Source organism: Typha angustifolia, chromosome 13 (assembly GCF_048772165.1).
Source record: "Typha angustifolia cultivar Huaian chromosome 13, ASM4877216v1, whole genome shotgun sequence".
In the NCBI taxonomy this organism is placed as follows: Eukaryota; Viridiplantae; Streptophyta; class Magnoliopsida; order Poales; family Typhaceae; genus Typha; species Typha angustifolia.
In genome coordinates, this window is record NC_133251.1 from 8,589,056 (window position 1) to 8,661,144 (window position 72,089).

Here is a 72,089-nt window from a genome sequence, read left to right on the forward strand (position 1 = left end):
AAACAAATATAGAAATGAATAGTACATGATTACAACAAGAAATTATCTTTTAGCCGGGTTAATTTTAATTAATACAAAGACTGACATTATTTGTTATAAATAATTTCAGATCCCAACCTCCCTATTCAAGACCTCATGGACTTTGCTATCGAGGCTTGATCGTTGTCGTAGCAGCATGAACGAGTGGTTGTTTTGGTAACTGCTGTGGTGTGAGTAGTCTTATCCCATAAACGCCTTTCTCAAATTAGGATATATTATATATTATGTGCATGCATATTTTGGCCTCCAGCATGATTATATGACTTTGATGATTTCAGTCAAGCATATTTTATCATGTATTTAATTAGGCTGATCTGGGATATGAGTACATTGGTGATATATAGAGATAATTGAAGATGACTATACTATTATGGTTTTATGTCGAAATGATTTTTATCATGAGTGTGCATGTGATAGACTAGCAAGGACATGTGTTAGTTATATGGTTGGAGACTGCATTGCATTATTTTCCTCTTGACTTTCTTACCACCTAAATTCCTAATATGCATGACTTGTTATAGTACTGGATATATGCACGTGATCTATCATATAGAAAGAAATGCATAAATCTCATTGATAGGAAAGTTGATAGAAAAAGCATGAGGGTACCCGAATAGGCGCTAATGTTAAGGGTGCCTGGATTGATGATTATAGTCGTTGATATGTGATATCTCATGGCCCACGTTCGAGGTCAGTTGACTCTATGCACATAGACAATCAGACACCTGCCGTTTACCATGGCATGTGTGTGGCGAGTTACCCTCATATGATTTCTATTAACTAGTGGGGTAACCGATCTAGATGGATTTTGATATACCCTTAGTGTATGGTTAGGTATGATTATGACTGAGATACCCTTAGCGTATGGCAGGGTATGCTTTAAGCCTACAAGTAGGATGTTGAGATTGGGTACCGAGTGTGGACTGTGCACAGTGGTCTAATATGATGATATTATACTAAGACGTCAATGATGATCGTGATGTTGAGAAATGCATATAATTTCATTATCATCTAACATACCTGATTATCAAGTGATCAATATGGATCATACATGGTTGTATTTGATATCATAGCATGATCATGGTCGGTATGCATCATATATATTATATTATTGAGAGAGTTATGATGATAGTATGACATATATGTTATATTTGTATGTTGTTGACAATTAGACTTGAGTTATTCTTAGTTTAGATGTTGTGGATAAAATTATAATGTTGATACAAGTTTATTTGATTATCAAGAACCAAACAAATGGACAAGTGCCACGCACGTTCCGTAAGGGTTCGTGCCATGCACGTGTTTAGGGTTTGGGTGTTACACTTTTATTGGGTACTTTGACCCGTGGCCACATCTCACTACCTTGTCACCATCGGGATGGCGCCTAGGACTTTTCTAGATAGTCAATCCGTCTAGGGTCATAGTAGGTACTCTGCAATGCCCTACTAACTTTTCCACTAGGCGTTGAGTAAGATTAGAGTCACCGGACGAAAATCTAGGAATCTTTTTCCAAATCCGGCCAGAGTCACTTTGTAGCACGCCACAACGTACATTCCAATAATCTTTTCCCTGGACTTATCTCTCATAATGGGTTTCAAATATCTCTTTCATTTGTATAATTTATACTGACTCAAACTTAATCAAATCATGATCACATAGTTCTAGATTCATAACGTTTATCAAGAATTCATTATACATAAGTTAAATAATGCATAGATGTCAATGTATTTTAAAACAAGTAATTTAAAACTCGTATAACACTCTAATATCATGTTAACTTTTATATCCTAATTAAATAAAAACAAAATAGAGTATGTATCAAAAATCCAATCCATCTCATTATCAAAAAAATAATAATAAAATAAATTTATAATTCTTAATCATAAATTCTAATAGTAAATAAATATTTATATGGACTAATAAAATATAATCATGAATATCTAACTTATCACTGTTTATATATATATATATATATATATATATATATAACTCAATAAAATATACTTATAGAAGAGATCACTAACATTCAAACATCTTTAACAGATTTTTATTTAATAAAGGAAAATTATTACTAATTTTTCAGCATTAATAAAATAAAATATGAATGAAAAAACTTGCCTCTCACGTTTATCCAAATAATAAGCCCTATTGTCGCCGCCAACACCCCCACCGCCTCTCTCTGTCTCACTCTCCTCTCTCTCTCAAACTGTCTTTCTCTCTTCCCTCGTGCCGCCGCCGACCTGCCGCCACCAAGGTGAATTTCTCTCTCTCTCTCTCTCTCTCACTCTCTCTCTCTCTCTCACTCACTCCCTCTTTCACTCTCGGGTTCACTGAAACCGAGCCGCCGGCCGTTCCCCGCCAACCCGGTCCCCTCCTCTCTTTCTTCTCTTCTTCTCTTCTCTTCTTCTTATTCTTCTTCTTTCTTCTTTCTTCTTCCTTTCTTCTTCTTCCTCATCGTCTTCTCCTTCTTCTCATTCTCTTTCTGCAATAGTGCTGGGCTCGGACCAACACTATAGCAGTGTTGTTTTATTTTATTTTATTTATGTTATTTATTTAGATATTTCTTTTTTAATTAGTGTAAATAGATTATTTAGATATTAATTATTTTAATAGTGATATATATTCTTCAATATGATTATTATTAATTATAATTAGTATAGTTAATGATTAATTAGGTTATAAACTATTACACATAAATATAGGTAATACTTATATTTATTTATATTTATATTAGATTAATAGATAGTTATGTAAATTATAATTATTAGATTTATGTACTAATATTCATAATATATACATTTTAAGTAATTTTAACAATTCATTATATACTATTATGTGTAGAATAAGATATTAGTCTTATTAATTAATTAATTAATTAATTTATTATTTTCTATAATTAAGCAAAGACTATATAATTTTTGATTAATCAAGATGGCTGGAGTAGGAATTATAAAATTTATTATAAAATAGATCTTGTCTATACTTGTATCTTATTTATATGTATTTAGCTTTTATTTTATAATTATATATTTAGAATATTTTATATAAAAAGAAACAAATCTTTCTCCTTATATTATAACTAGCATTTTATGATAATAGTATCATTATAGTATTTGAATCGTACCAATGATGTGGATCTGTTATGTACAAAATAAAAGAAGTCATTCTAAACCTAATAAACCTTAATATTCTATTTGAACTAATTCTAATTGGATAAACGATTAACTAATGTTACTTAAATATTTTCAAACCCGACCCCTTATTTAAGACCTCGTTGACCCCGCAAGCGATGAGTTGACTCTCGGTTGACGGATATGAGAGATATATGGTTCTGTCTTCTAATCAGATGTGAGTAGTCTTATCCCCTAGACGTCTTTCTTAAATTCGGTTTTATTATATATTATGTACACGCATATTTTGGCCTCCAGCATGATTATATGACTTCATATAGAGATGATTACAATCGAACATATTTTATCATGCATGTAATTAGGCTGATCTTGGATATGAGTATGAGATGATATATAGAGATAATTAGAGATGACTATACTATTATAATTTTATATCCAGATGATCTTTAGCATGAGTATGCATTTAATAGACTAGTATAAGTATGCATGTGATACATATACCATTGGAGATTTCATCGCATCATATATTTATTTTAACTTCTCTTCCACTTAAATTCTTGATATGTATGACTTGTTATAGTACTGGATAAAATATATATGATCTTACATTTAGAAGGAAAGCATGAAATCTGATTAATAGGATAGTTAATAGAAAGCGTGAGGATACCCGAATGAGCGTGAGGATTAGGACGTGCTTAGTGGATGATTGATCTCTCAACATAGTCATGATTCTATGGCCTTACGTTCGAGGTCGTTAATTTGTGTGGGCAGCAAACATTTGGACACATGCTATTCGCCAAGGCATATACAGCGAGTTATCCTCACATATTTCTATCAGCTAGAAAGGGCGCCCAGTCTAGATAGATGTTAATACCCTTAGAGCATGGTAAGGTATGGTTATAATTGAGATACTCATTATGGATGGTAGAGTATGCTTTGAGTCTTCGGGCATGATGTTGAGACCGGACTCGGACCCGCAACTTAAGTTTAACCCCTCTCTCCCGATCTCTCTCTCTCTCTCTTTCTCTCTTTCTCTCTCTCTCTCGATCTCTCTTCTCTCTCGAGCTAGCTAGGGCACCCGACTAAGTGACAGCGACGGCGATCGGCAGGCGGCTATTGACGACAAGGTCGATGGTGAGCGGCGATGCTATTATAAGGGATGCCATGTGGCACCCTCGTGCCACGTGTCGATACGTCGCCAGCATGGCAAGTGCTGACCGATACACCGCCGGCATGGCAAATGCCAAACGGCACGCCCCGTGCTGACTGTGTCGATACACCGCCAGCATGGCAAGTGCTGACCGATATACCACTGGCATGGCAAATGCCAAACGGCACGCCCCGTGCTAGTCAGCACGACCATCCATGATTTCATTATCATTTGATATACCTGATTTTCAATTGGTCAATATACATCATATGTGGTTGCATTTGATATCATAGCATAGTCATAGTCGTGATAGGCTACGGAATAATTCCTTAAAGATCTGGATTTATTGTAGGAAGCAGTCCGTGCAACTGAGGGAAAATATTCACCAAATATTCTCCTATAGTAAAAAAATTATGAAACCAAGTGGAATCGATTCGTAACTCCTGATCTACATTTTTTGTATTTACTCCTTTACAGATTAGAAATGAAACTAGGATGAAAATATGATATAATGCAGATGATGGTGGTGGTGACGGGTGGAGTGGAAGTTAGGGTTATGAAAGATAATGAAGATGAGGATGGATGGGTGATGTTGTTTAAGGGATAAAGACGAAGGGGAAGAAGTGGTCGAGATCCCAAGAAGAGGGAGAACTTGTTAGACGAGAGATATTAGAAGTTAGAAGAGACCTTGCCAATGGTAGAGGTGGTAGGTTGGTGAAGAGGGAAGAAGGAGATTAGGGTAGAGAGAATAGAGAGAAGATAGGAGACAAGAAACCAATAATCCAATAGCCCACCATGCTTCCCCCACCTTTCTCTCAAGATGTAAAGTCGGGGAAACGCTCCAAGATGTCCGTCTCCAACTCCCATGTCGCTTTATCGGACGGCATGCCAAGCCACTCGACTAGAATCTCTATCTTTAATCTGGTACTATGACGTCGTCGACGCCTAGCAAGTACACGAACTGGCTCTACGATCTCTATCTCCTCCAATGGCTCCGGTAGAACTAGTCCCTCAGCAATGAAACATGGAAGACATGATATACTCTCGACCCTTCTGGCAGCTCCAAACGATATGCAACTGGACCAATACGCTCCAACACCCAAAATGGACCAAAATAGCGATGTGCTAACTTTTGGTTACGCATCAGACGTAAGGTCACCTATCGACACAGTTGCGCCCACACAAACACCCAACTACTGATGTCGAACTCCTGCTCCCAATGGCTACGATCATAAACTTGCTTCATACGATTTTGAGCAAGTTTAAGATGGGCTCGCAACCTACTCAATGTGGCGTCTCTATCCATCAAAGCTAAGTCCCCCTCCGTCCGATCTGTAGATGCCACTAGATCATAAGCACGTAATGTCAGAGTCGTGCGCCCATACACCACCTCGAATGGAGTCATGTCAATGCTGCTATGGTAAGCAGTGCTGTAAGACCACTCTGCCCACGGTAAAAACTCCAACCATCGTCTTGGCATCTCTCTAATAAAGCACCTCAAGTACTGCTCAATGGCTCGATTGACCATCTCGGTTTAGCCAAACTAAAGTTCAATCGAGCCCTTTGTAATCTGAAAAACTCTATCCAAAAGTCGCTCATAAATACACAGACACGATCCGAGACAATCGTGCGTGGCATGCCATGTAACCGAGCAACATCTCTAACAAAAATTTCAGCCACTAACTTGGCCGAAAATTTCTGCCGTAATCCATCATTTGCGGGCACCCAAATGCATCCGCAGTCCAACAGCAAACCGCCTCGATTCTCCAACTCTGGATGGCACAACGAATCATCCAACACCTTCTGTAACAATTTTTAAACATATAGGTCAGATGTACATGCATACCTCAGCTCGTCAAGAAAGGGAAGGGTTGGAGAGGAATATGTTGCGAACTCGACGGTATTAGGTTGGCGCGATAGTGCATCCGCCACTCTATTATCTGTTCCCTTCTTGTATTGGATTTCATAATCATACCCCAGCAATTTTGTGACCCATATATGCTGTGCCGGAGTGTGTATATAATGTCCCATAAAGTATGGAACGCTCCTTTGATCAATTTGGATAATGAATCGCCTACCGATCAAATAAGGCCTCCACTTTGTCACCGCATGCAGAATTGCCAACATCTCTCGTAGGTCCATAATTGCTGGGATTTTTGTGATAAAGCCTTGCTAAGAAAGGCTATGGGACGTCTTCCTTACATTAGTACAATTCCTATGCCAACTCTCAACGCATCATATTCCACAACGAACTCTTTGGTGAATTCTGGTAAAGCTAGAACGGGCGCCGTTGTCATTACTGTTTTTAGTTTTTCAAAAGCTGTATGATAAACTTGATATCAATTTGATGGGTTATGGTACCAAAAGATAGGCTCTGATACCAAATTGATGGGTTCTTGTACCAAAAGGTTGACTACGGAATAATTCTTTTAAGATCTGAATTTATAGCAGAAAGTAGTCCACACAACCGTGGGAAAATTATGAAACCAAGTGGATTAGATTTGTAACTTCCTGATCTATAACTTTTGTATTTTCTCCCTTCACATATTCAAACTACACTTGGGACAAAAATACGGAATAACGTGGATGATAGTGGTTGTGACGGATGGAGTGGATGTTAGGGTTACGGATGGGTATGGAGGTGAAGGTGGATGGTGGATGTGATTAAGGGATATAGACGAAGGGAATGAAGTGGTCAAAATCTCAAAGAAGAGGGGTGGCTCGACAAATGAGAGAGATTAGAAGTTAAGAGAAAACTTGCCAATAGTAGAGGTGGAAGGATGGTAAAGAAAGAGGAAGGAGAGAGTCTAGAGAGAAGATAGGAGGCAAGAAATCAATAATCCAATAGCATTCTGAATTTGGCTGAAATCCACATATTTATAGCCAACAAGTCCTAAAATAATAAGTAACCCTAATTCTAGAGGATTCCCGTCGATCACATTCGAACGCATCCGATCAGGTTCGAATGCACAAAAGACATTCTGTGTGTGTGTGAATGTGATGCAGGCATTCGAACTCGCCCGACCATGTTCGAACGCACTTTTTGCGTTCTCTATATTTGCCAACCTGATGCAGGCATTTACAAGGGCGTTCGAACGTGACCCCTCCTGCGTTTGAATGCGACCTATAGGAATTTTATTTTAATGAAATTAAATAAATAATTAATGGAATAAGAAAAGATTCTAACTAAGTGTATCACTGTAGTGGCTTCATCCGTCCATCTAAAAGAGTTCTTCAATAAATAAGCGAGAGGAGCAGCGATCTTGCATACCTGGCGATGAAGCGGTGATAATATCCGGTCAGCCCTAAAAATCATTGGAATCCTGTGGAGGTAGTAGGATTAGCTAAGCGATCATGCATGCCACCTTTTGAGGATCCGTTGCTACACCTTCCGCTAAGATGATGTGGCATAAATTCTCCACTTGTGGTACTCCCCATAGGCACTTGGACCTCTTGATCTTCAACTGGTTTTGCTTCAACAAATTCAGCACATCCTCCAAATGTCACCAATGCTCCAATTTAGTCTTGCTATATACCAAAATGACGTCAAAGAATACCAAAACATACCTTCGCAAAAGAGGCCGAAAAGTATCATTCATGAGGCCTTGGTGAATTGGTGAGACCAAAAGGCCTCACTTGGAACTCGTACAGCCTGTTTGGAGTCCGAAATACAGTTTTGTGCACATCCGCAGGGTGAACTCTAATTTGATGATACCCGGCCCTCAAGTCAAGCTTGCTAAATATAACCGGAATGGGATATCGGTCTTTGATGGTAATAGCATTTAATGCCCGATAGTTGACACAAAAGCGCCATGTCCCGTCCTTCTTTCGCACCAGTAGCACGGGCGATGAGTAAGAGTTATGACTTGGTTGTTTGAGGCCTTGCTCCAACATCTTCGGTACCATCTTGGAGATAAATTTTTTTTGCACATGTGGATACCGGTATGGCCTCACATTTGCCAGTGTAGCCCTGTGCATAATCTTTATGCGATGGTCCGCCATTCACCTTACTAGCAACTCCTTTGGTTTCTCAAACAGTCTAGCAAATTTATCTAATAAATTAGACAACTCTTTGGTAGTATCTAGACTCATTTGAGGCTCATCTCCTACTGGTCCTAACTAAAGAAGATAAGCCAAATCACTCACACAAGGTAGCCCCACCATCGACTACATCGGAGGAATTGATAGAGAACGAACGCCATCAAGCCGCACATCTTTGTTTCCTTGTTTAAATTTCATCGACATACTTCGGAAATCAAATGTGACGTGTCCCAAACTCTGTAACCACTGAGTGCCAAGGACAATATCCGCTCCTCACAATGCCAATAGATACAAGTCTACAATGATATTGTGTCCTTGCACCTGAATACTGACCCGACGACACAAGCTCTCCACCTTAAGCTTCGTGCTGTCTCTAATAGCAACGTCAAACCCCATGGTCGGTTCCGCATCCAAGCCCAATCTCCTCACTAACCTCTCATCTAGAAAGTTGTGTGTACTCTCAAAATCGATGAGGATGTATACACAATACTTTCTAATGAGTCCGTCAACCCATAACGTCCTCGGCACAGAAGTACCCGAATATGCATGCATTTATATTTTAGCTTGGATATCTTCCTCTGCGCCCTCCTCAACGGCCTCCTCATGGACCTCCTCTGAAAATTCTCTATCACCAACGACTTCATTGTCCTCCTCGAGACCGTCGATGAGCATCACACTCCCGATTGATTTGGAACACCGATGACTGGGGGTGAAACATTCATCACATTGAAAGCAAAGGCCCTTTGCTCTTCGCTCCTCCACCTAAGCAAGTGTGAGAGTTTGAACGAGGGGTCTTGTGCCTCCTCTAATATTGTAAGAAGGTCTCAAAGATGGTCGTGGTCTCGTACTAGCAGCCGCTGTCTTAAAACTCACAAAAATTTTATCCGGCGTTCTAGGTGCAATTCGCCCATCTCGATTGCCCCAACTTTTTTTTGCTGCCATCTTGAGCCGTATGCTTTTGGTCCATCCTCACGGTCTTCTCAAAGGCCTCCTTAAGAGTGGTAGGGCAAAGAGTACGAACATCCACCTGTATCTCTTCTTACAGCCATAAAATAAATGTGCTCATCAATGTCGATTCAGGCCAAGGTGGCTGACAACCACTACTAACTCTTTCAAATTCAGCTTGGTACTCTAAAACGGTTGTCCTCTGAACCAAAATCTTCATATGTCGCTATCCCAAATCTGCGTGTAATCCTCCTACAAAAGTAAGCCCAATCGATAAATCCTCCATCATGAATAACCAATCGATACCAATACAATGTCATTCCTTGGAGGTGGAAGCTTGCCATTTGGACCTTTGTGTCCTCTGCTGTCCCTTCACAATCAAAGTATTGCTCCACTTGAAACACCCAATCTGTTGGAGTGGCCTTAAAATGTTGGAAAGTCTAAGCGTGCAGTTCTCCGCCGAATAGCATTGTCGGGTTAGCGAAAGATACTTGGTTCAGGTCTGAACCTTTGTGAACGTTGATCTCGTTCTCTAAATCCTCGAGCTCGGCCATCACCATCTCCAGAGGGATCAGCATCATCCTCAAAGTGCCAATCCTTCTTATGAACGAGATCCCAAGAAAGAGGGAGGAGGGCGATTAGGGTAGAGTAGAGAGAAGATAGAGAGGCAAGAAACCAATATTCCAATAGCATAATAATTTTGGCTACCATCCACACTTTTATAGAGGCTAGCCAACAAGCCCTAATAACAATAATTAACCCTAATTGTAATAACCCAAGTAGAGTTAAAAATAAATAACTAAAACTTGTTGCACACGACCCGACCGGCCACACTGTGGCCAGCCTCATGCCCAGCATGCCCTGCATGCTGTGGCAGCGGTGGAGGTGTGTGGCACCTCCATCGAGCCACTTTTCTCCATGCCGTGGTGACGCGTGGAGGTGGGACTTGGTCCACCGGCCACTTCGCCGCCACCGCGTGCGCTTCGTCAATGAGGAGGATTGGCACTTTGAGAATGATAATGATCTCTTTGGAGATGGTGATGGTCGAACTCGAGGATTTAGAGAAGGAGATCAATATGCATAGAGGTTCAAACCTGAACCAAGAATCTTTTGCGAACTTGACAATGCTATTCGGGGGAAACCGCATACTTGGACTTTTCAAAATTTTAAGGTGGTGATCCAACAGATTGCGTGTTTCAAAGTGGAGCAATACTTTGATTGCCAAGGGACAACGGAGGACACAAAGGTTTAGATCGCAAGCTTTCACCTCCAAGGAACGGTATTGCATTGGTATCGATCGGTTATTCGTGGTGGAGGATTTACCAATTAGGCTGACTTTTGTAGGAAGATTAATCATAGCTTTAGGACAGCGGCATATGAAGATTTTGCTGCCACATTAAGCAAGATAGTTCAAAGCACGACCGTATTGGAGTACCAAACAGAATTTGAGGAGTTAGTAGTTGTTGCTACCCACCTTGGCCCGAACCGACATTGGTGAGCACATTCATTTCAGGGCTGTGATGGGCTTTGATACCAAATTGATATAGCTTTGATACCAATGATAGGCTCTGATACCAAATTGATATGCTCTGATACTAAATTGATGCGCTCTGATACCAATTTGATGAGCTCTGATATTAATGATAAGCTCTAATACCACTTGATATGCTCTGATACCAATGATAGGTTCTAATACCAATTGATGGGTTCTTATACCAAAAAATCGGCTACGGAATAATTAGTTCAAGATCTGAATATATTATAGAAATTAGTCCATGCAATCGTGGAAAACTATTTGTCAGATATTCTCTGGTAGTCAGAAAATTATGAAACCAATTGGGTTGGATCCGTAACTTCCTGATCTATAACTTTCATATTTATGTCCTTTACATATTCGAACTGTAGTATGGATAAAAATACGGAATAACATGGGTAATAGTGGTGGTGACGGGTGAAGTGGATGTTGGGGTTATAGATAGGAATGGAGATGAGGGTGGATTGTGGAAGTGATTAAGGAAAGTAGACGAAGAAAACAAAGTGATCGAGATTCCAAAGAAAAGGGGTGGGCTCGACAGACGAGAGAGATTAGAAGTTAGAAAAAACCTTGCTAATTGTAGAAAGATGGTGAAGAGGGAGGAGAAGAAGTCTAACTTGTATCTTCTATTGCAGCCCTGAAATAAATGTACTCATCAATGTACGTTCGGGCCACGGTGGCTCACAACGACTACTAACTCTTTCAAACTCAGCTTGGTACTCTAATATAGTAGTCCTCTAAACCATTTTGCTTAATGTGGCAGCAAAATCTTCATAGGTCGTTGTCCCAAACCTGCGTATAATCCTCTTACAAAAATCAGCCCATCCTGTAAATCCACCACCACGAATAACCGATCTATACAAATGCAATGTCATTACTTTGTGGTGAAAGCTTTCCATCTAGACTTTTGTATCTTTCGCTGTACCTTAACAATCAAAATATTGTTCAACTTGAAAAACCTAATCCGTTGAATCACCGCCTTGGAATTTTGGGAAGTCCAAGCGTGTGGTTTTCCCCCGAATAGTATTGTCGGGTTCGCAAAAGATCCTTGATTTAGGTCTAAACCTTTGTGTAGGTTGATCACCCTCTCTAAATCCTCGAGCACATCCATCACCATCTCCATAGGGATCAACCTTATACTCAAAGTGCCAATCCTCCTCATCAACGAAGAGCACCGGTGCCGCACGCCTATCCACCGTCGGTCTTAGGTTCTGTAACGGAGGTGGAGGATGATGTGTAGGCATAGGTAGGAGGGGATCATTGACACTCATATGATGCACCTGGACCTGTGGGGTATCGGTTAGATGAGGTCCCACCGCTGGTCCTTCTTAAAACTCCGTTCGTCGTCGAGGAGATGACGAACCCAATCGATTCACGACATATTCCTTGAATTCATTGTGATCCTTTTGCAAATTGTCAACTCTATGCAACAATACTTGGAACATACCCTTAAGTTCATCCATATTCGAACCCATAGACGTTGGTTGACTCGGTCTTGCCCTGGTCGCTCCAAAGGAATCGGCCTTACGGTTAGGATCATTGCAGATTGAGTCTTCCCTTGTCGGTGTGCTCTCCATAGGTCTCCTTATTGATGTCATCTTCCTTGTTTCAACCATTAACGAAGGTCTGAGGTTCGCCTACTCTGATACCAATTAATAGGCTCTGATACCAATTGATAAGCTCTGATACAAATTAATAGGCTCTGATACCAAATTAATGTGATCTGGAACCAAAAATAGGGTATGCTAAGATTCCTTCAAGATCTGAAAGTATTATTGGAATCAGTCTGCAAAACTGTAGGAAAATATTTGTCAAATATTCTTCGGTAGTCAGACAATTACGAAACCAATTGGGTTGGATCCGTAACTTCCTGATCTACAACTTTTGTATTTACACCCTTCATAGATTCGAACTATAGTGGGGACGAAAACACAGAATAATGTGGGTAATGGTGGTGGTGACGGGTGGAGTGGATGTTGGGGTTATGGATTGGTATGGAGATATGGGTGGATTGTGGAAGTCATTAAGGGAAGTAGATGAAGGGAATGAAGTGGTCGAGATCCCAAAGAAGAGGGGTGACTCGAGGGAGATTAGAAGCAAGGAGAAATCTTGCCAACGGTAGAGGTGGAAGGATGATGAAGAGAGAGGAGGGAGAAGTCTAGAGAGAAGATAGGAGGTAAGAAATCAATAATCCAATTGCATAATGAAGTTGGCTGCCTTCCACATATTTATAGAGGCTAACTGTTATGATCCGACCACATGGGTTAAGTCGGGTCAAGTTGAGTCGAGTTAAATTAGTTACTTAGCTTTATCTTTCTATATGAATTTCAAATAAATCGAATTATCTGCTTGTGGATTCGATCTGCTAGAGATTAGTTACTTAGCTTTATCTTTCTTTTTTAAATTTTAAATAAATCGGATAATCCATATGTGGATTCGTTCTGTTAGGGATTTTACTCCTATAAATAGGGGTGGACATGAGTTGATAATGATCATTGAATGGAGAGAAATCTAAATTTTGCAAGTTATTATTCTCGTCCTTATCTTTTTACATTAACCGTTGGATTGTCTTTATCTTCATAGGAGTAGATCATAACCGTAGATTCCTTTCAAGCTTCGAAACCCTAGCCACCTCCTACCTCCAGCAGCCACCCAACTACACTGCCAACGACCACCACAACGTCAGAAATTACCGTTCTACCCTCCCTGACCTATCTCTACTATTTTATTTTTATCTTTTTATCCCGACCTCCGATTTAGGTAAAACTAGATCCATTAAAACTCTAACTCATGAGGCTACCTACACCTAAATTTTCATAATCATCCTACGGACGGATCGTTTCAAATCTGGTCCATAACACTAGCTAATTAGTTCTAAAACAATATGAAACCCTAATTCTAGAGGATTACTGTTGATCGCGTTCAAACGCGCCCGATCGCATTTGAATGCACTCAAAAGCTCCATATCTGGATGAGCAAATACAATACAGGCTCTTGAACATGGGTGTTCGAACTCGCCCGACCGCATTTGAACGCACAATATGCGTTCTCCGTATTTGCGAACCTGATACAAGCGTTCACAAGGGCGTTCGAACGCGACCCCACCTGCGTTAGAACGCGACCTACGGTAATTTTATTTTAATGAAAATAAACACCTAATGCAATAAGAAAAGATCCTAACTAAGTGTATCATCTTAAAAGAGTCCTTTTTCAACAAAGAAGTGAGAAGAGCAGCAATTTTGCATACCCGGCAATGAAGTGACGATAATATCCTGTCAACCCCAAGAATCCTCGCAATCTTGTGGTAGTATAGGTATTGGCCAAGCGGTCATGCATGCTACCTTTTGAGGATCCGCTGCTACACCTTCCGCTAAGATGATATGGCCTAAATACTTCACTTGTGGTACTCCCCATAGGCACTTGGACTTCTTAATCTTCAACTGGTTTTGCTTCAACAAATTCAGCGCATCCTCCAAATGCCACCAATGCTGCAATTCAGTCCTACTATATACTAAATGTCATCAAAAAATACCAAAACATACCTTCGCAATAGAGGCTGAAATATATTATTCATGAGGCCTTGAAAAGTAGCTGGAGCATTGCTGAAACCAAAAGGTATCACCCGAAACTCATAATGTCCGTCCGGAGTCTGAAATATAGTTTTGTGCACATTCGCCGAGTGAACTCTAATTTGATAATACTCGGCCCTCAAGTAAAGCTTGATGAATATGATCGCCCCTGCAAACTCGTCCAACAGCTCCTCTATAACCGGAATGGGATACCGGTCCTTGATGGTAATAGCGTTTAGTGCTCGATAGTCAACATAAAAACGCTAGGTGTCGTCCTTCTTTCGCACTAGTAGCACGGGCGATGAGTAAGAGCTATGATTTGGTTGAATGAGGCCTTATTCCAATATCTCGGCTACCATCTTAGAGATAACTTCCTTTTGCACATATTTATGCTGATATGGCCTCATATTCACACCCTAGGGCACAATCTCTATGCGATGGTCTACCGTTCTCCTTGGTGGCAACTCTTTTGGTTCTTCAAACAGTCCAACAAATTTCTCTAATAAATTAGACAACTCAATGATAGTATCTAGACTCATTTGAGGCTTGTCTCCTACTGGTCCTAACTAAAGTAGATAGACCAAATCACTCGCACAAGGCAGCCCCACCATCAGCTGCATCATAGGAATTGGCGAAGATCGAACGCCGTCAAGCCGCACATCTTTGTTTCCTTGCTTAAATTTTATCCACATGCTTCGGAAATCAAAAGTAATGGGTCCCAAGCTTTATACCATTGAGTGATAAGGACAATGTCCGCTCCTTGCAGCACCAATGGATACAAGTCCACAATGATGTCGTGTTCTTGCACCCGTATACCAACCTGGCGACACAAGCTCTCCATCTTAAGCTTTGTGCCATCTCTAATAGCAACGTCAAACCCCGTAGTCAGTTCAACGTCCAAGCCCAATCTCCTCACTAACCTCTCATCAAGAAAGTTGTGTGTACTCCCCAAATTGATGAGGATATGCATACAATGCTTTCTAACGAGTCTATCTACCTATAATGTCCTCGACGTGGAAGTACCCAAATATGCATGCATCGATATTTCTGCTTGGATATCTTCCTTCGCGCCCTCCTCCACGGCCTCCTCATGGACCTCCTTTGAACACTCTCCATCACCAACAACCTCATCGTCCTCCTCGAGACTGTCAATGCGCATCACATTCCTGATCGATTTAGAACACCGATGACCGAGGGTGAAACGTTCATCACATTAAAAGCAAAGGCCCTACGCTCTTCGCTCCTCCACCTGGGAAGGTGTGAGAGTTCGAACAAGGGGGTCTTGTGCCTCCTCTAACATCCGAAAAAGGTCTCAAAGGTGGTCGTGGTCTAGTACTAACAGCAGCTGTCCTTAAACCCGTAGAATTTCCAATCGACATTCTAAGTGCAAACTACCCATCTCGGTTTCCCCAACTCATTTTCGCTGCCATTTTGAGAGCTTTATGCTTTTGCTCCATCCTCACGGCCTTCTCAATGGCCTCCTCAAGAGTGGTAGGACAAAGAGTATGAACATCCGCTTGTATCTCCTCCCGTAGTCCTGAAATAAATGTGCTCATCAATGTCGGTTCAAACAAAGGTGGCTCACATCGACTACTAACTTTTTCAAATTCGGCTTGGTACTCTAAAACGGTTGTCCTCTGAACCATCTTACTTAATGTGGCAGCAAAATCTTTATATGCCGCCGTCCCAAATCTGCATGTAATCCTCCTACAAAAGTCAGCCCAACCGATAAATCCTCCACCACAAATAATCAATCAATACCAATGCAATGTCGTTCCTTGGAGGTGAAAGCTTGCCATCTGGACCTTTGTGTCCTCCGCTGTCCCTTGACAATCAAAGTATTACTCCACTTGAAACACTCAATCCGTTGGATCACAGTCTTCGAATTTTGGAAAGTCCAAGTGTGTAGTTCTCCCCGAATAGCATTGTTGGGTTTGTGAAAGATCCTTGGTTCAGGTCTGAACCTTTATGCATATTGATCTCTTTCTCTAAATCCTTGAGCTCGACCATCACCATCTCCAAAGGGATCAACATCATCCTCAAAGTGCCAATCCTCCTCATCGACGAAGCGCACTAGTGCCGCATGCCTCTCAGGTTCCATCACCGCCAATCTTGGGTTTTGTATCGAAGATGGGGGATGATGTGAAGGCCATAGATAAAAGAGGATCATTGACACTACCATGTCGCACTTGGACCTGTGGGGTATCAGTTCGTTGTGGTCCTACTGCTCTTTCTTGAGGCACCAATCTTCTTTGAATAGATAACGAAGCCAATCGGTTTATGACATATTCCTTTAAAGCATTATGATCATTCAACAATGTTTGGAACATGCCCCTAAGTTCATTCGCCAAGCCCATGTTCACGCTCATGGACGTTGGTTGACTCGGTCCTGCCGTGGTTGCTCCAAAGGAATCAACCTCACGATTAGGGTTATCGTGGATTGAGTCTTTCCTTGTCAATGTGCTCTCCATTAGTGTCCTTGTTAATGTCATCTTCCTTATTTCCATCATTAATGGAGGTCTGAAGTTCGCCTGACTCTGATACCAATGATACTCTATGGAACGATTCCTTCAAGGTCTGAATTTATTGTTGGAAGCAGTTCACGCAACCGAGGAAGAATATTTGTAGAAAATTATGAAACCAAGTGGAATCGATCCGTAACTCCCTGATCTATATTTTTTGTATTTACACCCTTCACATATTCGAACTACAATTGGGATGAAAATACGATATAATGCGGATGAAGGTGGTGGTGATGGGTGGAGTGGAAGTTAGAGTTATGAATGATAATGGAGATGAAGGTGGATGGGTGATGTTGTTTAAGGGATAAAGATGAAGGGGAAGAAGTGGTCGAGATCCTAAGGAAGAGAGAGGACTCAACAGACGAGGGAGATTAGAAGTTAAGAGAGACCTTGCCAACAGTAGTGGTGGTAGGTTGGTGAAGAGGGAAGAGGAAGATTAGGGTAGAGAGAATAAAGAAAAGATAAGAGGCAAGAAACCAATAATCCAATAGCATAATAATTTTGGGTGTCATCCACACCATTATAGAGGCTAACCAACAAGTCCTACTAATAATAATTAACCCTAATCCTAGTGGAATCCCACCGATCACGTTCGAACGTGCCTGATCGCGTTCGAACGCATAAAAAACATTCTCTATCGATGCGAACGTGATGCAGACGTTCGAACGCACATTTTGCGTTCTCTGTTTTTGCGAACTTGATGCAGGCATTCGCATGGACGTTCGAATGTGACCCATTCTGTATTCGAACGCAACCTAAAAGAATTTTATTTTAATAAAAATAAATAACTAATGCAATAAGAAAATACTCTAACAAGGTGTATCAGAATGGGCTAGGTCTGATATTGTGTTCAAACTAGCCCATGCATGTCTGCATTGTTGCGAGTGGTTGAGCCCACTTGCGCACATCCTCTATAGCCATGGGTGGCTGAAGGAAGGGATGAGCTGTTACAATCTAGGATGAGTTTGAGTCTGTCTGAGCCCTACCTAGCAGGCTAATTTGAGTCCATTGAGTAGATTGAGTTGAATTTGAGTTGAGTCCTTTTCATATTATGTTTGGTTTAGTTTTGTACTTATTTAATTAGTTGAGTTTATGTACGATTCAATTCCAGCCAATTTATGGTTTATTTTAGTTGGATCCTAGCCAAGTCGGCTAGATGAGTCAAGTTTGATTAGTCTAGTTAACTTCTATAAATGTATAGAGTTTAGCTCTAATGAAGTTATGTTTGAATGTGAACAAGGTATTTATGCACATTTTAGTAAGGAAATAGGTGTGATAACTTTATCGCACCCCTCACTTAAGATAGAATATGAGTATAACTCAAAGTTATACATTTTCACCATATTTATGCATATTTCTAGAGAGAGAAATGTTTGAATACTATCAACAAATAAAAGAGAGTTAATTATAAATAAAGGAGACTTAGGAAAAGACAAAGATTTCCACGTGCATTTATAGTTTAGCTTACATTCATGATGATTATGTCAAATCCTCCTTTTTATTCACATTTATTGTTCTAGAAATTTGATAAAATATTTTTTTATCAAGGCATAAGCATAAGCTGGATAAATGATCAGCTTTCCCTAGTTACAATACTTAGATCTCATAGCATATAGGATAAGCTGGATAGTTGAATTACCCCTCATATTAGCGGAGCCATGGATGAGCCCACTAGGGTTGTAAATGAGCTAAGCCTGAGCGAGCCGGCTCTAGCTTAGGCTTGGCTAGAGATTAGTTTCGAGCCGTAATTTGATGTTTAGGCTCGGCTCGACTCAACTCGATCTGAGCTAGACTGAGTCCAAGCAGAGCCTAAGTTGAGCTCGAGCTTGGTTAGAGGACGAGGCAATGATGACGGGGACGGCGGCTTGCTAGAGGAAGAGAAGATCGATGGAGAAGGAGGAGGCGGCTTGCCGAAGAAGGAGGAGGCGGCCAACAGAGGAGTAGATGGTGATTTGCCGACGGAGGAGGAGACTATTGGAGGAGGAGATGACGACAACACTTGCCAATGGAGGAGGAGGCCACTAGAGGAGGAGACGACTACAACACTTGTCGATAGAGGAGGAGGCCGACGAAGGAGGAGGCAGGCGAAGGAAGAGGCCCGCAAAGGAGGAGGACGACAAAGGAGGAGGCCAGCGAAGGAGGAGGCCGACGGAGAAGGAAAACGATCGGTCACCACTAAGGGGAAGAAGAAAAATATCTTTTAATTTTTCTTTTGTTTTTTTGAACAGTTGGTTATTTGAGGAGTTAGTAGTGTTTGGAAAATGAGAATTAGAAATTGATGGGAGAGAGGAGTAACGGTGGCTTGGAAAAATAAAATGAAGGCTAGGTCGGTCATATTAAGAGGGAAAAAAAGGAATAAGCATTTAAGAGAGTTTTGTACTCTTAGTCACAGGTCAAAAAGAGATTTAAAATATTTTATCCTTTTAGACACGTATCGAAATGAGAGTAGAGGAGTATATTGAGATATTAATATATAATTCTGAGCTTATCAAGCTAAGCCTGCAAGCCGATTTTGGCTCAAGCTTTGCTTGAGATTATATTTTGAGTCCTACTTTTTATTTAAGCTTGGCTCAGACTATTAGAGCATCTCCAACCGGGCTCCAAAACTTCAAATTTGGAGCCCGGTGGAGTTTCAACCGAGCTCTAAATGGGGTTCCAAATTTGGAGCCATGAATAGTGGGGCTCCAAATTTGGAGCACCACCATCGAAATGGAGCCGGGCTCCATTTGTCATATCAACTTTTTGAAAAGCCAAAATTGCCCAATATGTGTTATATTCAATAATTTTAATTTCATTTGTATTCTTTGTTAAATAATTTAGTTAGTTAAATTAAGTATATAATTAGTTTTACTAATCGGTTTTTAACAAAAATAATACCATTGGAAAGGTCTCATCGAGACCTTTAAAATGAGTCTAATATTAAATTACTTTTGAGTTAATTTTAATTTTAATTTTTTTATTATTTATAAAAATAAGTCTAATATTAAATTATTTTTGAGTTAATTTAAATTAAATTTTTTTTATTATTTATAAAAATGAGTCTAATAAATTATGTATCCTAAAATATAATTACTCAAAATTATCCTCAATGTAAATATTAAAAATTAAATTACATTAGATATGAAATACATCAAACATGAAATACATTAAAAATAAAATACATCAAATAAAAATTAAATTAAAATTTATATTCCTTCATTCTCGTGCCTCTTTCATAAGTGTTCAATTAGTGCATTTGGAAGCTCAAAATGAGCCTCTCTATCTTGGATCTTCTTATATCGCGTAAGGAATCGTTGAAATACATTTAATTAAAAAATTAGTAATTTAAAATTACTTCTAAAACTATTGAATATTAATCTTATTTTAAAGATCTCGATGAGAGTTTTCTAACTATATATTTTTTAATAAAAAATAATAACGCTAAGATGATCTATTAAGCAATTTAAAATCCAGTGCACCGGGCTCTTGCTCCATTTTTAGCTCCATATTGGAAGCCAGTGCGCCGGGCTCTTGCTCCAATTTTAGCTCCATATTGGGAGCCTTTGAGCAAGCATTGGAGATGCTCTTAGCTGAACCACAATCGAGCCACAATCGAGCCGAGCCGAGCAGCTAGTTTATTTTGACTGCCCTAAATCTAGACCTGATCATTGGGCCCAGCCCGCTCGTGCCCGGCCCGACTTGGCCCGGTTTGGACCGGGCTAAGCCCGGCCCGGGCCCGAACTACCAACGGGCGGTACGGGCCAATCCTTTGCCCGCCCGACCCGGCCCAAAAGCCCGTCCGTTTGGCCAGGCCCGAAAGCCCGCCCGTTCGACCCGCCCGTTCGGCCCGGCCCGAAAGCCCTCCTGTTCGGCCCGCCAGTTCGGCCCACTGCTACAGTAAAAAAACGGGAAATTTTGTACACTGTACTATTTTATAATTTTTTTTAGCCCATCTCTCCCATCAGCCCAAAGTACAAGTATTCTTTAAATTTTTTAGCCCATCTCCCATCACATATCAGCCCAAGTACTATTTAATTTTTTTTAATATATTTTTTTAAACATAGAAGAACAAAAATATATTTAAAAAATATATGTAACGGTAAAAAATATTCTAAAAATAGCTAAAAATTCAGAAAATTAGAAAAATAGGACCTCTACTTTTTTTTTTTACTATTTTACCCTTTTAACAGAAATAAACAACTAGTTTATAGGGGTATTTTGATAATTTTAACGTTTTTCATGCTTATAAATAGATGATAAATTTTTTAAATTTATCACACATTTTCAAATTCTCTAATCTCTCAAGTTCTTTCCAAATTAAAGGTTTCGAGATTTTTAGTCTTGCAAATTCTCTCAAATATGGATTCCTTTGATGATCATACAGAATCTCAATTGGAGGGCGGAGATTCAATTAATCTTACACCCGCATCTCAAACTCAACCTGATCTGGAAACTCTGGCTTCGGCTTCATCAACAAGCAGTTCTAAGAGATTAAAGTCCGAAGTTTGGAAGTATTTCAAAAGGATTGAAACGAAAGATGGCCAAGGTAATGTTATAGATTGTAGAGCTAAATGTCTTCAATGTAATCATGATTTTTCTGCATTAACTAAGAATGGCACTACTCACCTAATGAGGCATATTAAAGATAAGCATAAAAAAGGTCAACTTGATATTAGTCAAATGTTGCTTAATCAAGGTGCTTCCGGAAATATTTCTAATTTTCAATGGAATTATGAAAATGCTCGTAAAGAAATAGTTAAATATATTATTCATAGAAATAAACCTTTTGCTATGGGTGATGATCCGGAACTTGAAGGTTGTTTACAAAGAGGTTTTAATCCGGCTTTTAAAAGAATTTCTCGTCATACAATTAGAAGAGATGTTTTAAAATATTTTGCTGAAGAAAAAGAAAAATTAATTTTAGATTTTGAAAAATTAAAATCTAGAATTTCTTTTACTAGTGATATTTGGACTTCATGCCAACGTTGGTCTTTTATGTGTATAACCGCACATTTTATTGATGATAATTGGAAAATGCAAAAACGAATAATTTCTTTTCGAAAGCTTGATGAGAGTCATACTGGTGAATATCTTTCTCGTACTTTTATTCAAGAGTTAACAAGTTATAATATCCAAAATAAGATTTTTTTCTCTCACTCGTGATAATGCATCTAATAATGATTCCACAATTTCTAATCTTCGATGTTTTCTTCCTTTACTTTGTAACGGTGAATTATTACATAATAGATGCATGTGTCATATTATAAATTTAATTGTACAAAGTGGTTTAAAAGAAATTGCTGAGCTAATTCATAAAATTAGAGAAATTATACATCATATTATTTTTAATGATAAAAGAGCTAGAACATTTGCAAATATGTGTAAAAGGTGTGGATTAAAAGCTAAAAAACTTCAATTGGATGTACAACATAAATGGAACTCTACTTATGAAATGTTAGAATTAGTACTTGAATATCAAAAACCTATAATTTCTTATGTTTCTTTAGATATTAATAACGAACTAGAATGTCCTACTGATTTAGAATGGGAAAATGCAGAAAAAATAAAAGATTTTTTAAAAACATTTTTTGATGCTACTAATATGTTATCAAGCTCTTATTCTCCTACAATTACAATTGCTGGTATGCAACTTGTTAATATTGTTCAACTTTTTATTACTTTTAAAAATGATCAGACTTTACATAATATCTTACAAAAAATGGAAACTAAATATGCTAAATATTTTGAACCTTTTCCTTTACTTATTGGTTTTGGCATTTTATTAGAACCTCAACTTAAAGAGACCGGCCTTTTCGATATTTTTAATGGTTTATATGAAGATAAACAAGATGACTATGTTTCTCGTGCGGTAACTATTAAAAGTTATTTTGAAAGGCTTTTTAATGATTATTCTATTATATATGGTTCTTCTTTCTCTACGCCTTCATCTTCTATTATTCCTCCTGAAAGTGGTAGTACTAAGAAGTCATTGCTTGCCCGACTTAAAATGAGGAGAACTTCATCAATGTCGGGGGGAATCACTGAGCTTCAAGCATATTACAATCATTTTGTAAGTGATGATGAAATAGATACTTTAGTATGGTGGAAGGCAAATGAGATGAGATTTCCAATTGTTGCTGCCATGGCCCGTGATATATTGACCATTCCTATGTCTACTGTACCTTCAGAATCTGCTTTCAGTACAAGTGGACGATTAATTGATCAACGTCGATCATGTTTGGGAAAAGAAATAATTGAAGCGCTGATGTGCCTACAAGATTGATATGCTGTCGAATCTAGATCGCAAATGGACGACCATTTTGCAATAGAAAATATAGAATTTGAGTTTTTAAATCTCAATGACTAATGTAATTTTATTTTACTTTTTACAATTAATGGATGGATTATGCAAATGATAGATAGGTGGGTAGGTGCCAACCTAGTTGAGATGTGCTCATTCTATAGTGATGCAAAAAAAAATCCTCATAATTTTGGTGTAACTATTTGTTTAATTATAAAAATATTTTTATTTACTCATTTGTTTAACTATTTATTTTTTTATATCTGCTCATTTATTTTCATTTATTTTAATTTTAATTTTTTACCTATTTTTTGCGTTCGAACGCGGTGTGATTTTGTGAACGCATGTGAATAATAATATAGAGTATTTTATATAAAACTCTAAAAAATCCCGCCAACTAACAGCCCGAGAGTAAAAAAAAAAAATTGGCCAAATGGGTAATGGCCAACTGGCAAGCGGCTGGCCACCACCCACAATGGCACAACTATCAACTATGACAGACATAATGACAAATTGACAATTGACAAGACTCTACAAAACTCTCACTCTCTCACTCTCTCACTCTCTCTGTCTCTCTCCAACTAGCAGCATATCAATCTGAAACCAAAGTAGAGAAGAACTACTCCTCGATCTCTTGTTTAGCTTTCGTTCCATTTCTAGCATCAATCCAGGGAATGGGAGGAGTCACGTCGTCAGTGGCGGCGAAGTTGGCCTTCTTCCCGCCAAATCCGCCGTCATACGAAGTGATCGCAGAGCCATTGACCCTTGTGTTTGTCTACTCGGATCCATTCTCGTCGTCAGCGAACTGCCGTCGCTCGGCGTGCTCAGCCGCAGTGAAGAACTCCTCTATCTCGGCCTCAAGCGGCGCCATCCCGGCGTCGATTTTAGATCGGCCTATTTATCCCTTAGAGCACTCGTCGGCATCTGGAGCTCTGCCGCTGACCACGCCTTTCGGCCGCGAGATCTCGCCCCTTCCGCTGCGGCGCCGCCGCCAAAGCCAGCGTCCTGGCTCTTGTGATCCTATCCAATATCTCACGGGTCGGGTTCGCTAAAAATAAGACAGAGCCCGGCCCGGCCCAGCCAACCCGATATCTCACGGGCCGACGGGCGGTAACGGGCTAGACTATTCTAGCCCGGCCCGAGTGATTGATGGGTCGGGCCGTGGATAAATGTTTAAGCCCGGTTAGCCCGGTTAGCCCGGTCCGAACCCGACCCGGCCCGCCCGATGATCACTTCTACCTAAATCCCACCGTCATGCATAGCTAATGCTCCGAAGCCATTTCTGTAGCAAAGTACTTCTTCCATAATTTTTGGTCAGAGTCAACTCTACGAAGTCTTGACGGGTAGTGGTGGTGTCTCCGTACTGTGCTAAAGTTGATATGACACGGTACCATAACGATTTGAATACTTTATTAGCAAATAAATTAATGCCTCGTTCCACTCAAACAAATTAAACTAAAACTACAGCAACACTTCTTCTCCACGTCGATGATCTCGTCTCCTCATATGGAGACGCTGTTGGGGATCCCTTTCCCGGTGAGCCCACCAACCCCGGTGAGGTCGGACGTGTTGGGGTAGAGCAACGTGTACGGCATCTTCACCGGCCCGGCCCGATTCTTCAGGTTGGGGTCCTGGTTCATCTTCACAATCCTTTTCTCGATCTCCACCAGATTGTCCCCGAACCGCTTGAACGCGTCAAGGGCCTTCTGATCCGAGGTCCACTCGGGCGTATCTCTTTGCCCCAGATACACCTCGTCCGACGAGTGCCTCGACAGTATCTCGATCAGAGATATACCCAAGATTGTTTGGAATTGGCTGGTAATGGTCTTGATGAAGACCTTGTCTGGGTTCTTCTTCAGCTCTTCATAATCGTCGCTTCCCGGCTCCGGCATGGGCCGGCGGCTTACAGTTGGCCTGTTAGGGAGGTACCCGGCGTATGGGTACTGCCCGAAGTTGACAGCAGCGTGGAGGGCGGAGGCTACCCATATGATGGTGGTGCAAGTTTTTGTCAGCTCCTCCAACGACTGCATTTTGGGCCACCACGTCTCGTCCTTCTTGTCGCCGTGGCCGACCTCGCGGACTTCCTTCCACCACGCCTGGAGCTCCATGTCGCCCTGGATAGCGCGGTCGTTTGAGTAGTAAATGGAACAGTACTCGACTACCCACGTCTCGATCGCCGACCATATGGCCAGACCATCGACCGCATAAGGGTAATCCTTGATCAGTAGACGGATCTTGTACGGGCTCGACGGGTCCTCAACAGCAACTCCTCTGAGACAAAATGGGTTATATTATTACTGAGATATATAATGTACATTGTTGGATCGTGTCGATGACCAATCGGTTTAAGTATTTACCTTTTGAGGAGATCATCAGGGAGTCCTTGTTCGGTCAATTTCCAGTTCTTGTACACGACGGAAGACATCTCCAGTGCATACTTCCCCGGGAAGACGGTGGTCTCGAAGATGCCACCAGCGTTGATGAGCGTCTGCCGAGCCAAGGCGTTGATGTTCATGGTATCGCGGTAGTGGGGGCTGAGAAGCTTGTAGACTGGGTGGGTGACACTAAGATGCCTGTTCGTCGCAATCACAAACGGTTCGATCACCGCGTGCGTGTTTAGCCTACAACAAACATTTTAGATTACTACTATGTGATGCACTTTGTAATCATAAAGGGCGAATATGTGATCAAGCATACCAATGGCTGATGAGTTGATGATAACCAGAATCAGCAACGGCAGCGTAAGCCTTCGCCAATTGCCAAATCGATGCCTGAACACCACTCTCGGCTGGGGTATAAACTTGGCTTATAACACCATGTTGTTCTCCCTTAGGATGCAATTTGCTCAACTCGATGGCTACCGGTTTCAATGTGCCATCATTCTTAAGGTATAAGAGAGTCCTGGATGCATATATATTGTTGCCACCCAAGGAGTTGATCCGTTCTAAGTACGGGATGAAGGTATCATGGTGATCCAAAATGTAGAGCCTGTTGTCCTTCAACGCCTGTTCGACTGTAAACCCTTCCATGTTCTCCTCAATATGTGCAGCTGTTATCTTGCTACTGTGGTCCCCAAATAGATTAGGATCAAGCTTACTGGCTGGAGGGAATTCCTAAAAAGTTGTAGCACATATAGGCCACTTTAGTCTTAACAACACATTCTTGATTACTAGAAAGATGGTACAAATTAAGCGGTAGTGCTTTGTTTCAACCTTGAGACGAGAGATAAGGACAGGGTTCACTCCTGCAAGCATTTCGCGTCCAAATTCTTCATCTGTTCGCCAAGCTGTCTTATCCTCTAATCAATAGCATAACCAACAGGATTAGTGCATGTTAATTAAAGAACTTTATATACAAACCCCAGAAGGCATTCTTGAGCAATGGTTCACCTCTGATGATCTGGGGCAGGGGAAGCTTGAGCACATGCTCACCGTCTGATCGGATCAGTTCCTTGATCATCTCAAAGGGGATCGACTTGCGTACCTCCTCAAGAGCTGCCGAATCGGGGAGCTTAATACCACCTTCATACAGGTTCAGTATGTCTTGGAAGGAATCGAACTCCATCGGTGTTGTATCAAAGATAGTGTTGAGAACTGGGAGCAGAGACTGAGTCACAGACTTGAGAGCGTATCCAAGGAAGTCTGACATCTTAAGGTGACCGAAACGCTCGTCGCGGGGTACGTAGATGTCCAGACTCAGCTGAGGCAGTCTGCTCTCAGATTTTGGATCTGTGAAGAGAGGAGATGAGATGATGCTAATTAATAAACGCTGAATTTATATATATCGCAATGTGTACCAATTAGTGTTTGTTTAGCTCACCAGTCTTAGTAGGGCGGCGGCCAGTTCTACCTCGGCGAGGATAGAGGTGCTCGTGGCCCCCGAGAACAGGCCGGACATAATCCTGGCCCTTGTCCGGGCTACCGAGATCGTTGTAGTAGTCATAGCTATAGACACGGTCGTGTTCATAGAGTTGGCCGGTGACGTCATCCCCTCGGAGATGGACTAGCTCTTCTTGTCTGTATGGCTGCAATGCCTCAGGCATTTTGCTTGGTAGGTACGTCTGTATCAAGAAATAAGACTTTGGCATGAGCCACTAATGCTCTGCTTAGAAATGAGTGATATTGTTGATCGAACTCAATGCATCACATAGAGTCTTCATTGGCATATCGTTGTACAACTAGATTAGGCTCGACTTGCTTTAGAAGGCCTTATTTGATTGAATTGGGTAAATATCTTAGGTTGGACTACAATTAACTCTGAGCCTATCCAAGTCTGAGGATGGCATTATTGCAGCACTGCTAAGTTTTTCTCAAGCCTGAAAGAGACAGGGCTAGCTCTGGTATTCGTTTAAATACTTGAACTCTTCGGATAAGAATGTTCTCGGAAGCTAGTGAAAGTGAAGACAGAGAGGACTTTCTTTTTAAGATTCGAACGAACACAAGAAAATGTCGTGAGATAGATAAAAGAAAGTTTTTGCGACATAGTGTTAAAGATATTGACTATTGCTACCTTTTTTTCCTTAGTTATTTGCTGCCTGACCTAAACTGGCTAAATCTGCATTAATGAATCAGTCAGTACCAACCGTTAATCATTCTTTGTATTTTAGTAATTTGATTTTTTACATTATTGCCACAAATTTTTCTAGAAATATATATTTTATAATTACAAATATATATATTTTTCAAACATCATAATTGCCACACAATTTTTCAGAATCGTTACTATTGTTAGTATTTATAGAATTTTTCTAACAGATCATGTTAACATCAATAAATAACTAATATTTTTTTAAGTTTAGAACGTAAAATATTTATCACTGATTTTTTCCTTGCATAAAAAGAGATTTTTTTTCCTTGTATTATGATATTGGAAAAGATTATATAGCTTTTGAATCATTTTAAGCAATTTTTGAATAGTAAAATAATCTGAAAATTATAGGTTAGGCCTTAAACATGGGATATCTCAGCAAAATAACACCAGTCTAGGCTCGAGCAAACAAACTAGTAGTTAAGTTGTTCTTTGGTTGGCCTATCTCTAAACCACTAAACCCATTTGCAGCCAGACCTTTATTGCATAAAGGTGAAATATTAGGATACTTATAATACACTATTAATTAAGTGGTTAACTACCTGTCTGTATTATTATATTTAAGATTAGAAAGGTAGATTTAGGTTGTTGATTCTAATAAAGCCTATAAAGTTAGAGCGATTATATAGTTAATAATGAGAACATATTTGACTTTTTCATCTTTGGCTAAGTTTGTGATACGAACCGGATTAGATCGGATCAAAGGAGAGTGGACCCAATGGATTGAGTCTAGTTATCTTATTTGCTTATTTGGTTTAGTTAAAGCCTTACTAGGTTGGGATTTTATTTAATTAGTAAAATTCAGCTTTACATAGTTTTAGAAAAATATTCGCAGAATATTCTACAGATATCAAAATAATATTTAACCAATTGGATAAAATCGTCAACCTCCAGATCTACAACTTTAGTATATTACTCAACTTTACTTTATTATTTTGAATTTCAAATAAATCGAATAATCTGTATATGGATCTGATCCGCTAAGGATTTTTACTCCTATATGTGTTGATAATAATCATGGAATTGAATTGAAGAAATTTGAGTTTAGCCAAGTTATTATTTTCGTCCTTATCTTTTATCGTAGATTAGATCGCTTTATCTTTCTAGGAGTAGATCATAGCCGTAGAACCTAGAACGCTTTCAAACTCTAACCACCATGTTCCTCCAGCAGCCACCTTACCTTACGGCCGCCACCCTTCGACAACTGCCGCAACGTCGAATATTTACCATTTTGCCCTCTTTGACCTATCTCCATTATTTTATTTTTAACTTTTCATCCCGATCTCCTATTTAGGTGAAATTAGAGCCATTAAAATTCTAACTCATGAGGTTACCTCCATTTAAATTTTTATAATTTTCTTACATCCAAATTAGTCCAAATCTAGTTTGTAACATTGCTATCAAAGTTGACGTTCCTCGAACAATATTGAACACGTGATCCAAAGCTAACCCGAGGGAGATCGTTGCTATGGAGGACCAAAAACTCATTTCCATCCCTATGGAGGTTTCCTTAGCACAACCACCAATAGTCGACGACAAGCCGTTGGCATAGGCGAAGGCAATTTTAAAGAATTTGCTAACGATGTCGCTAGATCCGTCAAGAAGGCTCTCCAAGCCTTGACAGCAGCTATCCAAGCTCGTTACCACCGCCCTACGCCATCGCCGCCGCCAACCACCATGGAACAGGCACCATCTTCAAGTACTAATAATGGTGAAACCATGAAGGCCATCCAAACTGCGGCAACAATCCCTTCTCCGGTTGCAGTGGAGCACCCCTCCATCCTTGCAGATCGAGCCCTCCATTGTAGCGACGCCGGAGCAGCCCCCAGCGATAGCCCTATCCTCATCTTCCTTGGTCGAGGTGGAAAATAAAGGTCGAAACCCTAATTTTCCACCGATGGTGATCTAGGCACTTTCAATCCAAGCCGCCACCGTTAGCGTCTTCCTTGGACCAACTACACCCGAGCCATGGCCTAAACTACATGTACTAAGACCTTGGCTCGAGCCACCCACAGCTAGGACAAACTATGACTCAAAACTGTGAGCCCTAGAGAAAAACTCACTATGGGCCCCTCCTCTATGTCGCAGACGAGATCCGTACGAAAATTGAGGATATAAAGTTCCAGAGTGAACGAAGGTTTAGAAACCACTATAGACACCTTGACAACAAAGTGGTCGGGAGCATGATGGATTGATGTGAACTAGGTCAGATCAGATCACATCAAGGGGAGATTGGAGTCAATGGATTGAGTCTAGTTATCTTATTTGCTTATTCAATTTAGTTAGAGCTTTAGTAGGTTAGGATTTTATTTAATTAGCTAAATCTAGCTTTGCGCAGTTTCGTAAAAATATTCGTAGAATATTCTATAGACGTCAGAATAATATCAACCTATTTGGATAAGATCGTCAACCAACAGATTTACAACTTTGGTATTTACGACTTCTCTAGATTTAGAATCTATCTGTGGCGAAATGAAATGAAGTATTAATCCGAAAAAGATAAGAAAAACTAATTTAGTCAAGTTAGTTACTTAGCTTTACTTTATTGTTTTGAATTTCAAATGAATCAGATAATCTACATGTCGATCGATGTGCTAAGAATTTTTACTCCTATAAATAGGAGTGACATGTGTTGATAATAATCATGGAATTGATTGGAATTGAAGAAATTTGAGTTTAGCTAAGTTATTATTTTCGTCCTTATATCTTATTGTAGCCATTAAATCGCTTTATCTTTCTAAAAGTAAATCATAGCCGTAGAACCTCCAATGATTTCAAACCCTAGCCACCACGTTCCTCCAACAACCACCCTACCCTATGGCCGTCCACCACCCTCCAACGACCGTTGTAATGTCGGATATTTACTGTTCTACCCTCTTTGATCTATCTCCACTATTTTATTTTTAACTTTTCATTCCAACCTCCAATTTTGGTGAAATCAGAGTCATTAGGATCCTAAATCACGAGGCTACCTTCACCTAAATTTTTATAATTTTCTTACGTTTGGATCAGTCCAAATCCAGTTCGTAACAGTTTGTCTATAAAATGAATCAACCTATATTTATCTAGTAATTTATATCCAAACAACAAGGTGTTGGACACAAATTTCTTATGTTAAATAAATTATATTTTGTATCAAAGAACAAATGTATTGTGTGATAAAGAAAGTTTTTTTTTCCATGCAAAATAGGCTGAGCCGAGCTTGATCATTAAAGCTAGGCTCGAAATTAAATTCGATCCAAGCTTGATCTTGAGCCGGCTCAATCGAGTCGGCTTGATAAGGTATATATATGAGTAATATCAAACTAATATGAACCATTAAATCAAAACCTTTCACCCATTCAGAATTTTAGCCATTATTTTCTGACACAATTATCTTTATTGTTTGTAATTTATATTTTGGTTGCCTGTAGTTTTTTGTCACAATTATCTTTGTTACTTGTAATTTATATTTTGGTAATATTTATATTTTTATACTTGAATTATGTTTTATTTCAAGCTTGATTCGAGCCTAAATTAATTTGAGCTTGCTCAGGCTCGAAAATGGTTTAAAATTGATGAGGCTTAAAATTGCTAATTGAACAGCTCGTTTAAGCTCGAAATTGACTTGAATTGAAATTATTTTAATTTAAACTTGATCACAAAGACAGACTCAAAATTAATTTTAATCCAAACTTGATTAGAGCCAAACTCGATTAAGCTTGGCTCATTTACACCCCTAATTTAAGGCTGGCTTCTCAAAATCTCTCTCAACTCCAAATTTATACCGTTAGAACAAATAGATCTAAATTTAGAGATTTCGAGAACACTCCAAATTTGTACCGTTAGAACAAATAGATTGTAAATTTAGAGATTTCGAGAACAGAACACGTGATTATCGTTGCAATAAAAAACGCCGGGAAGTTGTTTGCACTACGAGACTAAATCACGTGGGCTACGGGTTCTTTAAATCGATCGCACTCCATTGACAGATACACGACATTATTAATTAGGCCCCTTCGGTGTTACATAATGGCGCACATGATATATAATCATATTATTCGTTACCAAGTAGTATCTAGAATTACTTCCATTATATAAATTAATAAAATTATGAGGAACGGTAAGGATAGTATTGTCCGCCTTTCTTGGAAATGCTATGCTAAATCTATAAAGCTGTATAGTTAGAAAACCAGCTAATCCTGTTTAAAAATATGTCACAACAACGAATGTAAATTATACGTATGTAGTGTTTTATTAAAGGTTCAACGAATCAATCCCAATAACCTCTTTCATGGATTAATGAGATGAGATAAAAATTAACTAATCAACTGTGTTTGAACTTTAGTAGGTTTTGACTTCGAAACTTTTTTAACCTAGATAGATATACATGGTCCAGTCCAAAAATAATCATTAGAATAACAGACATGTGCAGAGGGTGGTGGGGATCGAGAACTCTAAAAAGGAGATTTGGAATTCTAAATCAACTTTAAGAGTCTTCAACTTTAAGAGTCTTCGTGATAGTAGTTAAAATATATATATATATGGTGGTGGGGATCGAGACTCTAAAAAAGAGATTTGGAATTCTAAATCAACTTTTAAGAGTCTTCAACTTTAAGAGTCTTCGTGATAGTAGTTAAGATATATATATATATATATATATATATATATATATATATATATATATATATATATATATATGTATTAGGCATAAATCTTATTAAGATTAGGCAAGAAATTAAGAGAAAAGTAAAAAAAGAAAGAAGAAGAACTTACATCGTTGGAGAAGAACACGCGGTCATACTTGTATCTGTCGGTCGGATAGACCCAAGAGTTGCAGACGAAGTGTACCCGGCCCTTGCCCGGAACCCCCTCTAAGGTGAGCGTTTTGAGGTAGAACTCGGAGTGATGTCGGTTCTTGACAATGATTGCACCTGGTATTCCTTGGCTATCGTCCCAATCGAAAGTCACATTAAATTTTGACTCGCCCGCCGATATGGATGTCATTGTCGTCACCCACTCCTCCAAATATGCCGGATTCCCCACTTTCCCTTTATTCCCATTTCCTGTACAAAACTCGTATGAGAATCTTATTCCGGTCCTACAGCAAAGCTTCATCAGCACTAATCTTAAAAAGCAGAGTAAAAATTATATTTTCATTTCAATTTTAGATGTTTTTGGGAATTATTATATTTTTAAACATCATAGAAAATTTATATCATAGGCGCGAAATTTGACATGAGATGTTCAGATATGATGTTTCTCTATTCAAAAAGCCTAAGCTGTCAAGTAACCAATAATGTATATAACGTCTTGAATGGCTGAAAGTTAAATATAATACTACACATACAATATAAAAGTTGTCTTAACCATTCACTGGCACATTGATTCGAGGACTGTTAGCTAGTTTCCTTGTTTCCAACTACCAATTGGGAACGCTGACTCAGCGCTGAGCCACCTGACTCAGCTCTCAGAGACGAATGACCGAGACAAAATGCAACTCAGTGAGAAAGGTCGAGTGAGATGTAGAAGAGAAGGGAAGGGAAAAGAAAGAAAAGAAGACTCTCACTTGGGTCACGCACGGTTGAGCTGACTAGCTGGATGGAGACTCCCTTGCCGAGGAGCTCATGGAAGCCGTCGTGGAGTGAGGCGTGGAAGTCGCTGAAGTCCAATGCATTTTTCCTCATTAGTACAGCGGTCCCTCTGATCTTTCCCTTCTTCCATGCCTCCTGGTTCTTCCCTGTTAGGCTATCAACTATGTTATGGAGCCACATGATAACCTTCTTCTTGAGTTCTTTCCCTCACAAGCCAATAACTATAACTGAGACAGGGTATGGTTAGGACTATTTATAATCGTTTTAGTGGGAGGCACCGATCAGGGCCGTCCATTAGCTCTAATTTATTTTATAATAAGGACATGATCAGGACGGTCCACTAGAACAAATTGTGGGCAGTCTAGTAGTTTATGAAAAGTAATTTTGCAAAGAGTTAATCTATTTACCTAACCTGATTATTTGAGATATATATTATGGACCTCCTGAATGATACTAGCTAAAAATATTAAGGAAAGGAAAAGCATATACATGTTGCATTTAAGGGTAGATAGGTCCACTTGGCCATTCTTTAACCACATATTGCAACGTTTACTTTGATATCAAGTCTCGCTATTGTGTACAATTAAATATTGCAAGGATCCGGTGATTTGGACTCGAGGGATCAATTAACCCTTTAATTCAATGTGTAGTACTTGTGGATCACGAGACGTTAATTTGCATATTCTAAGATGTGGAGGCATGCATGCCCGCAAGCTTATCCGATGAGCTGTACACATGTGGAAATCATTGATCAGTATAAGATTCTTCTAATAATTGAGGAATAGATGATGATGAAATTGTACGCTTGTGAAATTAGTTGATCATTTTATGGTGATTTTTCCTAATAATGGAGAAAGCTGTAGTCCTTGATCATTTTATAGGGATTCTCCTAATAATGGAGGAATAGATAAAGATTATTTTTATTTTTGTTTTAACTTTAAGCTTTTGTTATTTAATGTCTCATTAAATATTGATGAGACACTATAAAAGAGAGAAATTATTTTATGTTTTTTCATCTTCTACTTCACATGCTGCTATTTATTATTTATTCTTTTTTTTTTCCTCTTTTTTTCTTTTTCTTTTTCCTTCTTCTTCTTCTATTAGTGTTACTCCTTAAATTTACAGAGTGTATAGAAAGTGTTTGAAAGAACAATAAAAATTGTTATATTTAGAAAATTTATTGTTATGTTTTCTTCTTCTATTTCTTCTTCTGATGTTGCTTCTTCTTTTTCTTAGTTTACTACTTCGTTTTCTACTTCTATCTTTTAATTGTTCTTTCTTTTTTCTATACAAGTATATCTAATCACTTTTTAATTAATAAGTAAAATATTAATGGGAGATAGTGATAAGATAATTATGATAAAGTAAGAGACAATTACCTATTTATCTCACCACTATCTGCAGTTAGTCTCTTACTTTATTAATTAAAGAGCAATGAGAGCTACTTGTCGAAAATAAAAAAAGAAAGTTCTTAAGGCATAGAATAAGAAGATGCAATACCAGTAAAGAAATAAAAGAAAAGGAAGAAAATATATTAACAACTTTTGTAAATATAATAACTTTCGTTATTTTTTGATATATCACAGAATTTACAAATTTCACGAGTACAATTTACATAGAAACAAGTAATAATCATATAAATATTATTTAACTAATTATAATTATCTCACAACTATCTCCAATTAATCTTTTACTTTATTAATTAAAGAATGTCTAGATAAACTTATCTAGAAAAAGAGAGAATGATTTAAACGAGAGAACGATTAAGGGAGAGAAGTTAGTATGATTCGGACTTCACTGATGTCATCTTGAGCATGGATACACCTTACGGGTATCCTTTCTTATTATGTTAGTATTTTATTCAGAGAAAAATAAGATTTTTATAGGTTGCGTTTGAATGCGGATGGGTGTGTTCGAACGCACTTGCGAATGCCTACAGGCATTCACAAATACAGAGAACGGAATTGTGCGTTTGAACGTGCTCGACCACATTCGAACGCCCACGTGTGAACGCCTGCATACATTTGTATCGATAGAGAACGCAATTGGTGCGTTCAAATATGTTTGACCCCGTTTGAACGCGGTCGGCGAAAATCCACTATTTCTAGGGTTAATAATTATCATTTTTGACTTGTATGATTAGCCTCTTAAAGTATGGATGGCAACCAAGAAGGGGCAGATATCGAATAATTAAGTTTTTGCCCTAATCTTCTTCTTCTCCTTCTTTCTCATTCTCTCATCCAATGGCTCTGCCGCCTCTAGCCTCTCTCGACTGGCCACTCACCTTAGTCTCTTAGGGGGCAGCCCACTCCTCTTCCTTCTTTAAAACTCTCTACCTTCGCCCTAACCCTTTCCACCAACCATAGTCCTTCCACCACCACCTTTATTACCAATGCCACCCCATCCATGGATCCAAAGAACATACTCCTTGACGTCCGCTCACTTATTCGAAGATATCTTCAGATCTCGCCGTCCGATTCACCTAAAATTAGATTCTTTGCAAAGCTCTTTTCCAAGGCTATGACCTAACCAAATTTCACATTGATCCGACAGCTGTATTTCCAAGAATCTTCTTCTAAAGTTCTATGCAAGATCTTGTCCAGATCTGAAAACATGATAGATTAAACCTTAATCTAGGGGAGATCATATGAAGAGTGGTATTAGAGCCATCGTTTCTCGGACACGCGCTTCCTATGACGACAACTAGAACTATGGTCGCACGGCGAAACGAGGAGGACGAGATTCCCCCAATGGAGGAGGGGGAAACGACTATGGGAACTTCCACCCGTGGAACTGCCCGACTGAATCTGAATAAGAAAGAGCTTAGCGTTCAAGCCATAATTGGATTACTTTCCGAACATATGGCTATCAATAATTAGATGATGATGGAGATGATGCGGGAAAAATGGGCGACAAGAGAAGCCATGGCAATCGGAAACGCACCGACAACTCCCCAATTCGAGTCTACCACCATGAACTCGCTGCCACCGGTTCAGAACCTTCACCAGCAAGATCGAGCTTCTACACCCCGATCCATAGTCAGCCGAAATGAACCGCCACCAGCTACAATGGGATATTTAACCATTGTAGTAGCCCTCGAAACCTCCACATCTTCCTATGCACCGGAGACCTCATAGACAAACCGCGAAAGGCTGGCCGCATCCTTCCCGATCCCTGTAGAAACGATGAAGAGTCTGCCTTCAAGGCAGCAATTTCCTTCGGCGAGCCCAATGGTTGGAAAGGTTCTTTGGATGTGAGAACAGAGTTCTTCGACGAGTCAACAACTGTGCGAACCACTGTTGAATGGAGGAAGACTACGCATGGCCATTGGATATCCTCCATTGAGAATACTCATCGGTGGTGAGGAAGATGACCCAACGGCACTTGGGCCGCATTACACCACCTCCCTATGCAATCACGACGAGTCGGCAACCAAGAATAAATCACGTGCATCCCCAACAACGACACCACACGTGGCCGAGAATCAAGCTAAGGAAGGTGATCAGCATCTAGCCCCCCATGGATTGGCCACACTAGGGTTGCCCTTCCACAACGGGTCCAAAAACTCAGGTCCTCTCTAAGTTGATCGACCCACCGCTGCCGCACTATCAAACAATTGCACGACCAAAGGATCATCAACCAAAGCACATGCTAAGAAAAATATCGAAACCCTACTCCTAGCTTCGTGGTTTAGCAATGTTAAGGAAGAAGAAGGGACCACCACCAAGCTTGAACTGTTACTTTTTCGGCTTGGTGGCTCCTTTAGCGACCTTCCACCATTCTCCTCGGACGATCGACAATTGACCGCGACAGCGTCGTCACCGACGATGACGTTGCAGCTCCCCGCCGAACTACAACTCAAAGGAGAAGGCCGTAATCTTCCACCCACGACAGCACCGACCGTCGACAGCCTCGTAAAGACCTTGTGGGCCGCTGCTTTTCTCACCCAAACGGCCAAAAGCTTCTTGGCTGCGATGAAACGAAGAAGAAGGAGATGAAGATTTTGTTTCTACCAAGCTCAGCCTTCCACCGAGGGACCTCGCCGGTAGCTATTTTCCTATTCTAGACGGCCAAAGGCTCTTTGCCATGGCTGTGACAGGACAAAGAAGAAGATGAAGATTTCATTTTTTGGTCCAACTTCAGCCTTCCATCGCCGCCGACTGTTGCCACACCGCCGGGAACCCTACCAGAGAATCTACCAGAGGTGATCACTGTTCAGCCATGGCTGCCATGTGCTAAGGCAACTCCTTTGGCGACGACTGAAGGAGAGGGAATTATGGGAGAAATATTAGAGATTTCAAATTTTTTTGAAAACCCTAAGTGGTTAGAATTTCAAGATGGCTACTTAGTTGAGCTTGACCAGGTTTAATTGCTAGACATGAGCTTGGTCAGCCATAAGAGCCAAAGGGGTCAAGTCAAGTGTGAGCCATCTCTGGACTTGGGGACTCAATTAAGTCAAATAAGGACTTGATCAGAAACCCTCTACTTGACTTAAGTCAAGTTGGCTTATACTAGGACACATTTGACTTGGATCCTAATCCATGGAGTGGGCAGTACGAATATGAGCACAACCAACAGTCAGTTCGGCTGGTTGAACCTGACTCGAGTCACTGAGTGACCTGATCAGGATCCACCAACTACACCTAACTCGACCTCCCAAGCGCAATTGAATGCACTAGATTTTTATAGTTGAATTGACATTGAGTTAATTGGTTTGACCACCTGAGACTAAGTGGACTCAATATAGACGGGCTCGAATCTCACCTTGGGCCAACAAGAGTACAAGTATTTGAGCTTGACTATGGATGATCCACCGAACACAGCAAGTTTGACACGAGTCACCTTGAGGACAAGGTGTACGAAAGCATGGTGGATTGATACGATTCGGACGTAACTAATGTCGTCTCGAGCATGTATACACCTTACGAGTGTCCTTTCTTATTATAACGCCCCAGCTTGACACAGGCACATGCATGCCCACACGGCACGTGCGGCGCACGCGACAGGTCGGGCAGGGCTCGTCACGCACAGATACACTTCTATACACATACAATCATGATATCATCAAATACTACTTGCTAATATATTCATAGTCACATAATCCAACAGCAAATAAATCATACTATCAACCAAATAAACTTGTTAACATATGAATATCCAAGTCCACAATAATATACACTAAACCACTACATAATCTGGCAGGACCCACATAGGCCACAACAAACCATTAAGATACAACTAAACAATTAATACACGAGTACACTATAATCTGACATGTATTATACAAATCACCGTCTGATATAATAAAGTATAAATATTAAATAATGGTACAACTCAATATCTCATTAAACTATCTTTTATACCATCTCACGTCTATAGCTCACCTTATCCTCGCTCTAAAATATTTCCTTAAGTTATCTTAAGTTGCTATCATGTACCACATATCTAAAGGGGTTAGAAAAAAATAAAGAGAGTCATGAGCAAAAAGCTCAGTGAATAGATCTTACCTGAATCAGTGATACCAAATAAATAGTAAATCATATAGTGGATAATATGAATCAGAAAAAGCATCATGTCATGAATGAGTATATGAATGTTCCTCAATAATACATAAATAAAAAGTAGATAACATGTCATAATTGATTAAAGTATATAATCTTCGATAATGTATAAATAAATCTCCATGTTATACCATCATCATAACTCTCTCTCAAATATAACATATATGATGAACGGCGGCCATGATCATACTATGATATCAAATGCAACCACATATGATACATATTGACCACTCAATAATCGGGTATATCATATGATAATGAAATCATATGCATTTCTCAACATCACGATCATCACCGACATCTAGGTATAATATCATCATACTAGACCACTGTGCACAATCAACACCCGGTACCCGATCTCAACATCCTGCCTGTAGGCTTAGAGCATACCCTGCCATACGCTAAGGGTATCTCAGTTATAATCATACCCTGTCATACGCTAAGGGTATATCAAAATCTATCCAGATCGAGTACCCCACCAGTTAATAGAAATCACATGAGGGTAACTCGCCACATGTATGCCCTAGCGAATGGCAGGTGTCCGATTGTCTGTGCACACAGACTTAACTGACTTCGGACATGGGCCACGAGATATCATATATCAACGACTATAATCATCACTCTAGGCACCCTTAACTCTGGCGCCTACTCAGATACCCTCATGCTTTTTCTATAAACTTTCCTATCAATGAGATTTATGCATTTCCTTCTATATGATAGATCACGTATATATATCCAGTACTATAACAAGTCATGCATATCACGAATTTAGGTGGTAAGGAAGCCAAGAGGAAAATAATGCAATGTAGTCTCCAACCATATAACTAACACATGCATATCCCTGTTAGTCTATCACATGCATACTTATGCTAGAGATCATCCCGACACAAAGTCATAATAGTATAATCATCTCCAATCATCTCTATATATCACCAATATACTCATATCTTAGATCAGTCTAATCAAATGCATATAAAATATGCTCGACTAAAATCATCTCTAGATAAAGTCATATAATTATACTGGAGGCCAAAACACGCATGTACATAATATATAATATATCCTAATTTCAGAAAGACGTCTACGGAATAAGACTACTCACAATCTGATCAGAAGACACGAACCACACATCTCTCACGTCTGTCAATCAAACATCAACTCATCGTCAGGGTCCACGGGTCTCACATAAGGGGGTTCGGGGTCTGAAAATATTTAAGTACCATGAAGTTAGTCGTTTATCTAATTAGAATTAATTCAAGTAAAATATAACTGTTTATTAGGTTTAGAATCACTTCTCTTTTTTTTTTGATTACATAACTAGGTCTATATTATAAATACGATTCAAATACTATAATTATATTATTATCATAAAATGCTAGTTATAACATAAGGAGAAAGATTTGTTTCTTTTTATTTATAATATTCTAAATATATAATTATAAAGTAAAAGCTAAATATTATAAATAAGATATAAATATAGATAAGATCTATTTTATAATAAATTTTTAATTCTTAGTCTATTTTTATTAATCACAAATTATATATACTATTTACTTAATTACGCAGAATAATAAATAAATTAATTAATTAACAAGACTAAGTATCTTATTCTACACACAATAGTATACAATAAATTGTTAAAATTACTTAAAATGCATAAATCTAATATAAATAAATAAATAAATATAAGTATTACCTATATTTATGCGTAATAGTTATAACCTAATTAATAATTAATTATACTAATTAAAATTAATAATCATCATGTTGAAGAATATATATATTATTATGAACATAATTAATGTCTAAATAATTTATCTGCATTAATTAAGAAAGTAATACCTAATTAAATAAATAAACAAACATAAAATAAAGTAGATAATAAAAACAATGTCACCAATGTTGGGCTCGGCCCAGCACTGCTTACTATAGTGCTGTGCCGAGCCCAGCACTATTCAAGAAGCAAAAGAAGGAGCTAAGAGAGAAGAAGAATGGAAGAAAGAAGAAAGAAGAAAGAAGAAAGAAGAAGAAGAGGAGAGGAAGAAGGGAGGGAGGGGACCGGGCGGACAAGGAGGGGCTCGGCCGTTGCTGGCCAACTAGCGGCAGACCTCTCGCCAGCGGCTCTATTCCGACAAAGCCGAGAGAGAGAGAGAGAGAGAGAGAGAGAGAGAGAGAGAGAGAGAGAGAGAGAGAGAGAGAGAGATAGGAGGAGGAAAGAGGCTCAACGGCGTTAGTGGAGGTGGCGGTAGTAGTAGATACAGAGAGAGAGAGAGAGTATTTGAGAGAAAGTGAGAGAGAAATAAAGAGAGAGAGAGGTGGTGGGGAGGGAGGCCATGGCGGCGGGGCCCACCACACCAGCTTTCCCGGCCAACCTGGTCGAGTCGGCGCCTAGGGTGCGTGGTGCCCTCCCCATCTACCACTACATGGCACAAGGCCAGCCACGTCATGCCATGCAATAAAATCAGTTTTTTTTTTAAGATTGGGTTGTTACACTTATTGTGTTACTTATTGTCTTAGTGTTTTATTCAAAGAAAAATAAGATTTTTGTAGGTTGCATTCGAATGTGGATGGGTGCATTCGAACGTGCTTGCGAACGCCTGTATGCATTCATAAATACAGAGAATGGGAATTGTGCGTTCGAATGCACTCGACCTCATTCGAACGCCCACGTGCAAACGCCTACATACATTTGCATCGACAAAGAATGCAATTGGTGCATTCGAACGCAGTCGACAAAAATCGACTGCTTCTTTGGTTAATAATTATCATTTTTGACTTGTATGGTTAGCCTCTTAAGATGTAAATGGCAACCAACAAGGGAAGGATATCAAATAATTGAGTTTTTGCCCTAATCTTTTTCTTCTTCTCTCTCGTTCTCTCATCCCACGGCTCTGCCGCCTCTAGCCTCCCTCAACTAGCCACTCACCCTAATCTCTTACGGGTGGCCCACTCCTCCCCTTTTTCAGAACTCTCTACCTTCGCCTTAACCCTTTCCACCATCCATAGTCCTTCCACCACCACCTTCATTACCGCTGCCACCCCCATTACCATCGGCCTACCACCTACATAATCCACATAGGATTCCGTGCCCCCATCCATGGATCCAAAGAACGGACTCCCTAACATCTGCCCACTTATTTGAAGATATCTCTAGATCCCGCTGTCTGATTCACCTGAAATTAGATTTATTGCAAAGCACTTTTCCAGGGCTATGATCTATCAAAATTTTACATTGATCTGACAGCTGTATTTCTAAGAATCTTCTTCTAAAGTTCCATGTAAGATCTTGTCCAGATCTGAAAACGGGATAGATCAAACCTTAATCTAGGGGAGATCGTATCAAAAGTGGTATCAGAGCCATCGTTTCTCAGACACGTGCTTTCTATGATGACAACTAGAGCCATTGCCGTATGGCGAAACGAGGAGGACGAGATTCCCGAATGCGAATATGGAAGAACTTAGCGTTCAAGCCATGATCAGATCATATTCCAAACAGATGGCCATCAATAATTAGATGATGATGGAGATGATACGAGAAATATGGGCAACAAGAGAACCATGGCGATCGAAAACGCACCGACGACTCCCCGATTCGGGTCTACCACCATGAACTCGGTGCCATCGGTTTAGAACCTTCACCAGCAAGATTGAGCTTCTACATCTCGATCCATGGTCAGTCGAAATGAACCACCGTCGGCTATAATGGGATCCTCAACTATTGTAGTAGCCCTCGAAACCTCCACATCTTCCCATGCACTTGAGACATCGCCGACAAACCACGAAAGGCTAGCCGCATCCTTCCCAATCCCTATAGAAACGACGAAGAGTCCAGCTTCAAGACAGCAATTTCCTTCGGTGAGCCCAACGGTTGGAAAGGTTCTTTGGACGTCAGAGCGGAGGCCTTTGATGAGTCGACAACCGTGAGAACCACTACTGAATGGAGGAAGACCACGCATGGCCATTGGATATCCTCCATTGAGTCCTCATTGGTGGTGAGGAAGATTACCTGAAACTGCGAGTTCCGGCACTTGGGCCGCCTTACACCACCTCCCTATGCAACCATGACGAGTTGGCAACCAAGAAGAAATCAAGTATGGCCTCCCCAACGACGGCACCACGCGTGGCCGAGAATCAAGCTAAGGAAGGTGATCAGCATTTAGCCCCCACAAATTGGCCACGCTGGGGCTGCCCTTCCACAACGGGTCCAAAAACTCAGGTCCTCTCTAAGCTGATTGACGCACTGCTACTGCACCATCTCCAGCAACTTACATCTTCACCAACGGAGGAAGGGGATAGCAACCCTAGCTCGTAAGCCACTAGAAGGCCGACCAGCAAAATGGTCATTTTCCTCGGTCACCCCTCAACTAAACCCATGTCTATCGCAGCCCCGACGACTAGCAGACGACTGACGGTGACCCCCTACAACCTTGTAGGAGACAGTAGCTACGAGGCTGCCTTCCGCTAGTAGCTACTGTTTCCTACAAGGTTAGAATTTCAAGATGGCTACTTGGTTGGGCTTGACCAGGTTAAATTCCTAGACATGAGCTTAGCCAGACATAAGAGCCAAAGGGGTCAAGTCAAGTGTGAGCCATCTCCGGACTTAGGGACTTAATTAAGTCAAATAAGCACCTAATTAGAAACCCTCTACTTCACTTAAGTCGAGTTTGCTTATACGAGACGCATTTGACTTGGATCCTAATCCATGGAGTGGGCAATACGAATATAAGCACAACCAACAATCAGTTCGGTTGGGTGGACCTGATCAGGATCCACCAACTACACCTAACTCGACCTCTCGAGCGCAATTGGATGCACTAGATTTCTATATCTGAATTGGCATTGAGTCAACTAGTTCAACCACCCGAGGCAGAGTGGACTCAATGTAGACGAACCCGAATCCCACCTTGGGCCAATAGGAGTACAAGTATTTGAGCTCGACTATGGATGATCCATCGAACACAACAAGTTTGACACAAGTCACCTTGAGGACAAGGTGTACCGAAGCATGGTGGATTAATACGATTTGGACTTCACCGATGTCATCTCGAGCATGGATACATCTTACGGGTGTCCTTTCTTATTGTGTTAGTGTTTTATTTAGAGTAAAATAAGATTTTTGTAGGTTGCATTCGAACGTGGATGGGTGGGTTTGAACGTGCTTGCGAATACCTACAGGCGTTCACAAATACAGAGAATAGGAATTGTGCATTCGAACACACTCGACCCCATTCGAACGTCCGCGTGCGAACACTTGCATGTATTCGCATCAACAGAGAACGCAATTGGTGTGCTCGAACACGTTTGACCCCGTTCGAACATGGTCAGTGAAAATTCACTGTTTCTAGGGTTTGATGCGGAGAAGAAGGAAAAGAAAAAAATATATTAACAACTTTCACAAATATAATAATAACTTTTATTAATTTTTAATAATTTTTATTATTTTTTCTTTACATTATAGAATTTATATTTCACAATTATAATTTACATAGAAATAAATAATAATCATATATAATCATGTTTGTTGTTATTTAACTAATTTTAATTATCTCACCATTATCTCTGACTATAAAGACTTTTATAGAAAAAGAAAAGAATAATTAAGTGATAGAAGAAGAAAAAGAAGCAATAAGAAAAACAAAAAGAAGAAAATAAATTAATATCTTTTGTAAATATAACAACAATTTTCGATGGCTATGAAAAACTTTTGATGTTTTTCTATACATTGCAGGATTTATATATTTCACTATTATAGTTTACATAGAAACAAATAATAATTAGGCAGTCATAATTTTTTTTATTTAACTAATCCTAATTATCTTCCCACTATATCCAATTAATTTCTTATTTTATTACTTAAAGAGCAATTATAGAGATTTGTATGGAAAAAAAGAGAGAATGATTAAAAGATAGAAAAAGAAGAAGAAAAAGAAGAAAGAAAATAAGAAATAATAATAGAAAATAAAAAATTATATTAAAAACTTTTGCAAATATAATAACAACTTTCATTGATTATTAACAACTTTAGTTATTTTTCTTTATATTGTAGGATTTATATCTTTCACTATGACAATTTACATATAAACAAATAATAATCATACAGAGTCATATAAAAACTTGTACAAAAAATGATAAAATGATTAAGAGATAGAAAAAAATGAAGTAATAACAAAAAGAAGAAAAATGTAGGAAAACAAAATAAAATATATTAACAATTTTCACAAATAAAATAACAACTTACATTTATTTTTAACAACATTTGATGTCTTTCTATTTATTGCAGAATTTACATACTTCACCATTATGATTTATATAGAAATAAATAATAATCATATAGAGTTATGCTTTTCGTTATTTAGCTATCTTTGATTAATATCTTACTTTATTAATTAAAAAACTGATTAGATAAACTTGTATAGAAAAAATTAGAGAATGATTAAGTGATAAAAGAAGAAGAAGAAGAATGAGAAATCATACTAGAAAATAAGAAATAGAAGGAAAAGAAAAAAAAATTATATTAATAACTTTTACAAATATAATAACAACTTTCATTGATTTTTAATAACTTTCGTTATTTTTTTTTACGTTACGGAATTTACATACTTCACAATTATAATTTATATAGATACAAATAATAATCATACAAATCATACTTTTGATTATATAACTGATCATAATTATCAAGAGTAAGTAGATAGAGTTCTATAGTTCTTCTTCTTTATGCCTTAATCATTTTTTTCCTATATGTCTCTCTAATCGTTCTTTAATTAATAAAATAAGAGATTAATTTGAGATAGTGGTGAGATAATTAAAATTAGTTAAATAACCGAAATCATCACTCTATATAATTATTATTTGTTTATATATAAATTGTAATAATAAATATATAAAACTTTTATAATTATTATTATATTTGCAAAAACTGCTAAAAATTACTAAATTTTTTTATTATTTTTACGAAAGTTGTTAATACAATTTCTTCTTTTCCTTCTAAGTTCTTTCTATTATTGTTTCTTCCACTTTTTCTTTTCCTCCTCCATCTTCTTATTCTTCTTATTCTTCTTATCTTCTATCTCTTAATCATTATATTTTTTTTTTCTATACAAGTCTTTATAATCATCTTTAATTAATAAAATAATAAATAAATCAGAGATAATAGGAAGATAATTATGATTAATTAAATAATAAAAATATGACTCTATATGATTATTATTTATTTCTACGTAAATTATAATGGTGAAATATGTAAATTTTGTACCGTATAGACAAAAAACATCAAGGGTTTTCAAAGTCAATAGAAGTTGTTATTATATTTGCGAAAGTTGTTAATAAATTTTCTCTTCTTTTATTGCTTCTTTTTCTTCCTCTTCTTCTTATATATCTAAATCATTCTTTTTTTTTTTATACAAGTCTTTATCTTTATTTAAATTTAATAAAATAGAGATAATGGAGATAGTGGTAAGATACTAATGATTAGTTAAATAATAAAAACATATCTATATATGATTATTATTTATTTCTATGTAAATTATGATGCTGGAGTATATATTCTACAATGTAAAGAAAAGCAATGAAAGTTGTTAAAAATCAAATTAATTAAAATTGTTATTATATTTGCGAAAGTTGTTAATATATTTTCTTTCTTTTATTTTTTTTTCATTTCTTCTTGTACTTCTATCCCATAATTGTTCTTTTTTTTTCCATGCAAGTTTATTTAATCGATCTTTATTTAATAAAATAAGAAATTAATTGAAGAGATAGTAGTGAGATAATTATAATTAGTTAAGTAACAAAAGTATGACTTTACATGATTATTATTTTTTTCTATGTAAATTGTAATGATGAAGTTTGTAAATTTTGCAATGTAAAAGAAAAATAACGAAAGTTATTAAAAATCAATAAAAGTTGTTATTATATTTATAAAATTTCTTAATATATTTTCTTCTTTTCTATTATTGCTTCTTCCTTTTCTTCTTCTTCTTCTTGTATCTCTTAATCATTCCCTCTTTGTTTTTCATACAAGTCTTTATAATTACTCTTTAATCAATAAAATAAGAGATTAATTGAAGATAGTGGTAAAATAAGTAGAATTAGTTAAATAACAAAAATATGGTTTTATATGATTATTATTTGTTTCTATGTAAATTATAATGATGAAGTATATAAATTCTACAGTGTAAAGAAATAATAAAAATTGTTCAAAATCAACAAAAGTTGTTATTTTATTTGCGACAATTGTTAATATATATTTTTTTCTTTTCTTTTTTCTTTTCTTTTTTTTCTTCTTCTTCTTCTTCTTCTTCTTCTTCTTCTTCTTCTTCTTCTTCTTCTTCTTCTTCTTCTTCTTCTTCTTCTTCTTCTTCTTCAACTTCTATCCCATTATCAATTCTCTTTTTTTTTTTCTGTACAACTTTATCTAATTGATTTTTAATTAATAAAGTAAGAGATTAATTGAAGCTAGTGGTCAGATAATTATAATTAGTTAAATAACAAAAAAATATGATTTTACATGATTATTATTTATTTTTATGTAAATTATAATGGTGAAGTTTGTATATTCTGTAATGTCCAAGAAAAATAATAAAAATTGTTATTATATTTGTAAAAATTATTAATATGTTTTTTCTTCTCTTTCTTCTACTTCTTCTTTTTCTGTTATTGCTTCCTTTTCTTTTATGCCTTAATAATTCTCTGTTTTTTTTTAATTTTATACAAGTTTCTCTAATCGCTCTTTAATTAATAAAGAGATTAATCAGAGATAGTGGAGAAATAATTAGATAATCGCCTCTTACTTTATCATAATTATCTCACCATTATTTCTGATTAATCTTTTACTTTATTTAATTAAAGAGTGATTCAATAGACTTGTATAGAAAAAAGAAGAACAATTAAGTGATAGAAGTAGAAAAAAAAGAACTAGTAGATTAAGAAGATAGAAAAACAACAATAGAAGAAATGAAGGAGGAGAAGAAGAAAACATATTAACAAATTTTGTCAATAAAATAACAAAAAGCATCACTCTATATGATTATGAATTATTTATATGTAAATTATAATAGTGAAGTATATAAATTTTTTGCAATGAAAATTATTTTTATATTTACAAAAGGTGTTATAAATCAATGATAATTCTTATTATATACGTGAAAGTTGTTAATACAATTTCTTTTTTGTTCTAGTTCTTCTTTTCAGTTATTGTTTCTTCCTCCTTTTCTTTTCCTTTTTCTTCGTCTTCTTCTATCTTTTAATCTTTCTCCCTTAATTTTTTATACAAGTCTCTATAATTGTTTTTTAAATTAATAAATTAAGAGATTAATCGGAGATAGTGATAAGATAAGTAGAATTAGTTAAATAATAAAAATATGATTTTATATGATTATTATTTGTTTCTTTGTAAATTGTAACGCTGAAGTATATATATTCCATAATGTAAAGAAAAATAATAAAAGCTATGACCCTCTTTAGATCGTTCTGTAATATTCCAGTGGTGGTAGCAGAATGGATTTAAATAAAAATTAACAAAAGTTATTAATATATTTTTCTTCTTCTTCTTCTTCTTAATCATGAACTTTCGTAAACATAATAACAATATACTACACAGTGAACTTCCGTAAATATAGATATAATAATAATTTTCGTAAGTATAATAACAACTTTTATTGTTTTAAATAACTTTATTTTTTTTCTATTTCTATACACTACCTAAATATAAGGAAGAGGAGTAGTAGCAGCAGAAGAATAAGAATAAGAATAAGAATAAGAATAAGAATAAGAATAAAAATAAGAAGAATAAGAAAAAGAAGAAGGATAAGAAGAATAAGAAAAAGAGAAGAAGAAAAACAAAAGGAAAAAGAAAAAAATAGAAAAGAATAATAATTTTGAATAGAAGCAGCATTTGAAATAGAAGATGAAGAAGATGAAAAAGAAGAGTATGGAGCAATTTCTCTATCTGATAGTGTTTCGTCAATATTTAATGAGACATAAAATGATAGAAGGGCAATGATGTGATTCAAACTAGATCGGATCACCTCAAAAGACATTAGACTCAATAGATTGAGTCTAATTATCTTATTTAGTTATTTGGTTTAGTTAGAATCTTAGTAGATTAAGATTTTATTTAATTAGTTAAATCCAACTCTACATAGTTTCGAAAAAATATTCACAGAATATTCTATAGACATCTGAATAATATCAAACTAGTTGGATAAGATCACTAACCTCTAGATCTATAACTTTAGTATTCATGACTTCTCTAGGGTCTATCTGCAGCAAAATGAAGGGTTAATCAGAAAAGATAAGGAAGACTGGTTTAATTAAATTTATTTTAGACTTTTTGATTTAATCTCTATAAATAGGGCCTTATGGCTTGCATTTTAGATATGCTTGAAATGAAAGATAAATTAGCTTTTACCCTAACATCTCTCACAACTAGGCCACCGACCTCTACATCTCCCTCCTCTTCATTTACCAACCAGTGCCACTTCTTCCATTGGTAAGGTCTCGTTAAGCTTCTAATCTCCCTCTTCCGTCGATCCCCCTAATCCCGTAGGGCAAGCCTACTTCTCCCCTTTCGTCTCCCTATCCTAACTGTTTCTATCTCTCGTACGATTTTTACCTTTACCCGCTACCACAGTTGTAGGCCAATCATAGCCTTCAATTATCTATCGCATTCGCATCCGTAAGCCACTACCACCACCGTCATCTATTGCCGAGCTACCTCCATTAACTACTCAGCCTGCATTCCTTCGTCACTTCTATCCTATACCTACGAATTCGTGCCTCCATCCATGGATTTCAAATTCTATACAGACTTGAATCTCAACCGCTATGAATCGAATCAAGTCGGTTCGTAACAAACAAATTTGAAAGAAAAATAAGAAAAAAACTTCAAATGCAAAGGAAATTTAAAATGACCCTACCTCTAAAAATAAAAAGCCAAGTGAGTTTTTAGGGCAAATAACCTAATAAATAATGAGCCACCTACCGTATTGATGCGACGTTATTGTCATTCTACAATCAATGAAGTGTGCAGTTCACATCAATAATTGATCACTATTCTTTAATGGCTTTTGCCTTGTTTATCTTAGGTCATTTTCTTGATGCAATTCCATATAAATAACTATGTTACATACACAAATACCAAAACAACATTTTCTATTATAAGATTTTATTTATATTTATATAATTAACAAACATAATTTTATTCATGTAACTTGTCTAAATTTTATATATGAGATCTAACACAAAGTAAAAATATTTAATAAAGAATACTAAAGTGAAAGGTTAAATTTTGAAGACAAGAATTTTAGTCATAGTATGATGTTGGTTTGCAAAAGAAAGACATATATGAATTTATGCAATGGTAAAACCATCTAAAAATAGTTAGAACTGATTTGGCAAAGATTTTTCTTATACCAAAGATTAGAATAATAGTTCTAACCATAAACATTTGGTATGTTTGAATAAACCGCAAAAAATCATAAGATTTCAAGTTGATTTACACAATTTAGGGGAATTTGGGGCTATCTTAGGACGAGCCATATAAGCATTAAGACCTAACCCTAGGTCATATATATTAACAGTTTTTCAAGACTACTTGTTTTGAAGAGATCAAGATCATGACTCGGACTCTATTTTTGTTGCTTATCCTGATCAATTTTTTGATCATTCACCAATTCATCTCAAGTCTGTTGCCCCCTAAGCTTTTCTGCTTTGAGAAAGTTAGCTATTGGAGGAAGAATTTGTGAGTCTTATGAAATCCTAGTGACTTCAGGCACCTTACCATTCTAACTTGGTTTTATCCCTCGTTATCGGATTCCATTATCTCAAGTCTACGATCAATAATTTGTGCAAAACATGATTTCACTCTATTTGATAAGAAAGATATTGTCTCAAGGAAGAAATCTTGTCCCTAGACTCCAAAGCCAATTCGACGCCTTTATCTTCTTCTGAATTAGTCCAAGAAATCACTAAAATCTAAGCTTAGCAAAATTCTCCATCAAGAAGATACTATTGGCATCAAAGATCTCTGATGTGAACCAGTTAGGTCAGGTCAGAATATTGGACTCGATAGATTAAGTCTATTTATCTTATATGCTTATATAATTTAATGAGAGTCTTAATAGGCTAGTATAATTTAGTCAGCTAAATCTAATTTTGTGCATAACGTCCAAATATTACGAAACCAATATGATAAGATTGATGACGTCATGATTTAGAACTATCATATTTAAAGTTTCTTTAATTCGAACTCTATCTATTACGAAGTGTGCTCTCTCATCTAGGCATTCAAACGCCCTAGCCTGAGAGCCAGAGATTGGTTAGGGCATTTGAATGCCTAGGGACCCTATTCGAACGCCTTATGTCTTTAAGGTTCTTGATATGTTTATTTCGCAGTAGGACTCTTTAATGTCTTTAGGGCATAGTCTAGCCTATAAATAAATATGTGTCTAGGCAGCCTTTTTTTAATTAATTATTACCTATTTGGATTAATCCTATTTCTCCAAACTCTCTTTTCCTTCCTAAAGCTCTCTCAAACCCTCTAACCCTCCTCCCTTAATTCTATTGTCTCTTCTTAGATCCCTTTCATTTAGTTCTCTTCAATCCTCGAGGCCAACCCACTTCTTCCCATTTGTCCTTTCATCCTCAACACCCACAAATATCCCACAAACTCCATTAACTTGTCTTAGCAATCTGCCCTAGTATATAATATAATATTTACCCATGGTTATTATCTATCAAACCATATCATTTACCCAAACCACCACCACTAATGCATTCCTCTCATTCTTTTCGTTGATTTAATATATTCACATACTTAATTTCGTCATCAAAATTATATTTGATGCCTTGCTGTAGCCCAATCACACATAATTTTTAGAATTGACATTGAAATCAATTGAACTCTAATATGTTCTTAACCAGAATATATCAATTGGTACCAAAGCTAGGCTAACTTTGGACCTACATTAATGATACATACAAAATCTAAGGCAGTGAGGAGACAACACGAAGATCCCCTCATATTGGAGGAAAACTCACTTGCGACCAACAACCCCAAGTCCTAACCGACCAAATCCATCGGGTGGAGATTGCGATGGCCAACCATCTCTTGGAGATGATAATCCAACAAGTGCAAGCCAACCCTGCGGAAGTACGTGAGATGTTGATGAATGCACGATGCCATCCACACCATGTCAGCGAGACGAACTGCAAGCTTCTCCACCATTTAGTGATCTATTGAACCTGGTACAGTCCCAACACTATCATGATCCCTTGCTACCCCTTTCGACAGAGTTTTGGCATACACTGATGCCCACTCATGAGCCAGCCTCAGTGGAACCCAATTGACACACCAATGTAATGCGGTTCGTAGCAAGGAGGATTGGTAAAGTGAAGATGGCATCAATCTGTTCAAAGATGACTTTGAACGTGTGAGATTAAGGGGCTAAACCACAACCCTAGAGGTTCAAGCCACAAAATAGTGCCAATTCGAATGCCAACAACTTCATTTAGGGCCAAACTACATGTCTAGATTTTCCAAACTTCAAGTGAGGTGATCCAATAGATTGGCTATTCCAAGTTGAGCAATACTTTGATTGTCAAGGGAACGTGGAGGAGATGAAGATAATGATAGCAAACTTCCACCTTCAAGAGACGCCACTCCATTGGTATAGATCCATGATTCGTAGCCGCACATTTGACGGGTGGGCTGATTTTTTGAGGAGCATCTCTGGCAATTTGGGACAACACACTATGAGGATTTTGAAAGGGTAAGTAGTCGATGTATACAACCATGGCCAGACTCGACATTGAGAAGTCTTTTTAGGGATAATTCCCTTTTCACCCCCTAAACTATCACCTATTTCTACAATGACTCCATAAATCTTTTTTTGTTACACATTACCCTCTGAATTATAAGAAATACCTTACCCCCTTGACACTGTTAACAAAATCAGTGAATTGACCATATTGCCCCTCCATTTATAATAGTGGGATAGTTACATGGCAAAGCTAAAATTAAATATTTTAATATTTTTTAAAATTCCTACATCGCCTTCTACCCTAATCTCTTTCTCGCAAAAAAATTTTCATTCCTCTCCCCTCAAAAGAGCTCAAAGCGAGTAATGGTGCATCCCTTGGTCTTCTTCTTGCCAGCGTCTAGACATGTCGCTAGATGCTAAGTGATGGGATTGGATAGGGGCGAGTGAGAGCCCCGACGATGAGCGACGATCGCCGTGGTTGAGCAGGGGATGTGTGGTTCCAGCTTGGCCTCTACTTTCAACCTCTTGCGTGCAAGATGAAGGAGAGGCCACTCCGCTGTTGATGGCAAAGTCGTCAATGGACCTTAGGGGGCGTGATGTGTCGCTACTGGCCTCTTTCTCTTGCCTTCTATAGAGCTATCTACAATAGCTCTCCCTTCTCCATCCTCCTCTAAGCGGGATGTCGAGAGTGATGGCCTGATCGACTGCCCACGTGAAGTGTGTGTCAACCAACCTATCTCTCCTACCGAGCCCACTTCGGTTTCCTCCCCACCCTCTTCCTCCTCCACCCCTCCTTCACTATCAGATTCAACACAAGCCCTCACCTCTCGAAATTCAAGGCAGTCATCACTGAATGCTGCACGAACAACGATGGGGAAGAATTTGGAGAGAGAGAAACGGCTCGAAGAAGACGGCGATGGCGACGTCAGGCTCGGAGAAGAGGGTGACAGCGACGTCGAGGCTCGGCTTGGAGAAGAGATAGATCTATCTTGCCTTGATCGACCGTAGATGCCGTAGGTGGTGGCGTAGCTATTGAAGCTGCGTCGATCTAAGATCCAGCCCTGACGGGGATGCAAATCTTGTGGTGGAACCGAACCGAGCTCAAGCACGCCAAAGAGGAGCGGTAGGCTGCTGAGGAGGCGACGGTGGTCAACATCGTGGACGCGGAAGAGGCGTTGGTGGTCAACGTCGTGGATGCGGAAGAGGCGACGATGGTAATGCCATGGAGGCTATGGTGGGCTAGGTCTTGACCGCAGCAATGGAGGGAGAGAATGAGGGGCATTTCATCCACCTAAAAGTTTCTCATGACTTAGCATGTGATTTGCACATGTATGAGGGTAAAATTGTCATATATTTGTCAAGTGATTATTACGTGACATCTTTTGGAACCCTAAAGGAAGGGGTCAAGTGAGGTATTTCTGATAGTTTAGGGGGTTAGTGTGTACCAAGAAAATATTCAGGGGGTCAATATAAAAATGGGTGATAGTTCAAGTGGTGAAAAGTGAATTATCCCTTTTTTTTTAATTTGGGGCTAGAGAAGATTAGAGTGGATATTTAGGCTCTGATCCCTCACACTCTTGAGGAAGCCTTTGAGAAGGTCGTGAGAATGGAACAAAAGTGCAAGGCCTTAAAGCAAGTTATGAGGATGGCTCGAACCAGCCAAAATAACTAGAACCCATCTCGACCAACCAATGTGTTCAAGAGATTTGCTTTGGATTTGGGTTTGGCACTTGTAATTCCTAGATCAAGAGCACCACTTTGGCCTTCTGCTGATGTGAAAGAAGGCACACGAACCCTTGCTAAGACTCTTACACCTGCCCAGTTGGAAAAACGAAGAGCAAAAGGATTGTTTTTTTGATGCGATGAGTGCTTCATGCCCAACCATCGATGTGCCAAACCTACGAGGAGTGCCATGCTTATAAATGGTCTTGAAGATGCAGAGATTGATGTTAATGAGGAGGAGAATAGAGCTGGGTCTTAGGGGGAAGTCACATTGGAGATGCCTCGGCTACCAGCACAATCGCATAATGCTAAGAGAGATGCATCGTCATGTTTTTCTAACTTCACATCTTGAGGACAAAATAAGGAAAGCATGGTGGATTGATGTAAACCAAATTAGGTCGGGTGACTTCATTAGGATATTAGGTTTGATGGATCGAGTCTATTTATCTTATCTGCTAATATAGTTTAGTGACAGTCCTACTAGGTTAGAATTATTTAGTTAGCTAAATCCAATTTTTCATAGTTTTGGGATTCATTTTGAAGATATTCATTTGAAGTCCAAATGTTGTGAAACTGATAAGATAAGATCGATGATGTCATGGTCTAGAACTTTCAAATTCAAAGTTTGTTTAGATTTAGACTCTATCTATAATAGAATGAAAAACAAATCCAAGGTGTGATCTCTTAGTGTTCAAGCACCCCTACTGGGCATTTGAAAGACCCAGCCTAAGAGCTAGAGACGAGTTAGAGCATTTGAATGCCGAAGGACCCTGTTCGAACACCTAACGATGAGTTTTCTTCGTATCAGGGTTCTTGTTGTGTTTATATCGCATTAGGACTCTTTAACATCTTTAGGACATGGGCTAACCTATAAATATATTTCTAGACAGCCCCTTTTAATTCATTATTGCATATTCAGAAAATGAAGAAAGACTTGGCGAAAGTCGCCGGTTGGGTTGGTCTGACCAAGAAAGGCATGCGAGTGGAGTGGCGGAAGTGAAAGATTAATCCTATCTCTCCAAACTCTCTCTTTCTTCCTTAATCTCTCAAATACTCTAGCTCCCTTTTCCCTCTATTCTCTCAACTCTTGTTAGATAGATCCCTTTCATTTTGTTGTTCCCTACAATCTTCAAGGCCAACCCTCTTCTGAGGCCGCTCAATTTTAATTAATATATTTCTCTCTTCTACTCAAATTATATCTCTGTTCTAGATTCTTGCCAAAGTCCTCAATAAATTGGACACAATTTTGAAGGACCTTTTTAAGGAAGGGAAAAAGATTTTAGTCATGATTTTAACAGTCCAATTGTAGAAGCTTCCACCACTATTTGCAAAACAAAGCTTGATGCAATCTAATACACTTAGTTAGGATCTTTTCTTATTGCATTAGTTGTTTATTTTTATTAAAATAAAATTTCTATAAGTTGTGTTCGAACGCAAGAGGGGTCGTATTCGAACGCCCTAGTAAACGCCTGCATCAGGTTCGCAAATATAGAGAATGCAAAAAGTGCGTTTGAACATAGTTGGGTGAGTTCGAACGCCCACGTTCGAACACCTGCATCGCGTCCGCACATATAGAGAACGTCTTTTGTGCATTCGACGCGATCGACGAGAATCCTCTAGAATTAGGGTTACTTAATTTTTTTAGGACTTGTTGGCTAGCCTTTATAAATATGTGGATGGCAGCCAAATTCATTATGTTATTAGATTATTGATTTCTTGTCTCCTATTTTCTCTCTAGACTCTCTCCCTCCTCTCTCTTCACCATCCTTCCACCTCTACCGTTGGCAAGGTTTCTCCTAATTTTTAATCTCCCTTAATTATCGAGCCACCCCTCTTCGTTGGGATCTTAACCACTTCGTTCCCTTCGTCTGTATCCCTTAATCACATCCACCATCCACCTTCACCTCCATACCCATCCATAACCCTAACATCCACTCCACCTGTCACCACCACCATCACTCACGATATTCCGTGTTCTCATCCCCGTTGTAGTTCAAATTTGTGAAGGGTGTAAATACAAAAGTTATAGATCAGGAAGTTATGAATCTAATACAATTAGTTTTGTAATTTTCTGACTATAAAAGAATATCTGACAAATATTTTACCATGATTACATGGACCGCTTTCTACAATAAATTTACATCTTAAAGGAATTGTTCCGTAACCTATCTTTTGGTATAAGAACCCATCAATTTGGTATCAAAGCCGGTGAACCTTAGACTCCGTTAATAGTTGAAACAAGAAAGATGACATCAACAAGAAGACCTATGGAGAGCACACCGACAAGGGAAGACTCAATCCACGATGACCCTAACCGTGAGGCCGATTCCTTTGGAGCGACCACGGCAGGACTGAGTCAACCAACGTCTATGGGTGTGAATATAGGCTTGGCGGATGAACCGAGAGGCATGCTCCAAATATTGCTGCATAGAATTGACACAATTCAAAAGGATCACAATGATTTCAAGAAATATGTCATGAACCATTTAGGTTCGTCATCTCCTCGACGACCTCGACGACGATCGGAGCTTCAAGAAGGACTAACCCGAGAGGTATGCGGCATCGGTATGCTTCGTCGATGAGGAGGATTGGCACTTTGAGGATGACATTGATCCCTTTGGAGATGGTGATAAACATGCTCGAGGATTTAGAGAAGGTGATCAACATGCACAAAGGTTTAGACCTGAACCAAGAATCTTTCGTAAACCTGACAATGCTATTCAGGGGTGAACCGCACACTTGGATTTTTCAAAATTCCAAGGCGGTGATCTAGTGGCATTGGCAGACTAGGTGGAAGTGGACTTAGTTTTGATGGATAGAGACGCCACATTGAGGAGGTTGCGTGCTCATCTTAAACTTGCTCAAAACTGCATGAAGCAAGTTTATGATCGCAACCATAGGGAGCAAGAGTTCGACATCGGTAGTTGCATGTTTGTGAGGGTGGAACCGTATCGATAGGTGACCTTGCGTCCAATGCAAAACCAAAAGTTAGCACATCACTACTTTGGTCCGTTTTGGGTGTTGGAGCGTATTGGTCCGATTGCATATCATTTGGAGCTACCGGAGGGGTCGAGAGTGCATCCTATCTTCCATGTTTTATAAGAGTGAGCGGATTGGAAATCATGAGGTCATTGAATCAGTTCTACCAGAGCCGTTGGAGGAGATAGATATCGTAGTGCCAGTTCGTGTATTTGCTAAGCGTCGACGACGACATGGTACTAGATTAGAGATGGAGATTCTAGTTGAGTGGCTTGATAAGCCATCTGATGAGGCGACATAGGAGTTGGAGATTGACGTTTTGGAGCGTTTTCCCGACTTCACTTTGAGGGCAAGGTGGGGAAAGCGTGGTGGTAGCCATACACTAAGTTAGGATCTTTTTTTATTGCATTAGTTGTTTATTTTCATCAAAATAAAATTCATGTAAGTTGCGTTCGAATGTAGGAGAGGTCGCGTTCGAATGCCCTTGTGAACGCCTACATCAGGTTCGCAAATACATAGAGCATGAAAAGTGCGTTCGAACATGGTCGGGCGAGTTTGAACGCCTGCAACGTGTTCCACATACAAAGAACATCTTTTGTGCGTTCAAACGCAATTGGGCGCGTTTGAACGCGATCGACGGGAATCCTCTAGAATTAGGGTTACTTATTATTTTAGGACTTGTTGGCTAGCCTCTATAAATATGTGGATGGTAGCCAAATTCATTATGCTATTGAATTATTAATTTTTTGCCTCCTATCTTCTCTTTAGACTCTCTCTCTCCTCCCTCTTCACCATCCTTCCACCTCTACCGTTGTCAAGGTTTCTCCTAACTTCTAATCTCCCTCGACTATTGAGCCACCCCTCTTCTTTGGGATCTTGACCACTTTGTTCCCTTCGTTTATATCCCTTAATCACATCCACCATCCACCTTCATCTCCATACGAATCCATAACCCTAACATCCACTTCACCCGTCACCACCACCATCACCCACGTTATTCCATGTTTTTGTCTCTGCTACAATTCAAATTTGTGAAGGGCGTAAATATAAAAGTTCTATATCAGGAAGTTATGGATCCAACCCAATTAGTTTCATAATTTTCTAACTATGGGATAATATCTTATGAATATTTTCCTACAGTTGTATGGACTAATTTTTATAATACATTCAGATCTTGAAGGAATCTTAGAGTAGCCTATCTTTGGTTCCAGATCTCATCAAATTGGTATCAAAGCCTATCAATTGGTATCAGAGCCTATCAATTTAGTATCAGAGCCCATCAAATTGGTATTAGAGCCTATCATGACCGTGTTGGGCTAGGAGAATGGGTCGTCAAGGCTTGGATTGCCTTCTCGACCCGCTCAGAGCTTTCCGCGGCTCTCTTTGATAAGTTTTACAATGAGTCCGTGGACTCTACCAATATTATGAACTAGATCTGGATTGATTCGGATGTAAAAAAATTATGAAAATTTAGGTGGAGATAGCCTCGTGAGATAGGGTTCTAATGGCTTTAGTTTCACCTAAATCAGAGTCGGGATAAAAAGTAAAAATTAAAATAGTGGAGATAGGTCAAAGAGGGCAGAACGGTAATTATCTGACATTGCGCCGATCGTCGTCGATCGTCGCTGATCGTCGGAGGGTATCAGACGACCAAAGGTGGTGGTGGACCGAAAGTGCCTAGATTATCACCGATGGAAAGTTAGAGTTTTGGCCCTAGCTTCCACTGCGGGTGGGGAAGATGGTATCACGACTGTTGTTGGGGGCTGCTCCGGTGTTGCTATGGTGGAGGGCTCAATCTACAAGGATGGAAGGTACTCCACCTCAATCGGAGAAGGAATGGTTGCCACGATATGAATGGTCTCCACGGTTTCACCATTATTAGTGCTTGAAGGTGGAGGTGCCGCATGTTCCGCAGTGGCTGGCAACGCTGGTGGTGTAGGGGGAGCCGTAATGAACTAGGATAGTTGCCGTCAAGGCTTGGAGAGCCTTGTCGATCCTTTCGGAGCTCTTCTTCGATTCGGCCAAAAATTCTTTAAATATTGCCTTTGCCCATGCTAGTGGCTCATCGTCGGCAATTGCTGGTGGTGCCAAGGAAACCTCCACAGGGATGGAGATGAGTTCTTGGTCCTCCATAGCCGTGATCTCCCCCGGGTTAGCTTTGGATCATGTGTTCACCATTATCTGAGGAACGTTCTGATACTAATGTTATGGACCAATTCTGGAACGATCCGTCCATGATGGTAATAGCCTCACGACATAGGGTTCTAATGGCTTTGGTTTCACGTCAATTAGATGTCTGGATGGAAAGATATAATTAAAATAGTGGAGCAAGGTCAGAACATGTTAGAATAGTAAATATTCGACGTTGCAGCGATCATCGGAGGGTGGTGGACGGCCAAGGGTGGTGGTGGACAACCGTAGGATAGGGTGGATGCTGGAGGTGATGATGACTATGGGTTGGAGGTAGAATTAGAGTTTCTAACTTAGATCTACTCCTCAAAAGATGACAACAATCTAGCGGCTATGATAAAAGATAATGACGATAAGTAATGCAAGGTAAATAAACTTAACTTAACTCAATATTCCTTCCATTTAATTCCATCCTAAACAAAGAAGCCCAACCTTTTTATATATTGAGGTCGGTACAATGAAACCTACTCGGACTAGCCCTAAAGGTTTATACGACTCGAAGTAGGACTTGCCTTAGAGGCTTACATGACTTAAATGAACTTACCTTAGTGGCTTACATGACTTAACTAGACTTTCTTTAGGTACTTACATAAGAGATAAACATAACCTAGAGATAAACATGACGTAGCTAAATCAGCCTTCCTTATCCTTCTTGGATTGATTTTTCGTTCTGCCACAAATAGAGCCCGAATCTAGAGAAACCTTGAATACGGAAGTTGTAGAGAAGGACGTCTTCAATCTTCGCCAAGTAGTTTCATAATATTTGGTCATCTGTGAAATATCCTTTGAATATTTTTTTCCGAAACTACGCATAGTTGAATTAGTTAACTAATAAATTCTAACCTAATAAGACTCTAATTAAAGCAACTAAGTAGATAAGATAAGTAGACTCAATCCATTGAGCCCAATCTCCCCTTAATGTGATCCGATCTGACCCGATTAGCATCAGGTTGAGGAGGAGGGTGGCCCTCTCAGTCTCACTGTTGCTACTTACGAAAAAATCGACTGTGGAGGGGGGAAGCCCATCCAGTTTGATCACAAGGGCCCAAGGAAGGCCACGGGTTGGCCCTACGCCTTCCCACACTATGGAGGGCAATGCATACAACGGCGGGCCTAGGGGTTGAGGTAGTAACGGCTCCCCATAGTCGGCGGCAGGCAAGTTGTGGCTAGCTTTGATGAGAATCCCTCTGGACTGAACGTCGCAGCCTACAAGTCTGGTGGCCTGCTGGCGCCCCAGCTTGATTCACTTTCCTCTAGCCCATGGAGATTGTGATGCTGGGCTCTCAAGTAAGGTGGTCAAGGGGGGTATGGGGTCATGGATGGTAGGGCTTCCCAAACAGTTACTGTCGAAGGTACCATCTGTTCCAACGGTTGGCGTGGGTCTTGCGGCTAGCCGCTGAGCACCAAGGCCCTTAAATTTGCCCTCAATCCCTTTATCTCCTCTTAAGATTTTTCTTATAAGTCGAACAACCCTTAGAGAAGAAAGGTCATGATGGATTTCGGTTGCGGAGCTCCTCCCACAGGCGGAGTGCTCGGTGCACTCGAGAAGGCCTCGATCTCCGCTGGACCTACAACGCTGGTGGCAATTAGAAGCTCCCCCCCTATTGCGAGCTCTGCTGCAGCACTCCTGCTCGCTGTCGCTCGCGTGGTGGTCATGGCTGAGGACAGAGTAGGATGAGTGGTGGGGGAGTAGGTTAGGGGGGCGCATGGGTTCAGCTGGTGGTTTCGGGAGTGTCGCCAGCTAAAGGGAGAGAGAGAGGGAGGGAGGGAGAGAGGAAGATTCTAGAAAATTAGGGAAATCCTTCTTGACCCTTGGGGTTACTTGCTCTCCAAGCAACCCTAAACTAGACTCAAATGACTAGACCATCCCTGACTCGACTTGACGTGATTAGACTAACTCGACCACCCAGCTCTGGGATGGTTCACAACAGAGCTCCAATAGAGATGGAGAGGGATGTTGAAGAGTGAATTGGCCTAGAAAATGATGAATTACTTCCAAAGAATACGGGCAAGTTAATAGAATATGGTTTACCATTTTTGAATCATTAGTGGACAAAAATAGGAGATTGTGATGGGTTCTTGTATCCAAAGATAGGTTACGGAACAATTCCTTTGCGATCTAAATTTATTGCAGAAAATAGTCCACGCAACCGTGAGAAAATTTTCATTAGATATTTTCCTATAGTCAAAAAATTATGAAACAAATTGGATTAGATTCATAACTTCCTGTTCTATAAATTTAGATAGGCTCTAATACCATTCTCCTAGCCCAGCACGGTCATGATAGGCTCTAATACCAATTTGATGGGCTCTAATACCAAATTGATAGGCTCTGATACCAATTGATAGGCTCTGATACCAATTTGATAAGATCTGGAATCAAAGATAGGCTACGCTAAGATTCCTTCAAGATCTGAATGTATTATAAAAATTAGTCCGTGCAATCGTAGGAAAATATTTATTAGATATTCTTCCGTAGTTAGAAAATTATGAAACTAATTGGGTTATATCCATAACTTCCTGATCTAGAACTTTCATATTTATGCCCTTCACAGATTTGAATTGTAGCAGAGACAAAAATATGGAATAACGTGGGTGATGGTGGTGATGACGGATGAAGTGGATGTTAGGGTTATGGATTGGTATGGAGATGAGGTTGGATTGTGGAAGCGATTAAGGAAAGTAGATGAAGGGAACAAAGTGGTTGAGATCCCAAAGAAAAGAGGTGACTTGACAGACGAGGGAGAATAGAAGCGAGGAGAAACCTTGCCAACGGTAGATGTAGAAGGATGGTGAAGAGGAAGGAGGGAGAAGTCTAGAGAGAAGATAGTAGGCAAGAAATCTGTTAGGTTTTTATTTGTTGGCAATTGTGTACAAAATATTCTAAATGTATTTTTTACATGTATATGAGCTTTACATAAGTCTAGAATATCTCTGGTGTGAAAAATTGCAAGATCATTGGAGAAAAGCCGTCGCGTTCACACCGCGTTCATAAACGCGTTCGAACGCGAAATCTGCGTTCACACAGACAGAGAGTCGCGTTCACAAACGCGTTCGAACGCGGGCACTGCGTTCACACAGACAGAGAGCCGCGTTCACAAACGCGTTCGAACGCAGGCACTGCGTTCACATAAACCGAGAGGCGCGTTCACAAACGCGTTCGAACGCAACCTGAAGGATTCAATTTGTCGCGTTCGAACGCACCCGAGCCCGTTCGAACGCACCTGAGATTAAGTCATGCCGTTCGAACGCACTCGTGCCGCGTTTGAACGCACTAACAAATTATAAGAATATTGGACTTTCGTGAGTACGGATAAGACTCGGATTTGGCTCTATCTTGAAGATCATATATAAGGATTGTAATGCCCTATCTCTAGGGTAGTGGAAGAAGCATTATTGAAGGAGATTTCTTGAGGCTACATCGGTTCTTCAACGAACAAGGTTCTTCAACGAACAAAGTTCTTCTCATCTACAAGAATTTAATCTTTCGTCTTAAGGGCTATCTAGACGAAAGATCAATCTCGAGGGCTACTGAGATTGGACTTCAATCACAAGAAGTAGTGAATCGTGGGTTCTAGCGATCAAGACTGAGAGGAACAAAGTCGTTTGGATCGACGGGTTGTTTTGTGAGTCAGTCTTGTAACTACTACTATCATAGTGATTGGTTTTGATCCGAGTTTGGATCCGTGGTTTTTTTCCCGTTTTAGGTTTTTCCACATTAAAATCTTGGCGTTCATCTCTGCTTTTGTTCTTAATATTTCTTTGGACTTTTATTTAAGCAAACGAGCGATATCATTGCCTAGTGTTTAGATACATACGTGTGTCTAGGGGTTCTTTCAATTGGTATCAGAGCAGGTTCTCTCACCCTTTGAGAGAGATCAGATAGGCATGGATTTTCATAGAGATGGACCCTCATCTATTAAACCTCCTATTCTAGATGGATCAAATTATGGATATTGGAAAGCTAGGATGAGAGCTTATTTGAAGTCTATAGATGAGCGAGTATGGATAGCTATTGTGAACGGTTGGCGTTCATCTCTGCTTTCGTTCTTAATATTTCTTCGGACTTTTACTTAAGCGAACGAGCGATATTATTGCCTAGTGTTTAGATACATACGTGTGTCTAGGGGTTTTTTCAAAATCCATAATTCAATAGCATAATGAAGTTGGCTGCCTTCCACATATTTATAGAGGCTAGCTAACAAGTCCTAAAACAATATGAAACCCTAATTTTAAAGGATTCTCGTCGATCGCGTTCGAACGCGCCCAATCGCGTTCGAACGCACTCAAAAAGCCCCATCGTTGGATGTGCGAACGTGATACAAGCATTCGAACGCATAATATGCGTTCTATGTATTTGCGAACCTGATGCAGGCAATTACAAGGGCGTTGATACGATTCGGACTTCACCGACATCGTCTCGAGTTTGGATTTACCTTAGGATAAGATTGAGTTTTAGGATAAGATTGAGTTTTAGGATAAGATTGTGTTTTAGGATAAGATTGAGTTGTTGGTTAGCCTATAAAAGTATGTGTAGGGCAACCAAAATTATTATTGATTATTGAGAATTGAGTTTGCCTTGCCTCCTTCGTCTTCTTCGCTCCCGTTCCCTCAATCTCCCCGGCGACGCCGCTTCTAATCTCCCTCGACAGGCCAATCACCCTAGTCCCTTAGGAGTGGCCCTCTTCTCCCCCTTCTTCCAATTTATCCATCGCTATCCCTAACCTTTCCATCATCCATAACCCTTCCACCATCACTTTTACACCGGTGCCACCCCATCAACACCGGCCCTCCACAATCCACCATTACCTAGGATTTCGTGCCTTCATCCACGGAATCCAAAAACAGAGTATCCTGACGTTCGTCCACTAAACGAACGATATCTCGAGATCCCCAACTCCGATTCGCCTGAAACTAGATCCGTTGGAAAGCTCTTTTCCGGGCCTACAACATATCACAATTTCACAGCGATCCAACGGCGGGATATTTCGGGATCTGATCTCAAAGTTTCGTGCAAGATCGTATTAATCTTGAATCAGAGCCATAGCACCAAAAGAGGGTTCGTATCAAGCTGGTATCAGAGCCTATAGCCGAGGAAGGATCGTACCGTTCCTCGGACAAGCGCTTCCAATGACGATCACTCGATCTAATAGGAATACGGAAGAACCTAGCGTTCTATCCATGTTGGGGTCTATTTCCAAACAGATTGCCATCAACAAGCAAATAATGATGGAGATGATGCAGGAAATACGGGCATGGACGAAACCTTTTTCAACAAGCAAGGCAATCACAAGACAGTATTGGGAACCCTCCACAACATACCCAACATCCTCCACGGCCTCCCCGTTCATCACAAAAATAGGGGAAAGTTCGGCTATCCAGCAAGAGCGAGATTCTACACCTCGACCTATGGTCAGCCGCAACGAACTGCCACCAACTACAATGAGATCTGCAACCATTGTAGCAGCCCTCGGAACCTCCACATCTTCCCATGCACCGGAGACCTTGTCGACAAATCGCGAAGTGCTGGCTACGCCACACCTGGTCGCTGGATATCCCTCATCAGGAATCCTCATCAGTGGTGAAGGAGATGATCCGAAATCGCGAATTTCGACACTTGGGCCGCCTTTCACTAGCTCCCTTTGCAACCATAGTGAGTCGGCAACTAAGAAGAAATCGCATATGGCCTCCAGCGATCTTCTACCATTCTCCTCGGTCAATCGACAGTCGACCACGACAGCTTCATCACCAGCGATGACGTTGCAGCTCCCTGCCAAGCTACCACTCAAAGGAGAAGGCCACGATCTTCCACCCATGGCAGCTGAAAGTGCAGATGTGGCTGGACATCGAGGAGAAGAAGTTGAGGAGCAACATCACGCGGAGGACACGGTGGCCAAAATCTCCCTCCACGCCTATTCGGGGACAGCTGCGCCAAAGACATTGCGGGTGAACGGTGTAGTCAAGAAGACCACAGTGAGAATCTTGATTGACACCGGGTCCACCCACAACTTCATTGACAAGAGGCTCCTTAGGAAGATTGGGCTCGAGTCGGAACCCACGGAAGGGTTCGATGTGACGATTGGAGATGGCACAACTTTGCGAGCAGATTCTATTTGTAGAGGTGCAGAATTGAAGGTGCAAGGCCAAATTTTCACATTGGATCTTTATCCATTGGCCTTGCAAGGTGCCGATATTGTTTTAGGGACCCAATGGCTTCGGAGCTTGGGGCCCGTGACCTTTGATTTTATAAGCCTCACATTGACCTTTTGGAGAGATGATCAGAGAGTGTTGTTGGATGGAAGTAAACCGCTGCTTGAACTTTCAAAAGAAAGGGAGCTCGCTTCTTTCTCGGCACCCACTTTTCCTTTCTTTTCAGATCTACGGAGAGCCAGTGCAGAGGATAGTGATCTGGTCCGACTCATGGAGGAGTTGAGAGAGAACCCCTCAAGCAACCCCGAGCACGAGGAGCGCAATGGGTTAGTACTAGAGCACGGGCGAATCAAGGTACCCCGAAACGAAGAGCTACGGAGGCTATTGATGGCACACTTCCATGATACTCCTATAGCAGGTCATGAAGGGGTATTACATACTTACAAGCGGCTGGCCCAAAACTGTACTTGGACTGGGATGAAGACGGACGTGAAGAAGTATGTGCGTGAATGTCAAATCTGCCAACGAGTCAAATCGGAGGCACTCAAGCCTAGCGGGCTGCTGCAACCACTACCTATACCAGAGCGTATTTGGGAGGATATCTCCATGGACTTCATTGAGGGGCTGCCGGAAGTTCGAGGACAATCGGTGGTGTTTGTTGTGGTGGATAGATTGAGCAAGTATGCACATTTCATAACATTGTCTCACCCGTTTTCAGCAAAAAGGGTTGCTGAAATTTTTGTTCGGGAAGTGGCACGCTTGCATGGGATGCCTAGGACTATCGTGTCAGACCGGGATCGCATCTTCATAAGTGAGTTTTGGTCCGAGTTCTTCAGATTGCAAGGGACTCAAATCAATCTTAGTTCAGCATATCACCCCGAGACGGATGGCCAAACCGAGGTGGTGAATCGTGGACTAGAGCAATACTTGCGATGCTTTGTGGCGGATCGACCAAAGGATTGGGTCAAATTTCTTCCCTGGGCTGAGTGGTCATACAATACCGCTCATCACTCAAGCATTGGCATGACCCCATTTGAGGCGGTTTATGGGCGCACTCCCCCTGTCTTGCGTGCCTACGATAGACTCGCGGCGACGGATAGGACTGAGCTTGACTTGGAGCTTGCTGATCGAGATGAAACATTGAGACGGCTCAAGACTCACCTAGCCACAGCACAAAACCGCATGAAGCAAACGCATGACAAAGGCAGACGTGAGCGAGAATTTGAGGTGGATCAATTGGTGTTCGTTCGAGCTCAACCGTATCGACAATCCACATTGAGGCCAATTTTGAACCAAAAGTTGGGATACAAGTACTATGGTCCGTACCGAGTGCTACAACGAATCGGTCCAGTAGCTTACCGATTGGACCTACCTGAAGGAACCAGGATACATCCCGTCTTCCATGTCTCGGCATTGAAGGCCCAGATCGGGCCTAACCATGTAGTGGGTTCGACCTTACCCGAACCAATGGAGGAAGATGGCTCCACTGAGCCGGTTCGAGTCCTAAGTCGTAGGAGAAGACGCCAAGGATCCAGATTAGAGACTGAAGTGCTGATTGAGTGGTTGGGCAAACCTACTGACGAGTCTACATGGGAGCTAGAGGCAGACATCATGGATCGCTTCCCAAATTTCAAACCTTGAGGACAAGGTTGCGGAAGCGTGGTGGATTGATACGATTCGGACTTCACCGACATCGTCTCGAGTTTGGATTTACCTTAGGATAAGATTGAGTTTTAGGATAAGATTGAGTTTTAGGATAAGATTGTGTTTTAGGATAAGATTGAGTTGTTGGTTAGCCTATAAAAGTATGTGTAGGGCAACCAAAATTATTATTGATTATTGAGAATTGAGTTTGCCTTGCCTCCTTCGTCTTCTTCGCTCCCGTTCCCTCAATCTCCCCGGCGACGCCGCTTCTAATCTCCCTCGACAGGCCAATCACCCTAGTCCCTTAGGAGTGGCCCTCTTCTCCCCCTTCTTCCAATTTATCCATCGCTATCCCTAACCTTTCCATCATCCATAACCCTTCCACCATCACTTTTACACCGGTGCCACCCCATCAACACCGGCCCTCCACAATCCACCATTACCTAGGATTTCGTGCCTTCATCCACGGAATCCAAAAACAGAGTATCCTGACGTTCGTCCACTAAACGAACGATATCTCGAGATCCCCAACTCCGATTCGCCTGAAACTAGATCCGTTGGAAAGCTCTTTTCCGGGCCTACAACATATCACAATTTCACAGCGATCCAACGGCGGGATATTTCGGGATCTGATCTCAAAGTTTCGTGCAAGATCGTATTAATCTTGAATCAGAGCCATAGCACCAAAAGAGGGTTCGTATCAAGCTGGTATCAGAGCCTATAGCCGAGGAAGGATCGTACCGTTCCTCGGACAAGCGCTTCCAATGACGATCACTCGATCTAATAGGAATACGGAAGAACCTAGCGTTCTATCCATGTTGGGGTCTATTTCCAAACAGATTGCCATCAACAAGCAAATAATGATGGAGATGATGCAGGAAATACGGGCATGGACGAAACCTTTTTCAACAAGCAAGGCAATCACAAGACAGTATTGGGAACCCTCCACAACATACCCAACATCCTCCACGGCCTCCCCGTTCATCACAAAAATAGGGGAAAGTTCGGCTATCCAGCAAGAGCGAGATTCTACACCTCGACCTATGGTCAGCCGCAACGAACTGCCACCAACTACAATGAGATCTGCAACCATTGTAGCAGCCCTCGGAACCTCCACATCTTCCCATGCACCGGAGACCTTGTCGACAAATCGCGAAGTGCTGGCTACGCCACACCTGGTCGCTGGATATCCCTCATCAGGAATCCTCATCAGTGGTGAAGGAGATGATCCGAAATCGCGAATTTCGACACTTGGGCCGCCTTTCACTAGCTCCCTTTGCAACCATAGTGAGTCGGCAACTAAGAAGAAATCGCATATGGCCTCCAGCGATCTTCTACCATTCTCCTCGGTCAATCGACAGTCGACCACGACAGCTTCATCACCAGCGATGACGTTGCAGCTCCCTGCCAAGCTACCACTCAAAGGAGAAGGCCACGATCTTCCACCCATGGCAGCTGAAAGTGCAGATGTGGCTGGACATCGAGGAGAAGAAGTTGAGGAGCAACATCACGCGGAGGACACGGTGGCCAAAATCTCCCTCCACGCCTATTCGGGGACAGCTGCGCCAAAGACATTGCGGGTGAACGGTGTAGTCAAGAAGACCACAGTGAGAATCTTGATTGACACCGGGTCCACCCACAACTTCATTGACAAGAGGCTCCTTAGGAAGATTGGGCTCGAGTCGGAACCCACGGAAGGGTTCGATGTGACGATTGGAGATGGCACAACTTTGCGAGCAGATTCTATTTGTAGAGGTGCAGAATTGAAGGTGCAAGGCCAAATTTTCACATTGGATCTTTATCCATTGGCCTTGCAAGGTGCCGATATTGTTTTAGGGACCCAATGGCTTCGGAGCTTGGGGCCCGTGACCTTTGATTTTATAAGCCTCACATTGACCTTTTGGAGAGATGATCAGAGAGTGTTGTTGGATGGAAGTAAACCGCTGCTTGAACTTTCAAAAGAAAGGGAGCTCGCTTCTTTCTCGGCACCCACTTTTCCTTTCTTTTCAGATCTACGGAGAGCCAGTGCAGAGGATAGTGATCTGGTCCGACTCATGGAGGAGTTGAGAGAGAACCCCTCAAGCAACCCCGAGCACGAGGAGCGCAATGGGTTAGTACTAGAGCACGGGCGAATCAAGGTACCCCGAAACGAAGAGCTACGGAGGCTATTGATGGCACACTTCCATGATACTCCTATAGCAGGTCATGAAGGGGTATTACATACTTACAAGCGGCTGGCCCAAAACTGTACTTGGACTGGGATGAAGACGGACGTGAAGAAGTATGTGCGTGAATGTCAAATCTGCCAACGAGTCAAATCGGAGGCACTCAAGCCTAGCGGGCTGCTGCAACCACTACCTATACCAGAGCGTATTTGGGAGGATATCTCCATGGACTTCATTGAGGGGCTGCCGGAAGTTCGAGGACAATCGGTGGTGTTTGTTGTGGTGGATAGATTGAGCAAGTATGCACATTTCATAACATTGTCTCACCCGTTTTCAGCAAAAAGGGTTGCTGAAATTTTTGTTCGGGAAGTGGCACGCTTGCATGGGATGCCTAGGACTATCGTGTCAGACCGGGATCGCATCTTCATAAGTGAGTTTTGGTCCGAGTTCTTCAGATTGCAAGGGACTCAAATCAATCTTAGTTCAGCATATCACCCCGAGACGGATGGCCAAACCGAGGTGGTGAATCGTGGACTAGAGCAATACTTGCGATGCTTTGTGGCGGATCGACCAAAGGATTGGGTCAAATTTCTTCCCTGGGCTGAGTGGTCATACAATACCGCTCATCACTCAAGCATTGGCATGACCCCATTTGAGGCGGTTTATGGGCGCACTCCCCCTGTCTTGCGTGCCTACGATAGACTCGCGGCGACGGATAGGACTGAGCTTGACTTGGAGCTTGCTGATCGAGATGAAACATTGAGACGGCTCAAGACTCACCTAGCCACAGCACAAAACCGCATGAAGCAAACGCATGACAAAGGCAGACGTGAGCGAGAATTTGAGGTGGATCAATTGGTGTTCGTTCGAGCTCAACCGTATCGACAATCCACATTGAGGCCAATTTTGAACCAAAAGTTGGGATACAAGTACTATGGTCCGTACCGAGTGCTACAACGAATCGGTCCAGTAGCTTACCGATTGGACCTACCTGAAGGAACCAGGATACATCCCGTCTTCCATGTCTCGGCATTGAAGGCCCAGATCGGGCCTAACCATGTAGTGGGTTCGACCTTACCCGAACCAATGGAGGAAGATGGCTCCACTGAGCCGGTTCGAGTCCTAAGTCGTAGGAGAAGACGCCAAGGATCCAGATTAGAGACTGAAGTGCTGATTGAGTGGTTGGGCAAACCTACTGACGAGTCTACATGGGAGCTAGAGGCAGACATCATGGATCGCTTCCCAAATTTCAAACCTTGAGGACAAGGTTGCGGAAGCGTGGTGGATTGATACGATTCGGACTTCACCGACATCGTCTCGAGTTTGGATTTACCTTAGGATAAGATTGAGTTTTAGGATAAGATTGAGTTTTAGGATAAGATTGTGTTTTAGGATAAGATTGAGTTGTTGGTTAGCCTATAAAAGTATGTGTAGGGCAACCAAAATTATTATTGATTATTGAGAATTGAGTTTGCCTTGCCTCCTTCGTCTTCTTCGCTCCCGTTCCCTCAATCTCCCCGGCGACGCCGCTTCTAATCTCCCTCGACAGGCCAATCACCCTAGTCCCTTAGGAGTGGCCCTCTTCTCCCCCTTCTTCCAATTTATCCATCGCTATCCCTAACCTTTCCATCATCCATAACCCTTCCACCATCACTTTTACACCGGTGCCACCCCATCAACACCGGCCCTCCACAATCCACCATTACCTAGGATTTCGTGCCTTCATCCACGGAATCCAAAAACAGAGTATCCTGACGTTCGTCCACTAAACGAACGATATCTCGAGATCCCCAACTCCGATTCGCCTGAAACTAGATCCGTTGGAAAGCTCTTTTCCGGGCCTACAACATATCACAATTTCACAGCGATCCAACGGCGGGATATTTCGGGATCTGATCTCAAAGTTTCGTGCAAGATCGTATTAATCTTGAATCAGAGCCATAGCACCAAAAGAGGGTTCGTATCAATCTGGTATCAGAGCCTATAGCCGAGGAAGGATCGTAACAAGCTGGTATCAGAGCCGTAGCCAAAAGGGAGGTTCGTAACAGGCGTTCGAATGCGACCTACAAAAATTTTATTTTAATAAAAATAAATACCTAAGGCAATAAGAAAAGATCCTAACTAAGTGTATTAGCCCACCACGCTTCCCCCACCTTGTCCTCAAGGTGAAAAGTTGGAAAAATGCTCCAAAACGTCAATCTCCAACTCTAAGCCTCAAAGGGGGTCATGATAATGCTAGAGTGATGAGCGGTATTGTATGACCACTCGGCCCATGGAAAGAATTTGACCCAATCCTTTGGTCGGTCCACCACAAAGCATCGCAAGTATTGCTCTAGTCCGCGATTCACCACTTCGGTTTGACCATCCGTCTCGAGGTGATAAGCTGAACTAAAGTTGATTTGAGTCCCTTGCAATCTGAAGAATCGAACCAAAACTCACTGATGAAGATGCGATTCCAGTCTGACACGATCGTCCTAGGCATCCCGTGCATGTGTGCCATTTTCTGAACAAAATTTCAACAACCTTTTTTGCTGAAAATGGGTGCGT

General features: G+C 40.0%; 1 protein-coding gene across 1 annotated transcript; it reads right to left on the minus strand.

The window, feature by feature from the left end:
• Positions 1–24,599: 24,599 nt before the first annotated feature.
• On the minus strand, positions 24,600–33,602 carry LOC140774085 (probable linoleate 9S-lipoxygenase 4). Its single transcript, XM_073116935.1, has 8 exons — positions 33,347–33,602; positions 32,554–32,843; positions 27,031–27,271; positions 26,601–26,939; positions 26,424–26,509; positions 25,909–26,324; positions 25,569–25,832; positions 24,600–25,482 (listed from the first exon to the last, which is right to left on the minus strand). The coding sequence occupies exons 1-8, from the start codon at positions 33,549–33,551 to the stop codon at positions 24,714–24,716; spliced, it is 2,610 nt and encodes an 869-aa protein (XP_072973036.1). The 5' UTR covers positions 33,552–33,602; the 3' UTR covers positions 24,600–24,713.
• Positions 33,603–72,089: the final 38,487 nt, after the last annotated feature.

Excerpts from the sequence above, each read along its gene's own strand:
- LOC140774085 (XM_073116935.1), bottom strand. The coding sequence starts at position 33,551 with ATGTGGCTCCATAACATAGTTGATAGCCTAACAGGGAAGAACCAGGAG. Across the intron at positions 26,940-27,030 it reads CCGCCGCCCTACTAAGACTG|ATCCAAAATCTGAGAGCAGA; the intron begins GTGAGCTAAACA and ends CTCTCTTCACAG. Across the intron at positions 26,325-26,423 it reads TCCTTATCTCTCGTCTCAAG|GAATTCCCTCCAGCCAGTAA; the intron begins GTTGAAACAAAG and ends ACAACTTTTTAG.